The sequence below is a fragment of the Microtus oregoni genome, unplaced genomic scaffold, assembly GCF_018167655.1.
Source record: "Microtus oregoni isolate MIOR12 unplaced genomic scaffold, Mior012 000079F_000, whole genome shotgun sequence".
NCBI classification, from domain to species: Eukaryota; Metazoa; Chordata; class Mammalia; order Rodentia; family Cricetidae; genus Microtus; species Microtus oregoni.
The window spans coordinates 1,350,621-1,422,709 of record NW_024544152.1 but is presented as its reverse complement, the minus strand read 5'-3'; positions in this window follow the sequence as shown (position 1 = coordinate 1,422,709).

Here is a 72,089-nt window from a genome sequence, read left to right as displayed (position 1 = left end):
AAAACATATGCAATATATATAATTACATCATTCTGAAGGGATTTTTGTTATTATAAGCAAACATTTTCTTACTAAAACTGCTTTTCTATTTGTAAACACTAGTGATTTATCTTACTATTGACTAAAAATAAGTCTAATATTTTATACCCTGTCTTTTTAAGTCTATTGAAAGTTATAAAAAGAGCAAGTCTCATAACAGTATTTTAGTATGCTAGACTCTAAAGATGATATTGAACATATTTCTCAGACAACAATCACACCGAATTGATTCCTAACCAATTTCAATTAGAGTTAATGCTGATTCAATGAAGTGTATTGCTTATAATCTCTCTCTCTCTCTCTCTCTCTCTCTCTCTCTCTCACACACACACACACACAAACAGACATACACACATATGTTTGTGTTTCAATTTAATAGTACTGTCAATTGGAGAATAAGTATAATAAGCATACAGATTTCCATATTTGTCCAGTAAAACAGGCCATCAACAGGTAAGACTCACCTTGACAAACATGCCTTTCATTTCCCTGGTATAGTCCTTTTCTGTTATGAAAACAAAACACCTGAGTCTGGGTACTTATTGAGAGAGCGAGAGAGAGAGAGAGAGAGAGAGAGAGAGAGAGAGAGAGAAAGGTTTATTTAGCTTGTAGTTTTGGAAGGTGAGAGTACAAAATTACTTTTTCTTTTTTTTTCTTGACATCTCTATTTATTTATTTTTTTATTATTTAATTTATTTATTTATTAAAGATTTCTGCCTCCTCCCCACCACCGCCTTCCATTTCCCTCCCCCTCCCATGATCAAGTTTCCCTCCCTCATCAGCTCGAAGAGCAATCATGGTTCCCTGACCTGTGGGAAGTTCAAGGACCACCCACCTCTATCCAGGTCTAGTAAGGTGAGCATCCAAACTGTGTAGGCTCCCCCAAAGCCAGTACATGCAGTAGGATCAAAATCCCATTGCCATTGTTCTTGAGTTCTCAGTAGTCCTCATTGTCCGCTATGTTCAGCAAGTCCAGTTTTATCCCATGCTTTTTCAGACCCAGGCCAGCTGGCCTTAGTGGTTCCCAATAGAACATCCCCATGGTCTCACTGTGTGGGTGCACCCCTCGCGGTCCTGAGTTCCTTGCTCCCTCTCCCATAGTCCCCATCCTCCAAATTTACTCAGGTGGTCTTGTTTGTTTCTATTTCCCATGTATATTAGATCCATGTACATCTCTCTTAGGGTTCTCATTGTTGTCTAGGTTCTCTGGAACTGTGATTTGTAGGCTGGTTTTCTTTGCTTTATGTTTAAAAACCACTTATGAGTGAGTACATATGATAATTGTCTTTCTGGGTCTGGGTTACCTCACTCAATATGATGTTTCCTAGATCCATCCATTTGTCTGCAAATTTCAAGATGCCATTATTTTTTTCTCCTGTGTAGTACTCCATTGTATAAATGTACCACATTTCCTCATCCATTCTTCAGTTGAGGGGTATTTAGGTTGTTGCTAGATTATAGCTAAGACAAACAAACAATTCTGCTATTAACGTAGTTGAGCACATGTCCTTGTAGTATAGTTGAGCATCCTTTGGGTAATTATTATTATCAAAAGTGGTAATAATCCAATAAAAAATGGAGTACAGACCTCAACAGAGAACTCTCAACAGAGGAATCTAAAGTGGCTAAAAGACACTTATGGAAATGATCAACATCCTTAGTCATCAGCAAAATTTGAATCAAAACAACTCTGAAATTCCATATTAGACCTGTTAGAATGGGCCAATATCACAAACACTCATGACAACTTATGCTGGAGAGGTTTGGGGTAAAGGGAAAAGTCCTGCATTGCTGGTGGGAGTGCAAACTGGTACAGCCCCTTTGGATGTCAGTGTGGCGATGTCTCAAAAAATTAGGAAACAACCTTCCTCAAGAACCAGAGTCAAAACCCTGTCTCGAAAAACCAAAAAAAAAAAAAAAAAAAAAAAAAAAAAGAACCAGAGGCATTACTATTTTAAAAATGTGAGGAGTACTTGTTTGGGGGTATGTGCTTTTTATTGAAAATTTCTTTAACAAACAGGTCAAAAATGTGATGAAAACTATCATGGCTGGATTGCAGCAAACCAACACTGAAAAGATTCTTCTGAGCTGGGTCCGACAATCAACGCACAATTATCCACAGGTTAACGTCATCAACTTCACCACCAGCTGGTCTGATGGCCTAGCTTTGAATGCTCTCATCCACAGTCACAGGTAAATTTGAAATTTAAATTGTTTTTTAAGTATTGATTTAGACACTAATGATGTATTTTATTGCAATATGACCTGTCTACTAGGAAAAATGGTGTTCACAATATCGATCTAAGTATTTATTGAAACAGACTAAGCATATCATCATATATTTACCTGCTTATGTGAGATAGGGCATCTCTAGGTAGGTATTCCTGTCTCAGTTCTCAGAATAATGGGATTACATGCTTTAAACACCATGGCTAGGAGTTTTCTAATTTTTTAGTTACATATGGCTGTGGTTGAAGGAGGAACAAAAATGAACACATTTTATACTTAGACTCCAAAACAACCAGATTATTTCATGACTTTGCTAATAAGGGGGCTGATAGATTTCAATAGAACAGAAATAAGTTTGAGCCTAGACTACAGAACTCAAAGTGGTTTCAAATTTTATGCAAGTGGTTTTAGTGAGATCACCATTCTCAGATAAATAATGTACAGGTAAACATTTGTCATATGAAACATAAGCTTCCATAGCAAACATCATGATATCATGGACGTTTTCTTTCTGATGAGGATTAAAAGAAACATTAAGCATTTTAGTAACCATAGCAAAAAAGGGGGTGGGCATCTAGTGAGTTCAATAACTCAGTGTTCAGAACATCAAAAGAGAGTTTTTTTTTCTATATAGAGCAGCAAAGCAATTTCTTTGAATTACGGAACAATTCTGTGGGCATTCATATAAATAACAGTATAACATAGTAAACTAAGCAGCTTTACTATAGTCCAGACAGTGTTCTAGTTTTCACAATGACAAAACAATTGTTTTATTTTCTTAGATAATAAAGTTTAATAAATTAATTTATAATTTTTCAAATAAAGTTATAATCATGTGGGAAAGGTGCATATATACATACATAATTATATATAAAATATATTATGTTAAAATACAATACTTTCATATGTACAAGTTATACAGCATCATTCTACATATGATTATATCATGTAATATTTCCTCCAAGAAATATCTACCTTGGTCTTGTCATTAACTGTTCTTTTAAATGACTCCCAAATTAATTGTTTATTTTTTTAATGAATTCCACTGGACTTCAGCTTCCCAGAATACCCACACAGGTTATCTTTTGTCACGTGTATTTATCTATTTTTGTTCCCTTTTCTTTTTCACCAAGTCTCCCATTTTTCTATACCACTCTTGTTTCCAAAGAAGGCCAGAATATAAATTTTCCTTGTGGTAAGGCTCAACTCAAGGGCAAACTCAAAGTAAGCATCTTTGTCAGGTGTCATGCTGCAGCTGGGCTTAATTAGTCCCATCCAGACCAGGTTTCCAGGTGAGAGATTCAGCAAAACTGACTGTAAAAAGTAGTCTGATTGGTTCTGATCCACACATTTAACAAGGTATACAGGCTGATTTTCATAGGTACAACAAAAGAAAGCTTTCCACAGCTTCAGTACAGTCAGTTAAGGATAGATTGAGCTATTGATTTTGCATCATCAGTTCATGCTCATTAATGCAGCCACATGCTTCACATTAAGGGCCTGAAGAAATATTGATCTTGCTCTTCATGTACATATTAGCAGATAAACAAAAATATTGAGGATTGGCTTATGTGCTCCTTGGTGGCTCTTTCCTATTTTCATTTCAAGTGGGAGACTTCACGCCTGGAAGCATGTTCACACACCATATTTGTTCATTTTCTTTTTATAATTTTTGAACATGTTTCTAAGTAATACAGGAAACATCCAGCTTGTCCTATCCCTGACCTACTTGTTCTCTGCCACAGTGTATCTGCATTTATGTATTTTGAATGAGCCATCAATAACTATCTTTTATACATTGCATGTTTAGTTCTCAAGAGGTTCCTTACAGTTGCTTGATGCTTTTTCATGAATCACCTGCCTCTTTGTCTTTGACAGATGTTAATATTGTTTATCTAGAGAAAAAAAAACATGGTTGGACTTTCTGTTCCAAGGTGATTGTCATTGGCACTCTTAGGAATGTCATTCAGTGCCCTGATTTCAATAATTGAGTGAGTAAGCTATATAGAACAGAGACAGCAAAGCACAGAGACCTTGGGAATGAAAAGGTTTATGTTCAAACACAATGTCCACTACAGTGAATTTGAAAGGAAGCCAGGTTATACTTTTACACAAAAATGATAATTGATAAGAAATATATACAAAATATAAACATTAAATTATAATAACCTTAAAAATGAATTTAAATTTCCATGCTAACTCCTTTTTCCTATCCCAGGATGTGGTTTAAGAAAAAGTTATCCATTATGTTACTGAGATCTCCCTTTGGTCTAGTTCTGCTCCTTGTTACATGTGATCTTTGTTGAAAGGATTCAGGTGAGAAGAGAGTCAGAATTTATTATGAAATAAAATAAGATACACCTGATGATAAAAATGGGTAGTTCTCAAAGAGGAAAAAACTATCATGGGATGAGAGTCAACGGTAGTCAGAGAGGCAATTTTATAGTGCAAGCATTGGAGGGGTGAGAATTGACATTGGACAAAAGGACAATTGTACCAACCTATATTTTTTAAGTAAGTGTTATACTATTTCTCAAAGTTACTCAAACAAACAGCTTTCCTGAAGTACATTTTCCTGCCAAAGTGATTGAGAAACTGATTTGAATTGATGGTTCCTAAAGAAGAAAGTGATTTATCTTTATTGTATACCAGAAAGTCAAAACAAGATAGTGTGATTTTAATTTTCTCAATGGTATAGAAAAATCATGTCTCCACCAAGGGTAAAAGAGAGATTCAGATTCAGATCCAATTCATTTACCAAAGACCTGAAATTGAGGTTTCTTATTTCATAAGCTGCTGATTATAAGGAAGAGTTCCATCCTCAATATCTTTTAACCCTGTTAATATTTGTCTAGCTACCTAAGAGTCATCCCCAGAATTGAAATCCTCAAAACATTTAGAAGGTAACTATTTAAAGACTTATATGTCAACTTTCCTAAGGGGCTTTGGGAGGATTTCCTAAGAAGAATTTCCTTTGTATGGTTTACTTAGGAGTAATGAATCTAGCCAGGTGGTAATGGTGCACACCTTTAATCCCAACACTTGGAGGCAGAGACAAGCACAGCTCTGTGAATTCAAGGCCAGCCTGATGGCCAGCCTAAGAGCTAGTTTCAGGACAGGCTCCAAAGCTACAGAAAAACATTGTCATGAAACAAACAAACGAACATTATGAGTCCAGTTGGAAATTTTTAAAAGTTTGGTGGCTGGAGGAGAAGCTAAAAGTATAGGGAAAAAATCTTTCTAACTCCTTTCTAGGAGTTAATAATTGTTAACCCTAAGGACCCTCTCTATAAGTTCTGATCAGAACCTGTTAATATCCTGGTGAAGGCATTTTTATCATATTTCTGAATGGATTTGAAATTTCTATAATGCACATTGTTTGTAGATCATTGGAATTGATTGAATCTGCAGTCAGATTAGAGATTATATGCGATAATATACAAAAAGATCTGAATATACAAAAGGTTACCAATAATGTACTTCAGAAAGGCTTAGGCTTATGGTTAAATAAGGACCTAAGTACACTTCAGGGAATTCTTCATAGCATTTCCCTGTAGGGTAAGATGGTTCTTCTGTCAATATATTTTTTAAAGATTATTTTCTTGTTCATTTTACTTATTTATATAAGTATGTATCTGCTTGAGTGTATTTCATGTATGTGTAGGCACCTTCAGAGGCCAGACGAGGGCACTAGATCACTGAAAGATGCAGTTTCAAGCAGTTGTGAGTCATGCAACATGGGTGCTGGGAATGACTTCATGTCCTCTGGGAAAGAAGCAAGCACTCTTATTGAGCAATCTATTCAGTCTGATCCTGTTAATGTTATTTAGTGGATAAGTTGGGGGATCTCATTGGTAAATTCTGCTTTTCCAAAGGACTAAACTCTCCAAAAAGAATATTTAATATTTAATACTGAGAGATATATTTTTAGGCTGAATGATAATGAAGATAAGAAAATGTCACTGTGTCCTTAAAGAGATCTCATGTTTGAAGAAAAAATTTAGTTTCAAGCATATTAAAAAAACCTGAATAGCAAATTTTTAAAGGTACATAATGTAAGGCATTCCATGCTAGGAAAGATATTTTTAATGGTAACAGCATAAACTATTTTCTTAAAAATAAATTTTAATTGTTTGAGATGAATAGGACTATGTCAGTTCCACTTTCCATTTCCTAACCTAAACCCTCCCCCTTCTCTTTCAAATTCATGACCTAAACATGACCTGGACAAGGAGAATACCAGTAGAAATGCTAACTTGAAGGGGGAGAAACTCTTTGAGGTTTCAACCATAAACAAAGAACTATATGCAAGTAAGGTGTGCTAAGAGTAGGAATAGCAATGTTCCCTAGGGAAGGGCACAACAATTGATTATCTGATACCAAATGGTCAGCCCTGAAAACATATACATGCAACTAACATGATAAGGACTAATAGCATTGTGTTTTTGTATTTAGAAGTGTATGTGCTTCATTGTTCTTGGGTGTGTATGTTTACGCTCATATACATATATATGTAAGAACAACTGAAGAAACGGGTTTAAAAAAAATTTATTTATCTATTCCTTATAATTTCTTATATGTTTACATAGTAGTTTGATATAGAAAATGATAAAGTCTATAGGTCTTGATCAGGCTTGTTCTGTTTGCTAGATAAAGAAATAAAAGGCAAAAAATTTTTCAATGCAGCAGGTAGCAGTAAAATATTATAACACAGCAAAAAGAATCAGCATCTTACATGCTTCCTCTGTATGGTAAAGTGAGGTGGGGAACACACTAGCTCATTCTGTCCTCCTTTAAAGATGAAGGATAGGATGACATGGGTTCTGATACACAGACATGAGCTACCTAAACCTTCCTATACAGGACAGACTGAGGTGCAGGAACACATGTTTTTTCTTGACCTTAAACATAGGACAGATTAAGGTTAGCACAACAAGGGTTCTATGAGACAGATGCTATCTTTTCCCAAGTCTCCTTCATAGGACACATCCAACCTCCTCTATTGGACAGATTAAGGTTGGAAAGATGTGGATTCTGAGAGTCAGACTGTACCTCCTTCCAAACCACCTACATAGGACAAAATGAACTAGAGAGACCAATAATTCATTTCTAACCTTCTTTTTAGCACAGGCAAAGGCTTGGGCAACATAAATAGTGAGAAAAATCTACCTTCGTAGCATACTTTGTAGGGCTTACTGGGGTGGAGCACACAGTAGTTCAGTTGTAACTACTTCCGTATACCCAATTACATTAGAATAACATCAATTTCAAAAGACAAAAGCAAACCCCCTGCAATTCTCCTTTGAAGGACAGTCTGAGATTGAGAGTTCATGAGGTAACTCCTATCCACCTAGAACACTTTGAAACTACACTGTAGAGTAGATCATGGTTATAAGAGCTTGGAATCAGAAACAGAAGCTAGTGCCTTCTAGTATAGTGGTTCTCTGTATGTGGGTTTCCACCCCTTTTGAGGGTCAAGTGACCCTTTCACAAGGGTCAATTAAGACAATTGGAAACTAAGATATTTATATTATAATTCATAACCATAGCAAAAAAATACAATTAATAAGTAACAATGAAAGAAATTCTATGTTTGAGGATCATGACTATATATATATATATATATATACATATATATATGTATATATGTATATATATATATATATATATATATATATATAGTTGCAGGATTAGAAAGGTTGAAAACTACTGTTCTAGCTCTTTTTCATAGGATAAAGTGGAGGTGTAGAACATGCTAGGATGCTCTTGTAGTTATCTGCAGTACAGATGAAGGTGGATTTTGAGAAACAAACACGGGGTTCCTTCAAGACTTTTTGGGAGGGAGGACTGAAGTAGGCTTCTCACTCCACTCCTAGTTATACTATGTGTAATTATGCATACATAGGACAAATAAAGGTTAGCGTGATGTCGATTTTAGAAGACAGAGACCAGCTCCCTCCAAGCCTCACCTGTAGTCTGGGCAGGTGGAGATCATTCTAGTTAATTACCAACTTCCCTCAGAGGACAGTTTAAGATTAGAACTATATGGATACTGAGATAAACTCAATAGCTCCCTCTAATCATGCTCTATAGGAATACTGTGGTGGAGAACACGCAAGTTCACTCTAATCCCACTCCGTAAGACATAAAACATAAGATGAAATGGATTCTGAGTAACAGACAGGAACTCCCCCCCCAAGCCTTCTTCTTGGGACATATTGAGTTATAGAACACAGTAGTTCACTCATAACCTGTTTAATAGGAAAGGCTAAGAACATGCATTCTGGGAGATAGATGCAAGTTCCTTAAAGCCTCTTTGGTAGGACAGAAGAAGTTGGAGTGCACATTAGTTCATTCCTTTCCTTATCTGTAGGGTATATCAAGCTCTGGAAAACCTGGACTTTGAAGGGAGAGAAACTCTCTCCCTCCAAAATTCTTCAGAAAGACAGACTGAAGTGGAAAGCATACTAGTTAACTCCTATTAAAACTCCACAGGACTGATAAAGTTTAAGGTGTCCTGGACACAGTGTTTTACAGGAGAGATCAATTGTGATTCTGAGAGAAAAACACCAGCTCCCATCAAACCTCTTCTAGGAAGACTGAAGTTGAAAGCACACTAGGCCACCCCCTATCCTCCTACTTTGGATAGAGAAAGGGGCTGAAAACAGGTATTCTGAGAGACAGAAACAAGCTTCCTCTAAGTCTTCTTTGTAAGATACATTAAGATGGAGAGCACATTGGAATATAACTTGTACTTATGACAGATCAAGGTTAGAAATCAATGCATTCTGAGACAGAATGTAGCTCTCTCCAGGCACTCTTTATAGAACAGACTGAGATGAATAACACACTAGTTCACTCCTACCATATTCTTATTACAGAACAAGGACCAGGCAAAGTGGACACTGAGAGAAAAACAATAGCTACCTCCAAGCTTCCTCCACATGACATGATGAGGTGGAGAGAACAGTAATTCATTACTTACATCTTCCATGGAGCATATCAAGTTAGGAAAACACAGATTCTGACAAACGCACACTAGATTCATATAAACTTCCTTGTAGGGCAGATTGAACTGAAGATCACACTAGTTCATTCTTAAACTCCTCAATAGGACAGGTGAAGGTTAGAATGATATGGATCCAGAAAGACACTAATTTTACTTAGACTCCTCTGTTAGATGCTGAGATGGGAATTACAAAATAACATTGCTAACATACTCCATTGGGATAAACAATTTAGGACAAAAAAACATAAACTTGCTCCCTCCAATCCTCTTTTGTGGGATACAATGAGTTTAAATGCACACTATTTGTGCTTTTTAGTATAGATCAAGTTAGGATTGTGAGAGACAGACACTAGCTTTTTCTCTGAGACCCCTGGTAGGATATATTGAGAAGGAGAGCACAATGGTTCTCTTCTAATGTTATTTAGGGGAAATATCAAGGAGGTTTGGACAACATGAATTCTGAGAAATAGATACTAGCTTCCTCCAAACTTTATCCTTAGAGCATACTGAGGTAGAGAACCTACTAGTTCTTTCATAACTCACTCTTCAGAACATATCAAGTTAAGGACTAAATGAATATAGAGCAACAACTACTAACTCCATCCAAGATTCACACAATGAGGTCTAATGCATGGTAGTCTAGTCCTAACCTCATCAGTATAACAAATCAAGCTTAGGAAACTCTGGATGCTGATAAAGAGAAATTTTCTCCAAGAAAGAATTAGTACAAATTGAAGTAGACTACCTTATTTGTTTTTTTTACCTCTTACATAGGACAGATTAAGGTTAGGATGACATGGAGTCTGAGTGACAGATACTAGTTTCCTCCAATCCCCATTCCATGGGACAGACTGTTGTGGAGATTATGCTAGTTCACTCCTAATCTTCCTACTCTCTTCTGTAGAACAGATGGAGGTTAGGACAGCAAATATTTTGTTAGAGAGACACTAGCTCTATTCAAGCATCCTTAGTAGGGCAGACTGAGTTGGAGTATAAACTAGTTCATGTCTGTCCTCCTCAATAGGAAAGAGTAATTTAGGACAATATGAATACTGAAAGACAGACTCTAGCCCCTCCTAGCATCCTCTCTTGGAAAGACTGATGTGGATATTACAATAGTTCATTCCTAACTTACTGTGAGTCAGGATTAAAGTTAGGACTACATGGCTTATGAGAGGAAAGCACTAATTCTAAGAGTATCCATAGGACAATCTAAATTGAAAAGCATATTACTTCACTTCTTTCCTACTCTGTTAAACAGAATGAGTTATAATAAAATTTATTCTGAAGGACAGACTAGCTCTGCCAAAGCCTCTTCTATAAGATAAGCTAAGGTTTACAAGAAGCTAGTATATTTTTAAACTCATCAGTAGGACATACCAAATTAGGAAGATTTGGAGAGCGATGGACACCAGCTCTGTAAAAGCCTCTTCTGTAGGAAAAACTGAGATGGAGAGCAGACTAGTTCACTTCTAACTGCTTCTGTAGGGCAGATCAAGATCACTACAATTGAAATCCGATAGATAGACACTATTTCCCTCTAGCTTTTTGCATCGTGATAGAGAGAAGTCTTGATCAGTCCTATCCTTCCTTACCTGTAACACAGATCAAATTTAAGAAAAGAGATTCTGAAAGACAGGCACTAGCTCCCACCAAGCCTTCTTTTGTTATGAAAGACTGGCAGAGAGCACACCTGCTCCCTCATAACTTTCCCCATCAAACTCCTCACACCACTGATTCTTTTTTATTGTTTTCACAGTGCTATACATTTCTCCCTGTCCCTCTTCCTCCCCTCTCTTCTTCTACCGTCTCCTGTGACACCCACACCCCCAATTTACTCAGGAGATCTTGTATTTTTCTCCTTCATATGCAGATGTAAATATGTCTCCCTTAGGGTCTTCTTGTCTAGCTTCTTTGGGGTTGAGGACTGTAGGCTGTTATTTCTTTGCTTTATATCTAAAAGATACCTATGAGTGAGTACATGCTATATTTGTGTTTTTGGGTCTGGGTTATCTTACTCAATATGTTTGTTAAAGACTTATTCATTTATTTATGTATTATGTATACAGTGTTCTGTCTGCATGTGTGCCTACAGACCTGAAGAGGGCACCAGGTCTCATTATAGATGGTTGTGAGCCACCATGTGGTTGCTGGGTATTGAACTCAGGACCTCTGGAAGAATAGTCAGTGTTCTTAACCTCTGAGCCATCATTTTAGCCCTCAATATGTTTTTTTAGATCCATCCATTTGCCTGCAAACATCAAGATGTCATTTTTTTCTACTCTGTAGTACTGCAATATGTTAATGTACACATTATCCATTCTTATTTTGAGGGTCATCTAGGTTTTTTCCAGGTTTTGGGTATTATGAATAATGCTGCTATGAACAAAGTTGAGCACATGTCCTTGTGGTATGGTTGAGCAACTGCTGCAGCCAGCGCAGCCTGGATAGCCAAGACTGGTGGGGGGTGCCGGGATAGAGAAACAGAGGCTTCTTTTCAGGTGGAAGAACAGCAACCTTTATTTTGCCCGGCGACCTTTTATACCTCTACTCCTGTGGAGACCCACTGGCCAGAAAGAACACAATCATCCTTGTCAATTACAGACCACAAGGAAGTTCTACTTTCAGTCAGGGGGAGTGAGGACAGCTGGATCACAACAACTAGCAACCTTTTGGTATATACCCAAAAATGGTATTGCTGGATCTTGAGGTAGATTTTTCATAATTTTCTGAGAAATCAACATACTGATTTCCAACACAGTTGTACGAGTTATCACTTCCACCAGCAATGGAGGAGTGTTCCCCTTACCTGACTCCTCTGCAGCATAAGAAGTCATCAATGTTTTTGATCTTAGCCATTCTGACAGGTGTAAGTTGGAATCTCAGAGTTGTTTGTGATTTGTATTTTTCTGATGGCTAAGGATGGTGAGCATTTCCTTAAGTGTCTTTCGGTCTTTTGAAATTCATCTGTTAAGAGTTCTCTGTTTAGGTCTCTACTATGTTTTTGTATTGAATTATTTCTTCTTTTGATGTCAAGTTTCTTGAGTTCTTTGTATATTTTGGAGATCAGTTCTCTGTCTGATGTGGGGTGTGTGAAGATCCTTTTCCATGCTGTAATCTGCAATTTTATCTTGTTAACTGTGCCCTTTATTTACAGAGGCTTCTCGGTTTGAAGAGATCCCATTTATTAATTGTTGTTCTTAGTATCTGTACTACTGGGGTTATATTTAGGAAGTGGTCTCCTGTGCCAATGTGTTTGTGTATTTCCCACTTTCTCTTCTATGAGGTTCAGTGTGGTTAGTTTTATGTTGAGGTCTTTGATCCATACACTTGAGGTTTGTGCATGGGGATAGATATGGATCTATTTTCATTCTTCAATATGTTGGCATTTGATTATGTCAGCACCATTTGTTGAATATGCTTTCTTTTTACCATTCAATTCCCACACCTATAAATACCTGTTTTTTGACAAAGAAGCTAAAAATACCACTCATTCTTAAAGACAGACATTAGCTCCCTTCAAGTTTCCTCTGTAGGACAAAATAATATGGACAGCACCTTACTTCACTCCATTTTTTTTTTTAGTTGGACAGATAAATATTAGGAAAACACAGCTTCTGAGGGACAGGCACTTGATTCATTGAGACTCTTTCACGGACAGCCGGAGGTGGCATGTCAACTAATTAGTAATTAGTTTAATTACTTAAATTAGTTTAAGTAATAATAAGTACTTAATTTATCCATAAAACAGATCAAGTTGAGGACAACTTTGATTCTATGAGAGAGAAACCAGCTCTCTCCAAATTCTTTGCAGTAGGACAAACTGAAATAGAGAGTACATTAGTTCATCCCTAATCTTCCCCATAAAACAGATGATAAATTTCATGAGATACATTATGAGAGACCAACACACTGCTTCAATCCATTCCCTCTAAGCAAGACAGACTATGGTGGAAAGCATACTAATTCAATTGTAACCATATCTAGAGAATGGAGCAAGATTAAGAGGACATAGATTCTAATAGATGAATAGTTAATCACTCCATTCCCCTCTGTAGGACAGGGTGAGGTAGAGCACACTAGTTTATTTTTAACCTTCTCTGTAGAACAGATCAAGGTTACTAGCACTTAGTATCTGAGAGATAGATGCGACATAGTCTCTAGCCCTCTCAATAGAACCAACTGATATAGGGAGTACACTACTTTATTAATAACATCCTCAGTAAGGACAAATCATCTCAAAGCATCATAGATTCTGAGAGACAGCCACTACTTCCCTACCAACATCCTCTGTAGAACAGACTGAGATGGAGAGCTCTCCAGTTTACTCCTATCCTGCTCTGTTGAACATAATGTGTCTGAATGGCTTGGATTGTAAGAGACAAACACTAACTCCCTTCAGTTATTTTCCAAAGAAGAGACTGAGGTGCAGGGCAACCTCGGCCAATGCTATCCTTATTTGTAGGATACATCAAAGTTAAGAAAACACAAATTTGAAATATACCCACTAACTCTGACCAAGCCATCTCCACAGGCCAGAGTGATGTGGAGAGCATTCTAGTTACCAAACATCCTGCATTACAGATCAAGGTTAATACAGAATGGATTTTTAGACATAGCCTCTAGAATTCAGGTTTTCAGTGGGCAACTGCTTGAAGCTCAGAAAAGGTCAATTCAGTAATTACACATGATGGACATAATTTCTAATAAATGTGTAATTACTGAATCAGCCTTTTCATTTCTCTGTGAGTTCTGCATGTTCAGTTTTTGCAGCACACCATAAAGCAGTCCAGGTAAGAGCAGTTTCTTGCCCAAATGGCTAACCAACTCCATAAGGAGTCTCTTCAGTGCCCATCGTCCTCTTGAAGTAGTTTGGTGCTGCAAGAAAAGTCCTAAGTTCTTAAAATAATTTAAATGCCACATTCTGAAGGTCTCTGAAAGATTTGAAGAATACCTATCCATCTGAACTACATTTCTGTATATTTAGAAAATCTAATTAGCATTACTTTGAGTTTGACTATTATAGATGATTATCTATTAACCTATATTTCTTAATTATACATTATATTTTTAAATGAACTACACAAAACCATACCTTAATCAAGATCAGAAATACATATACATATAACAAAATTGACTTTAAATCTTTATAAATAAAACAAGATCCATACCAATGTAAAGTATCCATCTCAATAGCATATCCCCCTTTAAATGTAAAGAAACATTTACAAGCTGTATTTGGGAATATGAGTGCAATTCTGTCCAATCTTCTTCCTGCTGTTTATTGGATGAAGTATTTTCTTTGCAGAGGTGTTTGCAGCAACCATTCAGGGGTTCTTGATCCATCAAACCATGTTGGTCTGGAAACAATCCACAGGCTATCATCTTCTGTGTAAACAAAAGAAGAACCTCTTTTCCAAAGCAAAATATCCTTAGACTCAAATTTTGAATTCAAGATACCTTTGAAATATCTATGTTGGCTTAGCTTAGCAGTCCCCAGAATCAAAAGTCTCTCTGCAGTCAAAAAATTTAAAGATGACAAAATAATATAAACAATCCAAACTCTGTGAATTTTCCATCTTCACATGGTTTATTTTTTTTTCTGTACTCTGTCTCTTTAAAAACTTTATGATTTTTAAACCCTTTACTTGTTTTTAATAACTATTATTTTTCTTCTCTCTTCCAAGCCTACATATATTTATCCAACACTGTAGCACATTTATAGGTCTTTTTTGTCTGGATTTGTCTTTATTGCATATCTGTAATTATTTATTGTCCAGAAGTACTTTTTACATTGTTGCATGATAACTCTCTTCAAGCTCCCTCTGTAGGACAGACTGAGGTGGAGAACACACAAGGTTACTCCTATGCTTTTCCTTATGACAGATCAAAGGTCAGACCACTTGGATATGAGATCCTGATACTAGCTTTATCCTGTGTTTCTCCATGGTATATATGAAAGGGTATATTACACTAAGTCACTGTTGTATTTATTGAGAGAACAACTCAAGGTTGAGACAATATGGATTCTGAAAGACAGACACCAGGCTCCTACAATCCTCCTCAATAGATTGCACTAGATATGGGACACATATGGTTTTATTCCTGTATCTTCCATAGGACAGATAAAGGAAAACATATCTTCTGAGTGACAGACATTAGATCCCTACAGGTCTTCTGTGTAAAACATACTACTTCACTTCCAAACTCTTCTGTTGTACAGAGGGCATTTAAACAACATAAATTGTGAGAGAAAGACATTACTCCCTCCAGCTCTTTTCTGCAGGATAGACTGAAGTGCTGAGCACCATATATCAATTCTATCCTTATCTGTAGGAAACATCAACATTAATACAACATGGATTCTGAAAGCTAGGCATTGCTCCCCACAAGCTATCTACAGTGACAGTTTATTTAAGAGAATATTAGTTTATCTATGACCTTTTCCATAGGAAAGATTAAGATTAACACAATATGATTCTTGAAGAAAGACACTATTACCCTCAAAGACTATGTAGAAGGGACTGAGTTAGAGAGCACACTAGTTCACTAAAGACCTATTAAGTTATACAGAACAAGGTTAGGACAACATGAATTCTAAAGGACAGACACTAGATCTCCCAAGACTATTAAGACTCATTGTAATATAGTTCTTACTAATTCATTCCTAACCTTATCCATGAGGCAGATTAAGGTTAGGACAATCTAGGATTCTGTGGTACATAAACTAATCCCCTCTAAGATTCATCACTCTGTGTGACTGGCAGAAATGGAGAACTCATAAATTAACCCCTAATCTCCTCCATTGGACAGATCAAGGGTTATATGACATGGCTTTTGAGAGAATGACAGTAGTTCTCTCTGTGCTTCTTCTGTAGGACAGATTTTGTTTGAAGGCAACTAATTCTATTTTAACCTCCTTTGTAGGACAGATCAAGCTTAGTTCATCATTAATTCTAAGATACAAACACTAGCTCCCTTCAGCTTTTTAGTATAGGATAAACAGAGCCATAGAGCATATTAAGATACTTCTTTCCTTTTCTGTAGGACAGATCAAAAATAGGATGACATGGTTTCCAAGAGACAGAGAGTAGCTCTCTCAGACTCATCTTCCAAATATGTACTGTGCAATAGATCACACTAAGTAAATCTTTTCCATATCCATAGGAAAGATCAAGGTTAAGAGAACATGGATTCTGAAAGGTAGACACTAGCTGCATCCATGTCTCCTCAGTGAAATGGAATGAGGTTTAGTGCCCTTTACTTCCCTCTTCAACTTTCCCATAGAGCAGATGTGGTAAGAATGACATTGATTATAATAGACAGGTACAATCTTCATCACAGCCTTCTCTATTGACACACTGAGGTGGAGTGTAAACTAGTTTATTTCCAACCTCCTCTGATGAAAAGAACAACTTAGTATGACAAGTATTTTGAGAGACAGAAACTAGTTTCTTTTAATACTCCTTTGTAGGACAGATTAAAGTGTAAAGTATTGAACTTCTAACCTGCTCTGTAGGGCAGATAAAGTAAGGGCAACAGGGATAATGAAAGAAAGTTCTTTTCTATGAAGTTCTTGAAGACTAGTACATGCTAGACATAACTATCCTTTTTTGTAGAAAAGATCATAAGACAACATGAGTGTTGAGAGATAGACACTAGCTTTCACCAAGGTCTCTTCATAGTAAAATAATGAGGTGATGAACACACTAAATCACTCCTAATCTCCTTTTGAGGTCAGATAAAGTTTAGCATACCATGTCCTCTTACAGATAAACATTTGCTTTCTCCATGACAGTTCTACAGGAAGACATGAAGTGAAGAGTATTCCTGTGCAATCTTATCCATTTCAATTTGACATATCAAGGTTAGGATGGTATAGATTCTGAGAGATGGACACTATCTCCCTCTAAGACTCTTTCCTAGGACAGACTGAGGTAAAGTGCACACTCTCCCTCTAAGACTCTTTCCTAGGACAGACTGAGGTAAAGTGCACACTAGTTATCTCCTAGCTTTATAAGTGGGACAGGTCATGTTTAGGACAACCTGGATTCTGAAAGAGAAAAAATAATTGACTCCAAGTTTCCTCAGTATGACAGGCTGAAGTGTGAGTACTATAGTTTACTTCTAATCTCCTCCATGGATCAGATCATGGTTTGTTTAATATGGATTCTGAGATACTTACACAAGCTCACTTCATGCTTTTTCTGTAGGAAAGAGTGGTGGAAAGCAGAGGAATTTGCTCTTAACCTCTTCTATAGGGCTCATTAAGTTTAGGATAATATGGATTCTGAGAGAGAGATACTAGCTCACCTCAGCTCTTTTCTGTAGGGTATACTGAGGTATAGAGCACATTAAGTCATTTATAGCCTAGTTTGTAGGAATGGTCTAGCTTAAGACAACATGGGTTCTAAGATATAGCCACTAGATTCCTGCAAGCCTCGTCAGTAGAACAGACTGAGTGGGAGAACGCAGTATTTCACATGCAACCTCCTCTGGAGAATAGGTCAAGTTTAGCATGAAAATGATTCTGAGAAATAGACACTGGATCCTATCAAGCCTCCTGTGTAGGGCATGGTGAAATAGAGACTACACTACTTCACCCCTGTCTTCTTCAATAGGGCAGAATAAGGTTAGGGCAACATGTATTCTGAGAGACAGATACTAGACCACTCAAAGACTTTTAACTAGGAAAGACAGAGAAACTGAACACTTGTTTGCTCACGACCTCATATGTAGGCAAGATCAAAGATAGGACAACATGGATTCTGAATGAGAGAATGCTAGTCTCTCCTTGACTCCTTAGTAGGGCAGACTTAATTAAAAAGCATAATGATTCACTCCTAAGCTCATATATACACTAGATCAAGGACAGAATGACATGAATTCTGAAATAGACACTAGCTGCCTTCTTTTCCTCCTTCATATTAAGCAATGATATGGAGAACACTCTAGTGCAATCTAATATTTTATATAAGACAGATAACGATTAGAACAAGAGGAGCTCTGGAGGGATGCATGACCTACATCCACCATTTCTTAGTCAGACAAGTGGAAAGCATACCAGGTCACTCCTATCATCCTCTGAAGGACATATCAAGTTAGGACAACATGGATACTGCAAGACAGACACCAGCTCCCTGAAGCCAAGCATATCAGGCATACTTAGGTAGAGAGCACAGTAGTTCTCTTGTGACATCTTGCATTGGAGAGATCAATTTAGGAAAAAAAAATTGATTCAGAGAGACGGAAAGTGACTCCCTCAAAGCCACTTCAGTAGGACAGACTGATGTAGAGTGCATACTATTTCAGTATTAATCTTATCTATTTGAGAGAGCAGGGTAAGCACAAAATGGATTGTGAGAGTGAATCACTAGATCCCTCCACACCTTCATAGGACAGAGTAAAGAGGAGACTACACAAGTTCACTTCTGCCCTCCTCGGTGGGGCAGATAAGTCTTAGGCCAACATGGATTCTGAGACACAGACGTAAGCACCCTCTAAGACATATTTTGTTTGTTTGTTTGAGACAGAATTTCTTTGTAGCTTTGTTACCTTCCTGAAACTATATTGTGTAGACCATGTTGGCCTTGAACTCACAGAGATCCACCTGCTTCTTCCTCCAAAGTGCTGGGATTAAAGGTGTGCACCACCACCCCCAGGCTTCTAAGATTCTTAAATGGGATGGAGTAGGAATAAATACAACTGCACCCTAACCTTTATCTGTAGGACAGATTAAAATTTGGACAAGCAGAGTTTTGAGATACAGTCACTAATTTCATCCAAGCCTCTCCTGTAGGACAGACAAACTGGGATGATGATCACACTAGTTCACTTCTAACCTCCTCTATTGGACAGACTGTGCTAGAAAGATGTATTTTGAGAGACAGACACTAGTTTCCTCCAGCTCTTTTCCCTGGGTGATAGTCAGGAATAAAGTAGGCTAAGTCACTTCTAATTTTATTTGTAAAAAAAGATCCATGTTAAGAAAACATGGATTCTGAGAGACAGACTACCAGCTTCTACCAAGTTCCTCAATAGTACAAACTAAGGTGAAAAGCACATCAGTTCCCTTATAACATCCTCCAGAGGATAGATAAGCTTAGCACAGCACAACTTTTGAAAGACAGATACTAACTTCCCCCATGCAACCTCTGTAGGACAGCCTGAGGAGGTGAGCATGGTAAATTACTCCTATCCTCTTCAGTAACCTGGATCAAGGTTAGGAAACCATGGATTCTAAGAGAGAGTCACTAGGTCCGTTCAAGACTCTTTGGAAGGACAGGGTGAGGTGGGACTGAGTATAACCTTACCTGTAGGACAGTTAAAACATAGAACAACCAAGATTCTGAGAGAAACTAACTTTTTTAAGATGACTCAGTAGAGAGACCAGTTTTACCCATGCTTTTTCAGTCACAGTCCAGCTGGCCTTGGTGAGCTCCCAATAGATCAGCTCCACTGTCTCAGTGGGTGGGTGCACCCCTCGTGGTCCCGACTTCTTTGCTCATGTTCTCCCTCCTTCTGCTCCTCATTGGGACCTTGGGAGCTCAGTCCAGTGCTCCAGTGTGGGTCTCTGTCTCTATCTCCATCCATCAACTGGACTCTCTGAACATGGCGAACAATGAGGGCTGATGAGAAGCAAAGGACAATGGCACAGGGTTTTGATCCTGCTTAATGTGCTGGATTGGTGGGAGCCTAGCCAGTTTGGATGTTTACCTTCCTAGATATGGACGGAGGGGGGAGGACCTAGGACTTACCACAGGGCAGAAAACCCTGACTGCTCTTTGGACTGGAGAGGGAGGGGGAAAGGAGTGGGGGGAGGGGGAGAAGGGTGGGAGGAGGGGGAGGGAAATGGGAGGCTGGGAGGAGGTGGAAACTTGTTTTTTTTTCTTTTTCTCCTTTTCTCAATAAAAAAAAGAAAATAAATAAATAAATAAATAAATAAAACAAGAACTCAAAAAAAAAAGATGACTCAATAGGATAGACTAACAAGGAGAGCACATTTTTTCACTCCTGATCTCCTCCATAGCAGATCAAGGTCATCAACACATTGATTTTGAAAGACAGGAATTAGGCTCATCCATGTTTCCACCCCAGGACAGACTAATGAAGAGTGCTGTCTTCACTCCTAAAGCTATCATTAAGACAAATCAATTTTAAGACAAGCACATTGAGAGCAAACACTAGCTTTTTCCAAGTCTCCTCTGTAGGGCTGAATCAATTGCAGGGCACATTTGTCAATGCTTATACTCTTCTGTTGTATTGATAAAGTTGGGACAATATGGATTCTGAGAGACAAACCTTCGCTCCCTTCAAACCTGCTTCATGTCAGACTTCTGTGGAGAACTTACCAGTTTTCTCTTTGCCTTATCCATACAACATATATAGGTTGGAACAACATAGATTCTGAGACACACACCCTACTCTCTCCAGTCTATTCTGTTGGACATTCTAATGTGGAAAGTATACTAGTTCACTCCTAAGTATATACATAGTTGGATATACATTCTGACAGGCTGACACTAGATTCCTTCAGACTCTCTCTTTACACATATGGAGGTGTATATCACTCTAGTTCATGTCTGATTTTCTCTGTAGGACAGATAAAGGTAGAACTACATATTGGGCTCTCAATCTCACTCTGTCCTACAGAGGTGATTTGTGAGTAGATAGGGTCTATATATTAGAAACTATATCATAATACCTTGATCAGCTCTATGGAGAAGGATAAGTGTGAACTAGTGTGAATTGCAACTCAGACAGTCCTATGGAGGGGGCTTGGAAGGAACTGGTGTCTTTATCCCAACATACACCTTGTCCTAATCTTGATTTGTCCTAAGGATAACTTTTGGAGTGAACTAATGTGCTCTTTGTCTTTAGGTCTTAAGGGAGCTTAGCGAGACCAAGTGTCTGTCTCTCAGAACCCATGTTGTGTTAACCTTGTTCTGCCCTATCAAAGAGACCAGAAGTGAACTTAGGTTTTCTGCACTTATTTCTTTCCTACTGAGTAGAGTCTGAGGGAGTTAGTGTCTCTCACAGCTCTCCTAACTCTTTGAACTATCCTAAAGTTATGAGTCCACTAGGGTTCATTCCTCATATGTCTGTCTTTCTGAAGAGTCTTGCCTAGTGTCTGCATCTCAATGCCCATTTTGTGCTAAGCTTGACCTATGCTGGGAGGTTAAGAATCACCTAATATTCTCATTATCTTAGGTTGTGCTATGGAGAAACTTTGATGGGAGTTCATGTCTATTTCTGAAAATCCAAGTTATGATCACATTGATCTGTTTCTTTCAGAAAAGGGTAGGAGTGATAGATAGCATCAACTATTTGTCAGTCTAGTCTTTCAAAAATGATTGAGTAGTACAGTTTCTGCCTCCCAACTTCTAATCTTCAAACTATGTTTTTCAGTACAGAAGGCAAGTGAACTAGTGTGCTCACCAATTTAGTGTATACTATGGAAGAGGCTTAGGGTACACTGAAGTCTTATCTCTCAGAATCCATGTTGTCATAACTTTGATATGTCCTTTAATTAAATTTAGCATTGAACTAATGTATCTACAACTTAGTCTATCCTACAGCAGAATCTACAGTGAACTAGTATTTTTTCTCAGCATCCATGTTCCCCCCCACCTTGATCCTTCCTTCTGAGAAGGATAGAAATTAATGAGTGTGAACTCTCCCTCAGTCTATTGTATGGCAGTGACTTTGAGGTAGCTAGTATTTGTCTTTTAAAATCCATTTTGTCCTTATCTTTTTTCCATAAATGTGAGGTTAAGAATGAAATCATTTGCTCTACAGTTAAGTCCATTCTACAGTGGAATTATTCTCTGAGAATCCTCATCATTCCAACATGGTCCGTCCAGGAAAGGATGTTAAAAGTGAGGCAGAATCCTCCCCATGTCACTTAGTCCAGTAGAATAGGCTTGGAGGAACCTAGTTACCATCTCTTAGAATCAGTATCACTGCAACTTGATTTACCTTATTGAAGAGTTTAAGAGAGAAATTGTGTATTTACTACCAAGTCCAGTCTATTGAGGAGACTTGGAGGGAGCTACTGTTTGTCTTTCAGAATCTACATTGTTCTAACTTTAATATCCCCTATCAAGTGAGTAACTTAGTATGATCAATAAATACTTTGATATATCCTGTGCAGTAAGACAGGGTAGAGATACTGTTTTTCTCTCTTTGAATCTATGCCATTCTTACCTTGACCTTTCCAACATTGAAAGTTAGTAGTGAAATAGTATGCTTTTCACCTCATTCTGCCCTACACATAAGGCTTGGCATTAACTAGTATCTGTCTCATAATTCACTTATTCCTGAAATTATCTATTATAAGAGGTGAGGATTGAACTACTCTGCTCTCCACTTAAATATATCTTATGGAACAGCCTTTCAGTGAGCTGCTTTTCTGTTTCCCCATTCTGGAAAGATTATAGGAGTAAACTTGGTTTGCTTTCTACTTCCATCTGTAAAATAGAGAAATTATAGGAGGTATATACTGTCTGTCTTAGATTTCATGTAATTTTTACTGTGATCTATCCTTAGCAAGAGATTAGAAGAAAGCTAATATTTTCTCCACTAAAGTCTGTCCTACTGAGTACTCTTGGAGGTAATTTCTCACAGCTAATAACCCTGTTATCCTAATTTTAATCTGTCCTACAAAAAAGGCTATGAGGGATGTAATGTTCAGTCCACCTCACAGAAACCATGCTATTCTAAGCATGCCCTGTCTTAATAAAGAGGTTAGGAGTTAACTAGTGTACAATTTGCCACATATTGTCTCACTAAAAACAGCTTGGAGAAAGCTACATTGTCTCACAGAATATATTTTTTAAGTTGCATTTGTCTCTCTCGTGGGTAAGGATAGGAGTGATGTACCATGCTCTACACCCCTATCTGTCCTATATAGGAGGACTGGGAGGAGCTAGTGCCTATCTCTAAATTCTTGTCATCTAAATTTCTGGCCTACAGGAGAAGTCAGAAACAAACTCAATTCCTCTCTGACTAAGTCTGTCCAAGCAGACAGATAGCAGAAAGCTTGGGTTTATTTTAGAATCCATCTCTTTCAAACTTTGATTTGTTTTATGAAGTAAGTTAGGAGAAATAGATTCTAGCTCCCTCCAATACTCTTTTGTAAGACAGACTAAATTTGAGAGTTCTTCACTTTTGTTCTCCTCAGGCAGGATGACATGGACTTTGAGAGAGAGACACTAGCTTCAAACAAGCACACTCTGTAGAACAGGCTATGGTAGAGAGCACACCAGTTCATTTCTTTTTTTTTTCTTTTTATTTAAATTTATTTTTTTATTAAAGATTTCTGCCTCCTCCCCGCCACCGCCTCCCATTTCCCTCCCCCTCCCCTGATCCAGTCCCCCACCCTCATCAGCCCAAAGAGCAATCAGGATTCCCAGACCTGTGGGAAGTCCAAGGACCACCCACCTCCATCCAGGTCTAGGACTGCATAGGCTCCCCCAAAGCCAGTACGTGCAGTAGGATCAAAAACCCATTGCCATTGTCCTTGAGTTCTCAGTAGTCCTCATTGTCCACTATGTTCAGCAAGTCCGGTTTTATCCCATGCTTTTTCAGACCCAGGCCAGCTGGCCTTGGTGAGTTCCCGATAGAACATCCCCATTGTCTCAGTGTGTGGGTGGACCCCTCTTGGTCCTGAGTTCCTTGTTCGTGCTCTCTCTCCTTCTGCTCCTGATTTGGACCTTGAGATTTCAGTCTGGTGCTCCGATGTGGGTCTCTGTCTCCTTTCATCGCCTGATGAAGGTTAATATTCAGGAGGATGCCTATATGTTTTTCTTTGGGTTCACCTTCTTATTTAGCTTCTCTAACCAGTTCATTTCTAAGCTTGTCAAAAGAACACACCAAGGATCAGACAGCATGGATTCTGAAAGACAAAAATCTCCCCCAGAACCCCTCCATAGGACAGACTTAGGTATAGATTAAGCTATCTCATTCCTAACTTGCTTCATAAAACAAATGAAGGATTGAAACAGATGGATTCTAGAATAAATACAAGCTTGTTCCAAGATTTCTCTGTTGGACAGACTGATATGAGAACATGCTAGTTAATTTCTGACCTCTCCTGTGAGACAGATCAACATTTAGATGATAAGGATTGAGAGAGAGACACTAGCTCCTCCCAATCCTCCTCCATAGGACAGATTTAGATGTAGGGTAGTCTATATTACTCAAATCTTTAGCCACGAAACAATCCAGTTTAGAACACAATATATTTTGAGAAGCAAACTAACTTTTTCCAAGTCATTTTTTTATGGAACAGAATGAGGTAAAGTATACACTAATTCACTCCATTGAAGATTCCTCAGTATGGAAGAGCCAGGCAGACTGAACACTGGTTAACCCATATCCTTATAGGAGAGATGTAAGTTTTGAACACAGGTATTCTGACAGAGAAAATAACTGCAAGAGTAATTAGTAGGATAGATACTCAACGGAGAACATATTAGCTTACTCCTTATCTGGAAAGTATAGATCATAGCAAGGGTGACATGAAATCTGAAACCCACACAACCTACCCCCTTTCATTTCTCTTTGTGACAGATTGAGATAGAAAGAATACTATGCTACCACCATAATCTTTCTAATTTTCTAGAACAGGGCATTAGGGAGAGACAGTTAACAGCTCACTAAAAGGATGTTCAGTAACACATACTTACATGGAGAGCACAGTAGTTCATTCCTAACCTCTTGTGTTAGATTTTGTCTGGAAAAAAAAACTGAATTCTGAGTGACAGACACTGAGTCCCACCACCAATCCTTCTGTGAACAGACTGAGTTTGAGAGCATTCCAGTTCACTCCTATCCTCCTCTGCAATATGGAGCAAGTTAGGATGCCATTGATTCTCAGAGACTAACACTAGCTCTGTGCAAGACTCCTCTGAACAGACTGTTGTGGAAGGCAACATTAGGTTACTGTTTTCCTCCTTCATATTTCAGATTAAATGAACACAAAATGGATTCTGAGAGATAGACACAAGCTCCTACCAAACCTTGTATGTAGAACAGAATGAGGCAGCAGGCTTACTACTGCACTCATAACTTCCAATGTTGGACAGATAAGGATAGATAGGACAGCATGGATTCAAAAAGACAAACAGTAACTCTACCCTATCTTCTTTGACAGGATATACTAAAGTATTTATTGATCACACTAAGTTAGTCACATTCTTATCCATAGAGACGATTAAGGTTAAGATAACTTGGATTCTGAAAGACAGACATTAGCTTTCTCCAAGCCTCCTCAGTAGATGGAACTGGGCTGGGAAGCAGACAATTTCTCTCTTAAATTCTTTCTTAGAGTAAGTCAAGTTGCATAGATAAAGATTTGGAGCGATGGTAACTAGCTTTTTCTAAGCCCCTTCTATTTATTGTACTGAGGTGGAGTCCACTGTACCTGACTCCTACCCACTTCTCCTGAAATGATCAAGTTAGAATGATGAGGATTCCCAGAAATATCTGAGAGCTGCCTTCTATCCTCTCTTGTAGGACAGCATAAAGTGTAGAGCAAATTATTTCAATCCTAACCTCATCTTTAGGAAAGAAAAAGAAAGGACAAAATAAATTCTAAGAGATAAACACTAGCTTTTTCTAAGCCTCCTCCATGCAACAGACTGAGGTAGAAAGAACAATCATTAATTTCTATCTTCTTCAGTAGGATGGATCAAAGTCAGGACAACATGGATTCTGAGAAACAGATACCAGCTCCCTGTAATCTCTAATGTAGGATAGACTGTGCAGTAGAATACATAGGGTCACTCCTAAAGTTAACCCAAGGGCATATCCATGTTAGCATGGCATGAATTCTGAGAGACAGACTTGAGGGTCCACTAAGCCTCTGCCATAGTATAGGCTGAGGTGGTGAGCACATTAGTTCACTCTGAGCCTCTTCTACTAGAAGTTGTAGTTTGAAATATTTGAAAAATGAAAGACAGAAACGAGATCTCAGCATTCTCACACATGCTAAGTTGAAGAGTAGGTGATGTTATCTCTCACTCCTATCCTTTCTGTGGGTAAAAGATCAATGTGATTATAGCCTGGATTTTCAGAGATAGATGCTAACTCCCATCAAGCATTCTCAATAGCACAACCTGAGGCAATAAGCATCCTAGATCATTCTAAATCTCCTTCCAAGCACAGGAATTTGCCACAAAATAGATCCTGAGAAGCAGACACTAGTCACTCTGAGACTCTTCAGAAGGACAGGCATATGAGGACTGAATCTAGTTTATTCATGACTTTAACTGCAGGGCAGATCAAAAAGTTAAGACAACTATGTGAGAAACTAAGTCCCTCAGAGTCACCTGAGAAGGACAGAGATAAGTGGAGAGAACCTAATATCACTTCTAATCTCCTCTATAGGATAGAACAAGGTTGACACAATATGGATTCTGAGACACAGCCTCTTGGTCTCTCTAAGCTTCTTCAGGACAGACAGATAGAGAGTACTTTATTTACCCCTAAAGTTACCCTTAAAACAAATCAAGTTTTGGACAACATATATGTTGAGAGATAGACAGACACTAGTTGCTTCCAAGCCCTCTTCCATAGCACTGCCTAAGTTGCAGAGCATAGTAATTCACACTTATCCTCCTCAACAGAACTGATGAAGTTGGTATTACATGGCTTCTGAGAGATAGACATTACCACCCCTATTCACCTCTGTAGGAAAGAATGAAATTGAGAGTACAACAGTTAAATTCTTTCATCATTTGTAGGACAGATCAAGATTAGGATAACACCAATTCTAAGACAGACACTAGATGCATCTAAACTTTCAATGCAGGACAGAGGATGTAGATAGTATACTAATTAACTTATAACCTTATCCATAGTTATAAATTGAGGGTAGCACAAGATGAATTCTAGGGGCCAGACACTAGCACTCTATAAACATCTTCTCTATGACAGAGTGAGGGGTAAATGTACCCGGAAACAAGTTATTAGTTCCTTTCAGAACTCCTCCATATGGCATATCAAGATAAGACAGTTTGGATCCTAAAAGATAGACACTACTTTCACCCAAGCTACCTCCATGTACAGACTAACACATTAGTTTACTCTTTCTCCTCCTTTCTTTACCATACAGAGTTAAAATTATGTGAAGTCTGAGAGACAGACTCCAGCTTCTTCTAATCTTCACTAGGAAGACAGGAGTGAACAGCACACTAGTTCAACCTTAGTCTCCAATGTTGTATATGCTGGGTTTGGCTACATACATTCTGAGATATTAGTTCCTTCCCACTGTTTTCCAAGGGATAGGCTACAGTACAGAACAGTCCTTGTTCTATACTCATCTGTAGGACTGATAATCATTAGGAGATATGTGTTTTGAAAGACTGAGTAGATCTCTCCTAGCCTGCTGATGCTGAGATCCCACAATTTCACTCCAGAGATTTTCATAGGATTTACCAATGGTGGTATCGAGTTGGAAGTTTCAGTCAGTTTGGCCCTACCTCTCTCTCTCCAGACCCTGCCCCTAAAAATGTCTGCCAAAAAGAAACTCCTCCCTGTGAGATGTTCAATATCACACCTACAGGGTATTTAAGACCTGGCCCATAGTCCAGCCATTTTATTCCTCTCCTTCCTCCCCCAGGAGTCACAAGAGAGTTACTTTGCTCTTCTTATTAAACCTGGCTTTACTAATTCAGCTTTATTTCTACGCAGCATTGCAGAAGAAAGCCACAACTGGGACTTTCAAAAATGCTTAACCCAAGCATGACAGCCCCAGGTAGAATTGAGTATTTACCACAAATGCATGGGAAACTGCTCTCCCTCCTACACCACCCTCTACCGTACTCTACTGACTCCTGGCTTTGTAAGCTACCCCTTCCCAAACCAAAATGCCTATAAGAAGTCTGTGACCTCTTTCAACCCCAGATTGATTGCCAAGCCACTGCAGTGCTAGGCAACTCAGGCCTGTTTGGAGCAGGGTTGATCGCTGCTCCTTGGAATTCCTTATGTGGAAGATATTATGAACAAAGGCAAATGCTCCAAACCCTCCACTATAGGTTTATAGAACCAGATGCAGACCTGTAGTATTCGGTCTCCAGCTAAAGGCTTATCAATTGGTACCCATGGTACAAGTTTGTACTACTGACAACATTAGGGTATCTCTTGATGAATTTATCCAAATTGGGGACTGTGCACACCATACACTTGATTAAGCTCACTCCTCCAGGGTTTAGAACAAAGCACTCCTGCTCTCCCCCCTTCTCACTGTTTGTCTGCATCTCCACCCCTGCCCTTCATTCCCTGCTCATCTGCCTGCTGGCTTTTTATGTCTTACTTCTTGTTACTCTTATCTTTGAAAATCTCAGGTTGTAGGTTATATTCACCAATGCAATAAGCCACAGTCAGCTGAATTAATAAATCCAGATTTGAAACAGAACAAATCAATGTCCAGGTGACTCCTGGGAGAGGAAGGAGAGATATCACGTGGTGGGTCTTTGGGCTGGTTCTTAAAAGCTCTGTAGGCATGGTATTTAGCATCTCAGGGAGAAGAGCAGACAGTTGGTGGACTTTCTCACGGGTGACATCTGGAGAGAGAGAAAAAAGGTGGGGCTGAAGCAGAACTTCCACCTAAACATCCCAGAAATTTTGGGTATATAGGTGGTACTTCAAGTATGGCTACTTCCTGTAGGCAAGAAATGGCATGGGGGTAGGTGAACTGATGCATGGCAGGAGGTATGGATGAAGAAGTGTTTGGAGACCTCAGGAATCTGCTACTTGAGGGGGCTGAGAAAGCAGGTAGGTATCTAGGAGAAAAAAATAGATTATTAACAATGGCCCTATGAAGAAGGCTAGCCATGGGAAGAGTGATGACTGCCAGAAAGGATGAAATGGAAAGCCACCTTGGCTGTTTAGAGGAGGCAAAGGTGAGTGAGCCAGATGAAAGAGCCGATATGCCCTTGAGTCTGGAGAGGTGGTACCAGCATTGATATTCCAGAAGCTTAGGGGAATGACATGTCAAATCAGGGGATGATAACTTCAGGAGCACCTGAGCCATCATATCTGCTGTTTTCTGCTGGAGGTGGGGAGTTCATCCATCCTGTAAAGATGTCAATAAGAGTTAAGAGATAATGGAGCCATTTTATGAGTAGGCATATGGGTGAAGTCAACCTTCCAGTACTCACCCAGTTGGTATATGGGCTGGTGTCCTTGGAGCTTGTGTAGGGGCTGGCATATCTTGAGGGCTTCCTGTGGGTTGACCTAGATACAAGTCTAGCAGGAGGAGTGGACCTGTAAGATATGCTCAAAATGAGTGGTGTCAAATGGGGTCTCTAGAGACAGATATTAGTTTCCACCAAGTCAGATTTCTTGATACAGTAGCAGAATTCTTTCTCCAGAAACCTGGAAGTATCAGGAAGACAACCCGGACATATTTATACCATGGTGTCATAGCAGAGACTATGTATTTGGGATAAAACATTTTTCCTAGGGCCTGGTTTTAGCCTAATGAAATATATCTTTTGGTCTATACTTAGATGACAGCGAGTGGATATTTACTGAACAAAAGAGGTTTAGTGAGTGAAAGAAGAGAAGAGGGAACTGAACATTCCTGAAGGCTTCCATACCCTCTCTAATACTAACCAGTTCTTAAAACCTGGGGCCAGTAAAATCCAGAGAAATTTAAGACTCCTCAAACTCTTTGTAGTCAGTGCTTTGTCGGTATATCAAAATTCCATTTATCAATGCTAAAACTCTGAACCTCTAAAGTTACTTCTGAAACTGTTTATCCTGTTATGAAACTGATGAAAGAAGCAAACCTGTATGTATTTTTTACAGTAAACTTAAATAATGAACTAATGAGCTACCAAGGTGATTATAAGGTATAACCAAGGGTTATAAGGAACACTTTTAAACTGTCAAATCTGTCAGCACCACAGCCCTCAAACCGAGATGGATAAATTTTACCTGTGTAAGCAAAAATGTGACAGCTTCCCAGCTACCCCAGGTCTCTCCATGGCTGTCAAAGCAGTATCAGTCTTCTGCTGCCAAACCTAGAATGGACAGAATTTTCTTGAGCATAGAAACTTATCGGGGGACCAGCCTACTTTGTCTAGGCAAAGTGGGACAATCAGTTACCGAGTGTCCTGCTTGTACCCAGTCTGGACAAGTCTTGACAGCAGTTAAGGTGCAAAACAGTTCTCCACACCCTGGCTGGCTTTGCTGCATTTCAAGCAAGCTACAGCATAAGGTATTCTGCAGTCATCTGCAGCTTCCTTGGAGGAGATAAAGGGGTGCTGCTAAGAGCTGGCATATCTCTATTATGAGAAGCTTTTTTTTAATTAAAATGCCATATTCTCAGATCCATGAAGTGTTTGATGATCAGGGAATCATTTTCTGTTTGGTATATCTAAATTAAGCTAAATCTGAACATATTAAAGAAGTTGATCCTTTATGAGGTAACTGATGGTTAACTTGTATGTCTAGTGCACTGTTATAGAATATAACAATTTTCTGTATGACTTACTTTACCAAATTAGCTACAGCTTACCAGTTTTACAAAATGCAAGAAGGTTAAGAGTATATTTTTATATTGGTCTTTGTTAACCTTAACAGACCTTAGATAAGGAGAAACTCTTTGTTAAACAGTTTTGGTCATCACCTTACTGTATCATAAAATAAGAATAACTCAGTCTCTGGTGTTTATATGTGATTCTAAGACATAGAGCATAACCATAATCTGTAGAAGGCAAACCACATTTTCACATTGTAAACATTTTACCTCATTATACAAGCATTGTTTTATATCCTATCTTTCATAAACCTTGTTTTCAACCAGGATGTGAATGATCATACAAAAATGCATGCTAATCTAAAATATATTGAACACCTTATGTCTTCTTGGTGGGGCCAGTCTATGTGGGACTTTATTTGAGATAGGTAGTAAAGTAATATGACCCCCTCTTTTCCATCCTTAGTCAAATGGTTGCGTCCCACTTGGTTTTACTTAATGGTGACTGTGCACATGTTGTTTTCTAGAGCAGTTTAAATTTGCAGTTACCAGTCTGAAGTTAACTTTTGTTACAGAGTTTTAACTGTACCCAATTACTCAGCTGTTTTTAATAAGATAGAACAGCATAAAACAACCTCTGTCATTGCATCAGATTTAATACTAGAAAGGCCCAGGGACAAATTCTGAGCATAGGCAGGTAACCTTAATAGCAATTCCTGACACATGGAAGATACAAATCCAGGCATCACAGACTAGTCAGAAACAAACATTGCATGGCCACACGCATTTATACACAAGAAAAAAAATATCCAGGCACAATGCACCCATCTATACAAAGTAGACAGGAACTTTTAAGAAACCATAGGAATAAAAGATGCTTCCAGGCCACAACATGGCTCCTCTTGGGTCAGAGCAGGTAGCACAACTTGGTTCCTGAGAGAGAGAGATACAGAGATACTAGCTCCCTTCAAGCCCCCCTCCATGTGTCAGATTGAGAGACTGATATGGAAAGCATATTATTTCTTCCCTAACTTTATTCATATGACAGATGAGTGTTAGTATAACATGGGTTCTCTGAGACATACACTACCTCCCTATCAACCTCTTTCATATGGCAGTGATTTGGAGAACACACTAGTTCGTTACATCCTCTATTTGAGGGGTCAAGGATTAGAGAATTTGAATTATGAGAGACAGACATGATTTCCTTCCAAGCCTCAGCAGTGGAATGGTCTTAGGGACAGAACACACAACTTCTCTCATTCAATCCTCTGTAGGACAGATCAAGTTATAGTTACATAGATTCTGAAAGACAGCTCCAAGCTTTCTACAAGCCTCCTCATTAGGACAGCCTGGAATGGAAAGCACACAACTTCACTCCTACCTTTTCCATAGGACTGATCAAGGAGAGCATGACATGAATTCTGAGAGAAAGAACTAGTCCCTCCTCCTCCACAAATACATCATATAGGGCTGACTGAGATATAGAGTGCACTAGTGCACTCTTAAAATCATCCTTCGAACAGATCATACTTAGGATGACATGGATTCTAGCAGACAGAACTAGTTCCTTCCAAGTATATACACTGAGGTAGAAATTATATTAGCTCCATTCTAAACTCATAGGACAAGGCAACTGAGGAAAACATGGATTCTGAGAGTTAGATGCTAACTTCTTCCAAACCTCCTCCATCATATAAATGGAGGTGGAGAACATGTTAATTTACAATTTGTCTCCTGCGTTGAACAGACATAGGTAGAATGATATGAATTCTGAGAGACAAACTCTAGTTTCCTCCAATCATCTTCATTAGGAGATACTAGAGGTAAGAATACAATAGATAGCTCCTAACTTCTTCTGTTGTAGAGAACAAGTTTGAACTATATGCATTCTGAGAGACAGATACTAGTTTCATCCCTCTCTTTTGCATAGGAGATACTGAGTGAGGTTTAGGGCATTTTAGATTACTTCTATCCTTATCTTTAAGATAGATCATGGGTATTAAAACCTTGGTTCTTAGAGAGACATTACTGCCCTCCAATCCTCTTTAGGAGAGTGGACTGTGTTGAAGAGCTCCCAAATTCCTTTTTAACTTCTACATAAGATATATCAAGTTATGATGATATTGATTCTGAAAAGCAGAGCCTAGCTTCCGCTAAGCCTCCTCCATTGGATTCACTGAGGTGGAGAGTACATTATCTCACTCTTAATCTCTAATCTTGGACTGACCAAGTTAGGATGCCGAAGATTCTAAGATACAGACATTAGGTACATCCAAGTCCCCATCATGTCTTAGAAGGATGGTGAGCATTTTCAATCACTTCTAAAGTTAAGCATAGGATAGATCAAGGTTAAGATCACAAGGATTCTGTGCATTAGAACCAAGTTCTCTCTGAAAATCCTCCTTAGCGCAGACTAAGTGTCAGGATATATTAGCTCACACTGTACCTCCTTCCTAGGATAGATAAAGTTAGGATGACAGTCATGCCAAGCCTTCTGTGAAGGACTATATTGAGGTAAAGAACATACGAGGTCATCCCTGTCCTCTTCAGTTGATCAGTCAAGGTAGCACAAGATGGATTCTGGAGGACAGACACAAGCTCCCTTCAGTCCTCCTCAGTAGGACAAACAGAGCTTGAGAGCACATGCTTTTACTCCTATTCTTCTTCATAGTACAGATTAACTTAGGATAACATGGATGGTAAGAGACTGATTGACACTAATTCTCTCTAAGGCTTCCTCATATGTCAGACTAAGTGGCAAGCCCAGTAGGTTGCTTTTAATCTGCTACAGAAAAGAGACCAAGGATAATAGAACTTGGATGTTGAGATAGAGATACCAACTCCCTTCAATTCTCATCATTAAGACAGCAAAAATGAAAAACATAGAAGTTCACTCCTAACATTTTTCACAGAATACATCAATATAGGCTTGCATGCATTTTGTGGGACATAATCTAGCTCCCTTAATGACTCTGCCTTATGACATAGTGATGTTAAGGTCATACTAGGTCATTTGCTACCTGCTCTACAGTTTAGATCAATGTTTGTATGACATGCATTCTTAGAAGGACACTAGCTCTCTCCAAATCTCATCTTTGGGACATGCTAAAGTAGAATGTATTTTAGTTCACTCCTTCTCTCTGCATTAGAACAGAGTCAGCTAATCAAAAGATAAATTCAAAGAGACTGATACAAGCTGCCACCCTGCCTTCTCTCTAAAAGAGATTATTGTGTACAATATACGAGGACACTCTGATCCTTTGTAACAGGACATATCAGTTGATGAGGATGTGGATTCTTCTAAATTTATCTGTAGAACAGATCCAAATTAAGACATTGTAGATACTGAGAGAAAAACATTAGCCTTCTCCAATCTTCCTCTGTAGGACACACTGAGGCAGAAGAAACACTAACTCTATATTAAAGTTTTCAGTAGAACAAATCAAGTTAGGGCGGCATGTTTTCTGAGAGATACCAGCTCTCACTAAACCTCCTGTAGGACAGGCTGAGATGGAGAGCAAACCAGTTCATTCCTATCCCCTGTAATAAAATAAATCAATGTTAGGATGCCAATTCTGAGAGACAGTCACTATCTCTTTCCACACACCCAAAGCAAGACAAACTGAAGTAGTTGAGTACACTAGTTCCTTTCTAGTCATCTGTAGTACAGACCAATAATCAGATGAAATGGATTCTGAGAGACAGACATTAGCTCGAAAGTCCTACTCTGTGGGACACGCTAGAGTGCACAGTATGTTCATACTCTTTTAACCTTATTCGTAGGACAGATCAAAGTTAGGGCAACCTGAATTCGGAGAGAAAGAGAAAAGCTGACTCCATGTATCTTTAGTAATACAGACTGAGGTGGAGAACACAATAGTCCACTCATAACCTCCTCCATGAGAGATGTTAAGTTTCAGGAAAATGGGGATGATGTGGTAAAGTCCCTAGCTCCCTCCAAACCTCCTCTATAAATTATACTGTGGTGGAGAGTGCAGTACTTCAGTCCTGAACTCTGCCATGATAAAGATCAATTTAGAACAAAATGGACTCTGAGAGATAGATCCTAGCTCCTTACAATCCTCCTTTGTGAGACAGAATAAATTTGATAATTCCTCACTCCCTTTCTCCTTGGAATGACATATCAAAGTAAGGATGGCATGCATTTTGAGAGATAGGCACTATCTCCATCCAAGCCCCTCTGTAGAATCGGCTAAGGTAGAGAACACACTAGTTTATTTCTAACCTTATCCATATGATACATCAAGGATCAGACAGCATGGATTCCAAAAGTCAAACATATTTCCCCCCAGGACTCCTCTGTAAGACAGGCTTCAGTATAAACTAAGCTTGTTCACTCCAAACTTTCTCCATATCAAAATTTAATGGGATGGATTCTAGAATAAATTATAAGCTTGATCCATGCCACCTCTTTGGACAGAGAGAGGTGAGAGTGTACTAGCTTATTTCTGAGCTCTCCTGTAGACCAGATCAATATTTAGTTGACAAGGACTGAGAGATTGGACACTCACTCCTCCCAATCCTCCTTCCTAGGAGAGATTGACGTATAGTGCACAATTCATCACTCCTCTAATTAACCATAAAATAAATCCAGTTTAGGACAACATAGAATCTGAGAGACAGACTAGCTTTCTCCAAGCCATTTAGTAGGAGATAATGAGGTATAGTGCGGACTACTTCACACCTAACATCTTCAGTAGAACAGAGCAAAGATAGGATAGCATGGTTTCTAAGAAAATGACAGGAGGTCCCTTCAAGACTCTTCAGTATGAAAAAGGCAGGTGGATTGAACATTTGTTCACTGTTAGTGAACTATAAGAGAGATCAAAGTTAGGACAAAGAAACAAAGTTTCTGGCTGTGAGAAATTACCTCCAAATGTACTCAGTAGGACAGACTTAAGTAGAGAACATATTAACTTACTGCTAATTTCCTCCAAAACATAGAACACAGCAAGAATGACATGAAATCAAAGATAGACACTGCCTACTGCCTGTTAATTCTTTTTGTGACAGATTGAGATGGAAAGCTTGATATGTCACCACCATATTCTTTCTAGAACAGGTCAAGTATGGTGAGATAGCATGCAATTCACTGAAAGACTACACCATAAGATATACTTAGGTAGAGAACACATTAGTTCATTCCAAAACTCCTGCATTGGATCAAGTGAGGAAAAACAGGAACTCCGAGAGACAGAAACTAGCTCCCACCAATCCTCCTGTGAACAGACTGAGTATGCGAGGGTACTAGCTCACTCCTGTCCATGTTTGCAGTACAAATCAAGTTAATATGTCACTGATTCTCAGAGAAAAAGAAACAGTAGCTCCCTGCAAGTCTGCTCTCAAGAACAAATTGTAGTGGAAGATAACACTGGGTTACGTCTATCCTCCTTCACATTTCAGATAAAGTTAGCATCACATGGATTCTGAGAGAAAGACATGAGCTCTTGCCAAGCTTTATCTGTATGACAGAATGAGGTGACAAGCATACTACATCACTCCTAACTTCCAAGGTTGGACAGATCAAGGATAGATAGGGCAGCATGGATTCAAAGACACAAAGAGTAACTCTACCCTGTCTTCCTCAACAGGATATACTGAACTATTTATTGATCACACTAAGTTACTTTCATTCTTATCCATAGGGGAGATCAAGGTTAGGATACCATGGATTCTGAAAGACAGATATTAGCTCTTTCCAAGACTCCTCAGTAGATGAAACTGGGCTAGGAAGCAAACTATTTCTCTCTAAAATTCTGCCATAGAGTAAATGAAGTTACAAAGGTATTGATTCCGAATGATGGTGACTAGCTTCCACCAAGCCCCCTCTACTGGATGTACTGAGGTTAAGGCCACTATACTTGACTTCTACCCACCTCTCCTAGAAGGACCAAGATAGAATCATGAGGATTCTCAGAGACATCTGAGAGCTGCTTTCTATCCTCTTCTGTAGGGAAGACCCAAAGTGCAGAGCAAATAATTCCATTCCTAACCTCATATTTAGGAAAGAAAAAGAAAGGACAAAATGAATTTTAAGCGATAAACAATAGCTTCTTCCATGTCCCATGCAACAGACTGAGGTAGAAAGAACACTCATTAATTTCTATCCTCCTCACTAGGATGGATCAAGGTCAGGACAACATGGATTCTGAGAAACAGATGTTAGCTCCCTATAGCCTCTGCTTAGGATAGACTGTGCAGTACAGTACATAGGGTCACTCCTAAAGTTAACCCAAGGGCATATCCAGGTTAGCATGGCATGAATTCTGAGAGACAGACTCCTAAAGTTAATCCAAAAGCATATTCAGGTTAGCACGCCATGAATTCTGAGAGAGAGGCTTGACTGTCCTTTAAGCTTCTGTCATTGTATAGACTGAGGAGGTGAGCACCATAGTTCACTCTGTGCCTCTTCTACTGGAAGATGTAGTTTGAAATATTAGAAGATGGCAGAAATAAATGATCCCTCCATCTCTTTTATACAAGCTAGACTGGAGTAGATGAAGCTATTTCTTACTTTTATCCTTTTTCTGTAGCAAATAGATTAATGTGATAATAAACTTGAATGTTCAGAGATAGACAGTAACTCCCACCAATCTTTCTCCATAGCAAAGCCTGATGTAATGAACATACTAAATCATTCATAGCCTCCTCCCCAGCACGAGTCAAGCTTAGCACAATATGGATCCTGAGATACAGATACTAGTCACTCTAAGACTCTTCAGGACAGACATATGAGGTTTGAAACCTAGTTTACTTCTAACATTAACTGCAAGACTGATCAAAGAGTTAGGATAGCTATGAGAGAAACTAACTTCCTCAGAGTCTACTGAATAGGACAGAGAAAAGTAGAGAGCACATAATTTTACTTCTAATCTCTTCTACAGGACAGAGCAAAGTTAACACAACATAGATTCTGAGGGACAGTCGTTTGTTGTTGATCTGTCCTATAGAGGATTTGCTGATAGAAATTGTGTGTTCTGTCCCTAAGACCTTTCCACTAGTGAGGCTTGGAGGGAAATAATATCTGTCTCTCATAACCCATATTCTGCATTCCATAAGTATAGATTGAGGTTAGCACAAAATGAATTCTGGGTGACAGATATTAGCACCCTACAAACATCATCTTTATGATGGAGTGAGGAGTAAAGCACACTATTCAACCCTCAACTTGTTCCATTGGAGTGATAAAAAAGGATGATGTGGATTCTGAGATACAAACATTAACCATCCCCTTTCAAGTATCCTTTGCAGAACAGAAGGAGGAAGAAAATACTTTATTGGTTCCTTTCAAAAATATTACATTTGGCATATCAGGATAGGACAACTTGGATCCTGAGAGATAGTCACTAGATTCTACAAAGCCACCTCCATGTACAGACTAAGGTGGAAAACACATTAGTTTACTCTTTCACCTCCTTTCTTTAACATACAGAATTAGAACTATGTGAAGTCTGAGAGACAGACTTCAGCTTCTTCTAATCTTCTTCATTAGGAAGACAGGAGTGAACAGCACACTAGTCCAACCTTAGTCTCCACTGTTGTATATGTTGGGTGTGGCTACATACATTCTGAGAAATAAGCTCCCTCCAAATGTTTTCCAAGGGATACACTATGATGTAGAGCAGTTTTCATTCTAGCCTTATCTGAAGTATTGATCATGGTTAATAGAACAGGGGTTCTGAGATGCAGACAGAATGGTTCTCTACCAGCATCCTCAGCTGAGCAAGCTGACACTGTGAGTCAGCAATTTCATCCATCACTCGATCCATAGGATACACAAAGGGCATTCTGGGAGAAGAGCAAGGGAGTAAGAGAGTGAGGATGAGAGAGGTAAAGACAAATGTAGAAAGAGAGAGATAACATCTCTCTTCAAGCCCCCTTTGATATGTCAGATTGATCTAGAGAGCACACTCTTTCCCTCCTAACTTTATCCATATGAAAGATGAGTATTAGTAAAACATGGGTTCTGTGAGAAACACACTAATTCATTACAAACTTCTCTTATATGACAGACTGATTTGGAGAACATACTAGTTCATTACTTACTCTATATGACGGGTCAAGGAATATAGAATATGGATTATGAGAGACAGACACTACTACCCTCGAAGCCTCAGCAGTGGAATGGTCTTAGGGACAGAACACACAGCTCCTCTCATTAAATCCTCTACAAGACAGATCAAGTTACAGTTACATAGATTCTGAGAGACAGCTCCAAGCTTCCTACAAGCCTCCTCATTAGGACAATCTGGAATGGAGAACACTCCAATCCATTTCTACATGACTGGTCAAGGAGAACATGACATGAGTTCTCAGCAAAAGGACTAGTCCTTCCTCCCCCACAAATATATCCTTTAGGGCAGGCTGAAATAGAGAGTGCACTAGTGCATTCTCAAATTATCATGGTTAGGACAACATGGATTCTGACAGACAGAACTAGTTTCCTTAAAACCTATAGGCTGAGGCGGAAACTGCATTAGTTCCCTTCTCAACTCTTAGGACATATCAAGTTAAAAATCATAGATTCTGAGAATTCAACACTAGCTTGCACCAAGCCTCCTCAACTATAAGATGGAGGTGGAAAACATACTGGTTTACGGTTTATCTCATTTGCTGAACAGACAGAGGTAGAATGACATGGCTTTTGAGAGACAAACTCAAGTTTGCTCAAACCTTCCTCATTAGGAGAGACTAGAGGGGAGAACACTATAGATCACACACCTCATAACCAACTTCCTCTCTTGTAGAGACCAAGTTTGAACTGCATGCATTCTGAGAAACTGACACTAGGTCCACCCATCTTTTCCATAGGATGTACTGAGTGAAAGGTAGTGCACACTAGGTCACCTCTGTCCTTATCCGTTAGATAGGTCATGGGTATTAAATCTTGGGTTCTGAAAGAGAAGGATTACCTCCCTACAATCCTCTTTAGTAAACTGGACTGGGTTGGAGATCCTCCAACTTCCCTCTTTAACTCCTCCATAGGGCAGATTAAGTTATGATGACATTGATTCTGAGAGTCAGAGCCTAGCTTACTCCAAGCGTCCTCCATTGGATACAGTGACAAGAAGAATACATTATATAACTCCTAACCCCCTATCTGGAACTGACCATGTTCGAGAATTCTAATAGACATTAGTTTCCTTCAATCCTCCATCTGATAGACTGAAACACAGAGCAAATTGACAACATGGATTCTGAGAAACAGACACTAGCTTCCTCTAAGGCTCATTCATACAGCAGTCTGAGTTGGAGAGCACACTCATTCGCTACTATCCTCCTGTGTAGGACAGATCAAGGTTAGGACAATGTTGACAGAAGTTTCTGTCCTGCCCGGTCCCACAGCTATTCAGTCCCAAAGAAACACACAGAGGCCTACATTAATTATAAAATGTTTGACCAATTATCTCAGCCTTCTTATTAACTAACTTTTATATCTTAAATTATCCCATAATTCTAGTCTGTGTTAGCCACGTGGCTTGGTACTTTTTATCAGTGAGGCATTCTCATATTGCTTCCTCTGCATCTGGGTGACAACTGCAGACTGAGCCTTTCCTCTTCCCAGAATTCTATCTTGTCACCTTGCATATACTTCCTACCTGACTACTGGTCAATCAGAATTTTATGAAACCAATACAAGTGACAAATCTTTATAGGTTACAAGACCATTGTCCCACAGTTGAACAATATGGATTCTCAGAGACAGACAGTATCTCCCTTAAACCCTACTCTGAACAATAGCTGGAGAACATGTTAGTTCTTTTCTGAACTCCTCCACAGGACGTATCAAGTCAGAAAAATGGGATTTTGAGACTCCATCCCTGGTTTCCTCTTGTCGGCCTTATTTGGGTAGACTAGACTGGAGAACAATACCAATTTATTCCTAACATTTCCTTAGCTTGAAAGACAACAAAACAGCATGAATTATGGATTCTGAGAGACAGTTGCTAGCTTCCTCCAATCTTCAATCTTAGGATAGGCTGGACTGGATAGCACACTACTTTACTCCTCATATCCTTTGTTGTACAGACTGTGTTTGAACTACATTCACTGTGAGAGACAATATTAGCTCCCTTCATCTCTTTTCCATAGGATGTACTTAGGTATAAAGAACTGTGTAAATTCTATTTTTAGCTGTAGGATAGATCACAGATTTAAAAAAAAAACAACTGCATTTGAGAGACACACACTAAATCCATCATAGTCTCCCCAGTAGAACAGAACGAGGATGGATATACAAGTTCATCCTAACTATAGGACAGATTGAGGTTAAAACAACATAGATTATGAGTGAGAGGAGGGAAGAAAGGCAAAGAAAGGCAGAGAAGGAGAAAGTGATATAGGTAGAAAGGTAGAGGGAGAGAAAGAGAGAAGAAGAAGAAGAAGAAGAAGAAGAAGAAGAAGAGGAAGAAAGAGAGAGAGAGAGAGAGAGAGAGAGAGAGAGAGAGAGAGAGAGAGACTAGCTCCTCCCAAGAACCTTTCACATATATAACTTATCTGAAAGGCATATTAGTTCATTTCTAATATTTTTCATGAGACAGATGAAGGTTATCAAAACACTGATTCTGTGAGACAGGCCCTACTTCCCTAAAAACCCCTTCTGTAGGACAGACTTATATGCAGGACATCCTAGTACATTCGTAACTTTATCTGTATGACAAACCTATGGAGACACAAATCCCTCCCTTGTCTTCTTCCCACCCAAACTCCCCCTCTTCCATGCACCCACCATTGATGCCCAAACTTTTGGAGACCCAAATCCCTCCCTTTTCTTCTTCCCACCCAAACTCCCCCTCTTCCATGCACCCACCATTGATGCCCAAACTTTGGAGACCCAAATCCCTCCCTTGTCATCTACCCACCCAAACTCCCTCTCTTCCATGCACCCACAATTGATGCCCAAACCTTTGGAGACACAAATCCCTCCCTTGACTTCTACCCACCCAAACTCCCTCTTTTTCCACACACTCACCATTACTGCCCCAAACCTTTGGAGACCCAAATCCCTTCCTTGTCTTCTTCCCACCCAAACTCCCACTCTTCCATGCACCCATCATTGATGCCCAAACATTTGGAGACCCAAATCCCTCCCTTGTCTTCTACCAACCCAAACTCCCCCTCTTCCATGCACCCACTATGACTGTTCCTAACCTAGTGAAGAACAAATCTCTCTGTTGCCATTCACCCACCCATCTTCCCTCTCTTCTCCTATAACCATCATTTTTCCTTCCCTTTCCTGGTTTCACCTTTAGTCACTGTAAAAGACACATAGCTTTTCAACTAAATTGAATTTATTTTCAATTTAAGAAATTTATACCAATGCAATTTTCTTTGTCATATTTGGGCATTCCCTGTCTTCATGATAGCCATCTTATTGGATCTCCCCCTCATCGGCTGCTGCGACCACGCTTGCTTCTCCAGTAGTGTGCACCTCGGCTTCCTTTTCAGGCTCTTTCTCCTTAGGTTCAGGCATTGCAGTAACAGCTTTCACTTTGATTTTCTTCCGTTCGAGGGCAGCTGCCTCTTCGGCCTCCCTCTTCCTCTTGTTCTTCTTCTTCCTGTGTTTGCTTTTCTTGTGTGCCTGGAATGGCAAGAGGTGAACACAAGAATTAGTTAATAGAGGGAGAAGTCAGGAGAGGCATGTGAAGGACACTTTGTCGGAAGAGGTGAGAATTGATAAGGGATTTATGCCAGGAAGGAGAGAGGTAGTGACTTTAGGTAAGAGTAAATGAGTAGAGGAGGGAGCTCCAGTAGGGTTCGTCAACTCACCTTTCCGCACGACATGTAAGGTGGATACTGCTTTAGAGCTGCCTTTGTCTTCATCATAAGGACTGGCCCATTCGCTGCCATCGGAACATCACTACAGGATGTTGGGAGGTCCATGTCGGACAGTGATTCCTTAGATTCCTTTGCTAGACTCTCCATCACCAAGTCGCATGAGCGCGTGTTGTTTCTCCCTCAAGGGGCTGTGAACAACTGGCAGAGTAGGGAAGGCCACACCCTCAGACCTGAGTCATCATCAAGGTCTCGACCAATAGTAGGTGAGCTTGTGCTCTGACATCACAAAGCCTGGTTCTGACCCACAAGAATGCCTGGGGAAGGAAGGAACAAATAGTGGACTGTACCACTCCTGACACTTTGATGATAGGGGGAAGATATTGAGAAGGCAAAGAGAGTTTGGGTTTAGATGGAGACTTTGTTTAATAACTCTAAGGCAAATTTTCCACCTCAACCTTTTTTACATATCTACCTTTGTTGTGGTAGAACACATGACAGATCATTTGCTTCTCCAAATTCTTCAACAATGCTATCCCTGTCAATGGTTTAGTCCAAAATGTCCGCCTCAATCTTTGGCTAGTATCTTGAATGTCTTCCCTAAAATCATTCCCAAATAACATTCCTACTCCATGGCTTAGCCTGTTGACCGTACACACACACACACTCACACACACATACACACACACACACACACACACACACACACACACGAATACTTGCATCTCCACATTCCTCTGTACCTAATGAATATACGCAAACCAGTGTCCATATCTTGTCTGGCTGTGTAGCAACAAATCATGGCCTCCAGGCTTCCACCTTATCCCAAGTCAGGTGACCCAGCCTAGCCTCAATATCTCTTTTACTGTGGTGAGCATACAGCCTCCTTTAATATACTCACTCACCTAAGGAGGCTTTCTACAACCAACCTAAGCACAGTCCATAACCAGGGTTCTCCTATCTTCTGGTGTCTAGCCTATTGAGAATATCACACAGTATTAGACACTTGATTTTTAACATTCTGTTATGTATAACCTGGAAACCATAAGAAATGTTCAATCTTGGTCTGGACTCCTTGCCTTATAGTAGTGAATTTTAGGCTTCAACATGTTGCAGCCTATTTAGAACATTTTTCCTATATTATAGAGAACATCTGGGCTACAGCCAGATATAATCCTATTTAGATAAACCAACAGGGGTCTTAGAGTTGCCCATACCTCTTCACACCATACCCAGACTTCCTATGTCCCCCTCCAGGATTTATCCAGGTGAAGATATCCATACTCTGTAATTGGTTTTCCATATTCAGTGGAATTTATCCTAGATTGAATAGTCCCTGAAAAATCAAAGAATGGACCCTTGCACTCTGCAGTAGTGATTTGTGGCATGTTTTAGGGACACAAATCTCAAAACACAGCATGATCCCACCAGCTACTACTATTCTGTAGCCAACACTGAGAGTTCCCCAACACTTATCATACCTGTACTGGCTAATGGAATAACCCCACTCCTTATGAAAAGTTATCGTGTCCTCCTAAAGTTCGAACCTAGTGAATATTTCCTGTTCCAAATACTGTTTTTCCACATCCCTCCAAACATAGCTCATATTGATGTGGGATTCCCTTTTGTATATCTATGTATCATTATGATCCATACCAGTAAGGCTCTCACTGGTAGCTGCTGGTTTTCTCCTTCAGCAGCTACATGGCATCTCCCTGACTCTGCCTACTTTCTCTCTATATCTCTGTTCAGATTTCCTGCCTGGCTATATTCTACTAATCGATTGCCCAAAGCATCTTCTTGAATAACCAATGGTAATAAAACATATTCATAGCATATAGGATTCCTAGTCCCATCAAATCCTCCTGTGCTGTAGACAACATATACATTCCCACTGAGACAACCCCAACCTCATCAAACCACAGGATCTCTGGCTGACTACATAATATCACAGCATGCCAAGACTGTCCAAATCCTTCTACAATGCCAAGAGAAGTAAGTGCACCTTTCGAGCAGATAATTCTTTTCCTACTCCAGTAGAGTCCAGACCTGATGAAACATCCAGTGAGAACTCTAAAAGAGCTGTTTTCTCACACTTACAGTGACTTTTAGCTGTTTGCTGAGTTACAAACCCTAGGCTCCATCTTAGTCCTACCGTGCTTTGATAGATAGTTCTAAGCTTCTGCTGGCACTTTCCCTCCAACTGGCCTTGTCCTAGCACATTCTTTTGTGCTGTATCCAGCATCTACATTCCCAACAGTAACCATCCTACCTGAATCCATCTGCAGGATGATTCCGATGCCTAAACCACTTCATTATATAACCAGACATCCCACAACCACCAGGACCCAACTTTAGCCAATTGAGTAACCCACTACACACAAGTGAATATTTGATTTTCCACATGCTGTCTGAATTACAGCTGCCTCATGTGCCTTGCATTTGCAAATTTTAGGCCTGTGAAGGTTTTCAAAGCCGTCAGCCAAGACTAGGTCCAGCAACTCCTTCTTTGGTATAGTCAACAGTTAGGCTCCCCTGAATTTAACACACCTACACCCATGCATGAAATAGTTGCCCTGCTTTCACAACTCCATTTCCAATCCAGACTTTCCATATCTTCCCCAAAGACCAAGCCCAGAATATTTCCCCTACCAGATAGCGTTTCCCCATATGCCAACAAACAGATCATAAGTCACTACAAGTGTCCAAGTCTAGTTTTTGCCACTGATATTCTTGCATGTTGTAGTAATGCTCACAGGATTCAAAAGAGTTCCAAATGCGAGGGCCGAATCCCAGCATCTACTCCTGTCCTCCAACCAACATACATTGTCCTACAAGGACCTGCGCTGCTTGAATCTACATATAGTACTCATTTTGCTATCTTACCCGAATCCAAATTCTGTATTCCTGAGTCCTCCACCATGGTATGGCCTGGTAAGTACTCACTCCCTCACAACCAGATATTTCATATTCTATCTCTACCTTAGATCTAGCCTCTTTCCCAAAGTCATTATACAAATTTAGTTTGATCACCTAAGTAGCAATATCTAGGCTTCTATAATTTCGGAAATCCCATATCTTGGCCTTCCACGTGTGCGATTGACGACATACATGCAGCAGACAAGTTGCTACCTTCACCCACCCACAGTACCCTCTGTGTTACCTGCAGCACCCTACTCCACCACATTCCTAATGTTCTCCTCCAGGAACTGGCTTCTTATATAAGTAACCAACCAATACTTGTTTTCCATATCTATCTGCATCTAGCTTGAGTTTAACAGCCAGCACCCCTGCATAATCTGGCTGTTTGCCTCTTGATTCAAGGGTCTTCTCGGGAGTATGGTCCCAAATAACTCAGCTCAGACTATTCTCAGGAATCCTCCTTTTCTGTCGTGAACATCTAGGCTTTGCTAGCACTTACCCTGCACTAGTACATCCATGGGACACTTTAGGTACAATATAGAACATTATTCCTTATTCAGATTTTCTATGTCTTCCCAGGTTTTAACTTGTTTAGTTTAGTTACCCACTCAGTACTTTGTACATAGAGGGCTTGATCTACCCAAGTTGCAACAACCAGTGTCCTTGTCTTCTCCAGCTGCCTCCATAGCAATCTCCGGCATTCTTAGACCCATCAACTTTTTCTGTGCTGTTGACAGCATCTACATTCCCACAAAGACTATCAATCTCTCATAGAACCAGAGGAGTTGTGGCTGCCCTACATGACCATTCTATCCCCAGACTATCAGAATACTCCTCCATCGTCTAGATTTCAGAGCACAGCTCTGCATCCTATCATTGTTTTTCTAATCCAGTGGAGTCCAGACTGGATGGAACATCCAGTGTCATCCCTAGATTTCAATAGTAGTGACTTCTAGCTGTTGGTAGGGTTCCAAATCCTTTGTTCCATCTTAGTCCCACCATGGTCTCTTAGGCTGAATGCAATATATAGTGTCCTGCATGAATCTCCTGTAACAACACTTACACACCGGACACTCTAGGCTACCTATACAACACAACTTAATACCCAGATTTCCCAGAATACCCATGTACTCCCCAGAGTCAAGCCTGTAGACTAACACCAAATGTACTCATCATACATGATTTTCTACAACTTGCTGAATTGATCACAGTACTTTAGCCTACGTAGACAACCTATAACACATAACAGGTGCCTCTAGGATTCAGTAGGGTGTAAAATCTCGCACCCCAGCACAGCCCCTCCATCTATTCATGTGCTATAGTTAACATTTAGTTTTTCTACAATAGTTGTCCTATCTATGGCCACAGGACTAGATGTTCACTATACCATGGCACTCTATACACAAACTTCCCATCCACTCCCCAGAGTCTAGTTACTGAAACTCCAAACACAACCCAATATTTCTGTTTTCATGTCATGCAAAACATAAATCCCATGCTGCATGCAGTTTGGCACAGATGTCTGGACTCCTAGCCTTGCTGTAATGACCCCTAGAATTCAACAAGGTCCCCATTCCTTGGCCCTAGCCTATGCCAAGCATTTTGTCCTTGGCTGTAGCCTACATCTATGTTCCCATAGGGATGTACCCTAGCCCTGTCTACCCACATCTACTTTCAGAAAGCCTTGTGACACATAAAATACACCAATAAATACACAGACTTCCTGTGGTCTCCTCCTGGGTGAGCCTGGTGTTTACATCCCTATCTGACATTTTATTTTCTGGCGTAACTAGAATGGTCGAACATCCAGTGACCATGACTAGTGTGGCTATGAGTTCCTTGTACTTGATGGCTCTAGGCTTCTGCAGACTCTGGTTCCTCCAACTGACCTTGTCCTAGCCTATTCCTTTGTGCTATATCCAACTTCCATACTCTCAACTTGAACCATTCTACCTTCATTCAATCACAAGTGACATTTAAATGATTAAGCCACCTATCTTTGTCCCTAGACATCCCACATGCTCGGCCTCCAGGGTTTAGCCTAGTGAGTAATAACCAACACAAACATGAATACTTGTTTTTCCACATGCAGCCTGACATACTAGAACCACATTTGCCTTCCATTTGCGAGCTTTAGGCATCTACAGGTTTGAATGTTTGCAGACAAGCTTAGGCCCAGCAACTTCTACTATGCTTTAGTGAACAGCTAGGCTCCCTCTGCACGAAACGTTCTTGCACACATGCCCAGACTCTCCATATCCTCCTACAAAGACTATAGAGGTATGCACCCTTCTGCGGACATAATTGTTTTCCCAAACTAGTGGAGTCCAGACAATCTAGTGGCATCCCTAGAATAGTGCTTGTTCTCCCTCGCAATGACTTACTTATATCTACCTATCTGTCTATCTATCTATCTATTTTTAATTCGAGAGAAGGCTTCTCTACGTAACTTTGAAGTCTATTTTTGCACTAGCTCTGTAGACCAGGTTGGCTTCACACTCACAGAGATCCTCCTGCCTCTGCCACCCAAGTGCTATGATTAAAGTCATGCACCACCACCACCCATCCTTGTAGTGACTTCTAACTTTTGTCAATGTCTGAAATCCTTTGCTTCATGTTCTTCTTTGCTATAGGTAAGATCTTGGTTCCTGCATGAAGTTCCTGTTACAACACTTAGCCACAGAACACTGTGTGCTGCCTATAAAACCCAACTCTGTACTCAGATTCCCCATGACCTCTCCAGAGTCAGGCCTGTTAATTATCCCTAACATACTCATCATAAATGTTTTTGCACATCCTGCTGAATCTATACCAGTACCCCAGCCTAGACAAACAACTTATACTTCAGAGCAGAGGCCTTCAGGCTTCATCATGGTCCCAAATCTCATACACCCCCAATTTCAGTGCTATAAGGAAAAATTAGAGTGCCACTAGTACTTGCCTTATCCACAGGCACAGGACTAGATGTTGACTATACTACCCCTCTCTATACACAAACTTTCTGTGTTCTCCTCCAGGGCCTAGTCTATTGGATATTCCACATACATCCCAATATTTCTGTTTTCATATCCTGTAGCGTGTAAATCATGAGCCTTAGGCAGTACCACCATAGTAGCCTGAAATCTTTGCCTTGCAGTAATGATCTCTAACTTCAACAAAGTCCTAAATCCTAGTTCCCAGTTTAGTCCCAGTATTTCATCCTTTGCTCTAGCCTACATGGTGTGCTCCTGGGAGGATCATCAGTCGTCGTACCAAACTAAGAATATTGCATACTATATTAATGAACAACCTAGAAAGATATGTCCATGAATGCAATAGTGGTACAAACATTCTGGGAATAATCAGCTCCTTAATAGTGAATTTAAGGTCTACTCCATAGAAAGCAACACATGCCTGCTGCTGTAAGCTTTGTCGAGAACATATGGTTATGGAGATCCAAGGCCCCAGTATTGAACCTCATACTATTATTTTGTTAAATGAATGAAGTATCAAGCTTCACTCTACATTCATATCTCGATAACTACAGATTAGTGCAGTTCTCAGACCTCCTCAGAGACCTTGGTGCAGTAGATTATGTTTAAAAAAGACATTCACAACTGGTCATCCTGGAAAAAAAATGAGAGTATGTGCAATGGGATATTTGTAGCCCTCTCTTCAAGACTCAGGTACCATTGCAGGGAGCATTTAAAAAGATTTTATGAGTCTGAGGCTGCAGATGCCAAGAGTGAAATTGTGATCTCAAGACATGACAGAGTCATTACTCTCACAAATACAGAGCCATCATGATTGCATGCAAAGGCCTGTGTAAGAGGAGGCCAGGTCATATTCCAGTATGCTTGGTGACTAAGCACTCAAATATATGCCAGTATGGTTTCCATCCACATTAACTCTCACACTTCTCTAGAAGCCACCAACTGTCAGGAGTTTGCCAGTTAGACTCTGGAGCCCTCCTACAGTGCATCTTGGACTATGGGGGATGGCTCAGAAGTCTGTACCTCTAACTGACAAACTACTGACAGTTGGTGGCTTCTAGAGAAATGTGACAGTTAATGAAAGGGAATGAAAAACAGGCTCTCATGTACTTGAATACTTACTTAGTTACCAAGAAGTGCAACTGTTTGGGAAATTAGGAGGTGTGACCATGCTGGAATGCATATAGCCTTTGTGGATAATATATGTCACTGAGGGTGGGTTTTGAGGTTTACATTCCCACATCAGGCCTCGTCTCTCTCTCTCTCTACCTACTACTGATGAATCAGTTGGTATGGACTCAACAACAGGCCCAGTGCCGTGTTTGCCTGAATCCTGACATGATGATCATGAATTAATTTCCTAAAATTATAGGCAAGCATCCAATTAACTAGTGATAAAGAGATCCAGAGACCCTTTCAAGTCTCTTGCATCTTGAAGTCCTGAACTGAGATTAGAGTTTAGCTAGAGGGACAGGGTATTGACATATAAGCAGTTGTGGTCAGGAGGTGGCATCTACCCTCCCTTAGCTCACCCATCATTGTCTAATTGTTAGTCTTATCTGGCAAGGTGGTTTGATAGTAGGAATTGTGTGAAATCTCTTTAAGAAGACAAGGTTTCCCTTTGGGTAGAGAACATTGCTTTACATGGCATGAGATTTCTGTAGAAATACTCATTACGTTGACGTCAATGATTTGACTGTTCTGATCGATCAAGCTACACAATTGTCTCATTAGTATATCCTCATTTCTGCTAGGCCTGTTATGTAAGCAGCCCATTCTAAAAGCCCTATTAAAACACAAAATTTTTATAAAGGATAACCAAGGGTAAACCTGTCACTTCAAATTACCATTCCTTTCACTGAGATGTGATCTGTAGATTTGAGTTTGCTGGGTGATTATTGCTCCTGGGGAGATTTCCTTACTTACATTGGATGGTGAGGTATAAAACCAACATTCAAAAAAAGTTGCCAAACAGGAAACATAACAGCTATTTGTGGGGATAACTGTCACTCACACACTTCACCTCAGATAGGTTGAGACATTCATACTGTGAAGTTTTGCCCGGATCTTGCAAAATACATGGATGGTGGAGCACAGTCTTCTTCATCGGTATCTATGAGATTAGATAAATGTAGCAATTTGGATTCAATGCTCCATAATTACCTCTATGAGTCTTACAGTGCATGTGTGGTATGACCCTCAAATCTGTGGGAACCAAAGTCCCTTCTTTGTCATATGCTAACCCAAATTTTCTTCTTTTTATATATCAAACCATATTCCTTTTCTGGCCTCTATCCCTATAGTATACAAAATGTCAGATTTTCCATCTTCAACACCAAAGAGTCTTCTGTGTCATATACCCACCTAAATCAATTTTCTAGGCCTCAACTTGAAATTTGAGTTCAAGGTGTGGTTCATACAATACACGCAATCAAATCCATCTTTATCGTAAATTCATGAAAATTGTTTATCTGCCATCAAACTTTGTAAAACCATAATCTCTCTCATATCATATACCAACCCAATCTCTCTCTCTCTCTCTCTCTCTCTCTCTCTCTCTCTCTCTCTCTCCCCACTGTTGCTGCCTTCATCCTTATGAGACCACATCCCTCCTTTGTCATCTGCCTATCCACACTACCTCTCTTGCCATATAGCCAATATTTCTTCCCTAAAACCTTATCAGACACAAATCTCTCCCTTTCCTTCAACCAAGTGAACTCCCTCTCTCGCCATGTACCCACTATTTCTGGACCCATCCTTCCAAGACACTCATTCCTCCTTAGCCATACACCAAACCTAATACTCTCTCTTATAATGTTTCCACCATTTCTTCCCCCAAACGTTGTGATGGCCCAATCTGCCCCATGTCATGTACTCACCCAAACTCCCTCGCTAGCCATATATCCACCATGTCTGCCCCCATCCTGCTGTGACCCAAATCCTTCTCTTGCCATATGCCCACTGAAAATTCTTCTATTTTCATGTAACCACACAATTTCCTGTCTTGTGGTGTAACCACCATTTCTTCCCCGAAACATGTCAGACCCAAATATATCCATGTTTATAAGCCCAACAAAACCCCCTCTCTTGACATATACCCACCCAAACTCTGTTTCATGAAATATACCAATTATTTCTGCCCCAAACCTTAAGAGACCCAAACACCCCCTGGTCATACAGCTACCCAAACTCCTCTCTGGGCATATACCCATCATTTTGCCACCGGCTTTGTGAGACCCTAATCTCTCCATTGTCGTATGCCCATCCAAAGTATTTCTCTTGCTACATACTCACCATTGCTGCCCCTAAAGTGTATAAGACCCAAATCCCTCCCTTGTCATTTACCCAGCATACTCCCTCTGTTGCTATATATCCACCATTTCTGACCCCATCTTTCTGAGACCCTAATCCCACCCTTCATATAATAACCCAAACTCCTCTCTTAACAGATACTCATGATTTCTGCCACCTGAGTATTTGAGAATCAAATCCTTCCCTTGTCATGTACCCACCCAAATGTCTCTTATCATTTACCCATCATTACACTCTCCAAAGTATATGAGATCCAACTCCCTTCCCTGGCATTACCCACCCATATTCCCACTCTTTCCAAGCTCTCACCATTACTGCCCCAAAATTTTGGAGACACAAACCCCTCCCTTGTCTTCTACCCACACAAAATCCCCCTCTTCAAGGCACCCACCATTGATGCCCAAACTTTTGGAGACACAAATCCCTCCATTTTTTTCTACCCACCCAAACTCCCTCTCTTCCATGCACCCACAATTGATGCCCAAACCTTTGGAGACCCAAATCCCTCCCGTGTCTTCTACCCACCCAAACTCCCTCTCTTTCCATGCACTCACCATTACTGCTCCAAACATATGGAAACCCAAATCCCTCCCTTGTCTTCTTCCCACCCAAACTCCCCCTCTTCCATGCACCCACCATTGATGCCCAAACCTTTGAGACCCAAATCCCTCCCTTGTCTTCTACCTACCCATGCTCCCTTTCTTTTCATGCACTCACCATTACTGCCCCAAAATGGGTTTTTGCCACTGATATTCTTGCATGTTGTAGTAATGCTCACAGGATTCAACAGAGTTCCAAATGTGAGGGCCGAATCCCAGCATCTACTCCTGTCCTCCAACCAACATACATTGTCCTTCAAGGACCTGCGCTGCTTGAATCTACATATAGTACTCATTTTGCTAACTATCTTACCCGAATCCAAATTCTGTATTCCTGAGTCCTCCACCATGGTATGGCCTGGTAAGTACTCACTGCCTCACAACCAGATATTTCATATTCTATCTCTACCTGGATCTAGCCTCTTTCCCAAAGTCATTATACAAATTTAGTTTGATCACCTAAGTAGCAATATCTAGGCTTCTATAATTTCGGAAATCCCATATCTTGGCTTTCCACGTGTGCGATTGCCGACATACATGCAGCAGACAAGTTGCTACCTTCACCCTCCCACAGTACCCTCTGTGTTACCTGCAGCACCCTACTCCACCACATTCCTAATGTTTTCCTCCAGGAACTAGCTTCTTATATATGCCACCAACCAATACTTGTTTTCCATATCCATCTGCATCTAGCTTGATTTTAACAGCCAGCACCCCTGCATAATCTGGCTGTTTGCCTCTTGATTCAAGGGTCTTCTCGGGAGTATGGTCCCAAATAACTCAGCTCAGACTATTCTCAGGAATCCTCCTTTTCTGTCGTGAACATCTAGGCTTTGCTAGCACTTACCCTGCACTAGTACATCCACGGGACACTTTAGGTACAGTATAGAGCATTATTCCTTATTCAGATTTTCTATGTCTTCCCAGGTTTTAACTTGTTTAGTTTAGTTACCCACTCAGTACTTTGTACATAGAGGGCTTGATCTACCCAAGTTGCAACAACCAGTGTCCTGGTCTTCTCCAGCTGCCTCTATAGCAATCTCCGGCATTCTTAGACCCATCAACTTTTTCTGTGCTGTTGACAGCATCTAGATTCCCACAAAGACTATCAGTCTCTCATAGAACCAGAGGAGTTGTGGCTGCCCTACATGACCATTCTATCCCCAGACTATCAGAATACTCCTCCATCGTCTAGATTTCAGAGCACTGCTCTGCATCCTATCATCGTTTTTCTAATCCAGTGGAGTCCAGACTGGATGGAACATCCAGTGTCATCCCTAGATTTCAATAGTAGTGACTTCTAGCTGTTGGTAGGGTTCCAAATCCTTTGTTCCATCTTAGTCCCACCATGGTCTCTTAGGCTGAATGCAACATATAGTGTCCTGCATGAATCTCCTGAAACAACACTTACACACAGGACACTCTAGGCTACCTATACAACACAACTTAATACCCAGATTACCCAGAATACCCATGTACTCCCCAGAGTCAAGCCTGTAGACTAACACCAAATGTACTCATCATACATGATTTTCTACAACTTGCTGAATTGATCACAGTACTCTAGCCTACATAGACAAACTATAACACATAACAGGTGCCTCTAGGATTCAGTAGGGTGTAAAATCTCACACCCCAGCACAGCCCTCCATCTATTCATGTGCTATTGTTAACATTTAGTATTTCTACAATAGTTGTCCTATCTATGGCCACAGGACTAGATGTTCACTATACCATGGCACTCTATACACAAACTTCCCATCCACTCCCCAGAGTCTAGTTACTGAAACTCCAAACACAACCCAATATTTCTGTTTTCATGTCATGCAAAACATAAATCCCATGCTGCATGCAGTTTGGCACAGATGTCTGGACTCCTAGCCTTGCTGTAATGACCCCTAGAATTCAACAAGGTCCCCATTCCTTGGCCCTAGCCTATGCCAAGCATTTTGTCCTTGGCTGTAGCCTACATCTATGCTCCCATAGGGATGTACCCTAGCCCTGTCTACCCACATCTACTTTCAGAAAGCCTTGTGACACATAAAATACACCAATAAATACACAGACTTCCTGTGGTCTCCTCCTGGGTGAGCCTGGTGTTTACATCCCTATCTGACATTTTATTTTCTGGCGTAACTAGAATGGTCGAACATCCAGTGACCATGACTAGTGTTTCTATGAGTTCCTTGTACTTGATGGCTCTAGGCTTCTGCAGACTCTGGTTCCTCCAACTGACCTTGTCCTAGCCTATTCCTTTGTGCTATATCCAACTTCCATACTCTCAACTTGAACCATTCTACCTTCATTCAATCACAAGTGACATTTAAATGATTAAGCCACCTATCTTTGTCCCTAGACATCCCACATGCTCGGCCTCCAGGGTTTAGCCTAGTGAGTAATAACCAACACAAACATGAATACTTGTTTTTCCACATGCAGCCTGACATACTAGAACCACATTTGCCTTCCATTTGCGATCTTTAGGCATCTACAGGTTTGAATGTGTGCAGACAAGCTTAGGCCCAGCAACTTCTACTATGCTTTAGTGAACAGCTAGGCTCCCTCTGCACTAAACGTTCTTGCACACATGCCCAGACTGTCCATATCCTCCTACAAAGACTATAGAGGTATGCACCCTTCTGCGGAGATAATTGTTTTCCTAAACTAGTTGAGTCCAGACAATCTAGTGGCATCCCTAGAATAGTGCTTGTTCTCCCTCGCAATGACTTACTTATATCTACCTATCTGTCTATCTATCTATCTATTTTTAATTCGAGAGAAGGCTTCTCTACGTAACTTTGAAGTCTATTTTTGCACTAGCTCTGTAGACCAGGTTAGCTTCACACTCACAGAGATCCTCCTGCCTCTGCCTCCCATGTGCCATGATTAAAGTCATGCACCACCACCACCCATCCTTGTAGTGACTTCTAACTTTTGTCAATGTACAAAATCCTTTGCTTCATGTTCTTCTTTGCTATAGGTAAGATCTTGGTTCCTGCATGAAGTTCCTGTTACAACACTTAGCCACAGAACACTGTGTGCTGCCTATACAACCCAACTCTGTACTCAGATTCCCCATGACCTCTCCAGAGTCAGGCCTGTTAATTATCCCTAACATACTCATCATAAATGTTTTTGCACATCCTGCTGAATCTATACCAGTACCCCAGCCTAGACAAACAACTTATTCTTCAGAGCAGAGGCCTTCAGGCTTCATCATGGTCCCAAATCTCATACACCCCCAATTTCAGTGCTATAAGGAAAAATTAGAGTGCCACTAGTACTTGCCCTATCCACAGGCACAGGACTAGATGTTGACTATACTACCCCTCTCTATACACAAACTTTCTGTGTTCTCCTCCAGGGCCTAGTCTATTGGATATTCCACATACATCCCAATATTTCTGTTTTCATATCCTGTAGCGTGTAAATCATGAGCCTAAGGCAGTGCCACCATAGTAGCCTGAAATCTTTGCCTTGCAGTAATGATCTCTAACTTCAACAAAGTCCTAAATCCTAGTTCCCAGTTTAGTCCCAGTATTTCATCCTTTGCTCTAGCCTACATCGTGTGCTCCTGGGAGGATCATCAGTCGTCGTACCAAACTAAGAATATTGCATTCTATATTAATGAACAAGCTAGAAAGATATGTCCATGAATGCAATAGTGGTACAAACTTTCTGGGAATAATCAGCTCCTTAATAGTGAATTTAAGGTCTACTCCATAGAAAGCAACACATGCCTGCTGCTGTAAGCTTTGTCGAGAACATATGGTTATGGAGATCCAAGGCCCCAGTATTGAACCTCATACTATTATTTTGTTAAATGAATGAAGTATCAAGCTTCACTCTACATTCATATCTCGATAACTACAGATTAGTGCAGTTCTCAGACCTCCTCAGAGACCTTGGTGCAGTAGATTATGTTTAAAAAAGACATTCACAACTGGTCATCCTGGAAAAAAAATGAGAGTATGTGCAATGGGATATTTGTAGCCCTCTCTTCAAGACTCAGGTACCATTGCAGGGAGCATTTAAAAAGATTTTATGAGTCTGAGGCTGCAGATGCCAAGAGTGAAATTGTGATCTCAAGACATGACAGAGTCATTACTCTCACAAATACAGAGCCATCATGATTGCATGCAAAGGCCTGTGTAAGAGGAGGCCAGGTCATATTCCAGTATGCTTGGTGACTAAGCACTCAAATATATGCCAGTATGGTTTCCATCCACATTAACTCTCACACTTCTCTAGAAGCCACCAACTGTCAGGAGTTTGCCAGTTAGACTCTGGAGCCCTCCTACAGTGCATCTTGGACTATGGGGGATGGCTCAGAAGTCTGTACCTCTAACTGACAAACTACTGACAGTTGGTGGCTTCTAGAGAAATGTGACAGTTAATGAAAGGGAATGAAAAACAGGCTCTCATGTACTTGAATACTTACTTAGTTACCAAGAAGTGCAACTGTTTGGGAAATTAGGAGGTGTGACCATGCTGGAATGCATATAGCCTTTGTGGATAATATATGTCACTGAGGGTGGGTTTTGAGGTTTACATTCCCACATCAGGCCTCGTCTCTCTCTCTCTCTACCTACTACTGATGAATCAGTTGGTATGGACTCAACAACAGGCCCAGTGCCGTGTTTGCCTGAATCCTGACATGATGATCATGAATTAATTTCCTAAAATTATAGGCAAGCATCCAATTAACTAGTGATAAAGAGATCCAGAGACCCTTTCAAGTCTCTTGCATCTTGAAGTCCTGAACTGAGATTAGAGTTTAGCTAGAGGGACAGGGTATTGACATATAAGCAGTTGTGGTCAGGAGGTGGCATCTACCCTCCCTTAGCTCACCCATCATTGTCTAATTGTTAGTCTTATCTGGCAAGGTGGTTTGATAGTAGGAATTGTGTGAAATCTCTTTAAGAAGACAAGGTTTTCCTTTGGGTAGAGAACATTGCTTTACATGGCATGAGATTTCTGTAGAAATACTCATTACGTTGACGTCAATGATTTGACTGTTCTGATAGATCAAGCTACACAATTGTCTCATTAGTATATCCTCATTTCTGCTAGGCCTGTTATGTAAGCAGCCCATTCTAAAAGCCCTATTAAAACACAAATTTTTTATAAAGGATAACCAAGGGTAAACCTGTGACTTCAAATTACCATTCCTTTCACTGAGATGTGATCAGTAGATTTGAGTTTGCTGGGTGATTATTGCTCCTGGGGAGATTTCCTTACTTACATTGGATGGTGAGGTATAAAACCAACATTCAAAAAAAGTTGCCAAACAGGAAACATAACAGCTATTTGTGGGGATAACTGTCACTCACACACTTCACCTCAGATAGGTTGAGACATTCATACTGTGAAGTTTTGCCCGGATCTTGCAAAATACATGGATGGTGGAGCACAGTCTTCTTCATCCGTATCTATGAGATTAGATAAATGTAGCAATTTGGATTCAATGCTCCATAATTACCTCTATGAGTCTTACAGTGCATGTGTGGTATGACCCTCAAATCTGTGGGAACCAAAGTCCCTTCTTTGTCATATGCTAACCCAAATTTTCTTCTTTTTATATATCAAACCATATTCCTTTTCTGGCCTCTATCCCTATAGTATACAAAATGTCAGATTTTCCATCTTCAACACCAAAGAGTCTTCTGTGTCATATACCCACCTAAATCAATTTTCTAGGCCTCAACTTGAAATTTGAGTTCAAGGTGTGGTTCATACAATACACGCAATCAAATCCATCTTTATCGTAAATTCATGAAAATTGTTTATTTGCCATCAAACTTTGAAAAACCATAATCTCTCCCATATCATATACCAACCCAATCTCTCTCTCTCTCTCTCTCTCTCTCTCTCTCTCTCTCTCTCTCTCCCCACTGTTGCTGCCTTCATCCTTATGAGACCACATCCCTCCTTTGTCATCTGCCTATCCACACTACCTCTCTTGCCATATAGCCAATATTTCTTCCCTAAAACCTTATCAGACACAAATCTCTCCCTTTCATTCAACCAAGTGAACTCCCTCTCTCGCCATGTACCCACTATTTCTGGACCCATCCTTCCAAGACACTCATTCCTCCTTAGCCATACACCAAACCTAATACTCTCTCTTATAATGTTTCCACCATTTCTTCCCCCAAACATTGTGATGGCCCAATCTGCCCCATGTCATGTACTCACCCAAACTCCCTCGCTAGCCATATATCCACCATGTCTGCCCCCATCCTGCTGTGACGCAAATCCTTCTCTTGCCATATGCCCACTGAAAATTCTTCTATTTTCATGTAACCACACAATTTCCTGTCTTGTGATGTAACCACCATTTCTTCCCCGAAACATGTCAGACCCAAATATATCCATGTTTATAAGCCCAACAAAACCCCCTCTCTTGACATATACCCACCCAAACTCTGTTTCATGAAATATACCAATTATTTCTGCCCCAAACCTTAAGAGACCCAAACACACCCTGGTCATACAGCTACCCAAACTCCTCTCTGGGCATATACCCATCATTTTGCCACCGGCTTTGTGAGACCCTAATCTCTCCATTGTCGTATGCCCATCCAAAGTATTTCTCTTGCTACATACTCACCATTGCTGCCCCTAAAGTGTATAAAACCCAAATCCCTCCCATGTCATTTACCCAGCATAATCCCTCTGTTCCTATATATCCACCATTTCTGACCCCATCTTTCTGAGACCCTAATCCCACCCTTCATATAATAACCCAAACTCCTCTCTTAACAGATACTCATGATTTCTGCCACCTGAGTATTTGAGAATCAAATCCTTCCCTTGTCATGTACCCACCCAAATGTCTCTTATCATTTACCCATCATTACACTCTCCAAAGTATATGAGATCCAACTCCCTTCCCTGGCATTACCCACCCATATTCCCACTCTTTCCAAGCTCTCACCATTACTGCCCCAAAATTTTGGAGACACAAATACCTCCCTTGTCTTCTACCCACACAAAATCCCCCTCTTCAAGGCACCCACCATTGATGCCCAAACTTTTGGAGACACAAATCCCTCCCTTTTTTCCTACCCACCCAAACTCCCTCTCTTCCATGCACCCACAATTGATGCCCAAACCTTTGGAGACCCAAATCCCTCCCGTGTCTTCTACCCACCCAAACTCCCTCTCTTTCCATGCACTCACCATTACTGCTCCAAACATATGGAAACCCAAATCCCTCCCTTGTCTTCTTCCCACCCAAACTCCCCCTCTTCCATGCACCCACCATTGTTTCCCAAACATTTGGAGACCCAAATCCCAACCTTGTCTTCTTCCCACCCGAACTCCCCCTCTTCCATGCACACACCATTGTTGCCCAAACCTTTGGAGACCCAAATCCCACCCTTGTCTTCTTCCAACCCAAACATCCCCACTTTCATGCACCCACCATTGATGCCCAAACCTTTGGAGACCCAAATCCCTCCCTTGTCTTCTACCCACCCATGCTCCCTTTCTTTTCATGCACTCACCATTACTGCCGCAAAATCCCCCTCATCCAGGCACCCACCAATGATGCCCAAACCTTTGGAGACAAAAATCCCTCCCTTGTCTTCTTCCCACCCAAACTCCCTTTCTTTTCATGCCCTCACCATTACTGCCCCAAAACTTTGGAGACCCAAATCCCTCCCTTGTATTCTTCCCACCCAAATTCCCTGTCTTCCATGCACCCACCATTGATGCCCAAACCTTTGGAGACACAAATCCCTCCCTTGTCTTCTACCAACCCAAGTTCCCTTTCTTTTCATGCACTCACCATTACTGCCCAAATCCTTTGGAGACACAAATCCCTTCCTTGTCTTCTATCCACCCTAACTCCCCCTCTTCCATGCACCCACCATTGATGACCAATTCTTTGGAGACCCAAATCCCTCCCTTGTCATCTTCCCACCCAAACTCCCTTTCTTTTCATGCCCTCACCATTACTGCCCCAAAACTTTGGAGACACAAATCCCTCCCTTGTCTCCTACCCACCAAAACTCCCTCTCTTTCCATGCTCTCACCGTTAAAGCCACAAAATTTTGGAGACCCTAATCCCTCCCTTGTCTTCTTCCCACACAAACTCGCCTCTTTTATGCACCCACAATTAATGCCCAAACCTTTGTAGACCCAAATCCCTCCCTTGTCTTCTACCAACCCAAACTCCCCCTCTTTCCATGAACCCACTATGACTGTCCCAAACCTAGTGAAGAACAAATCTCTCCATTGCCATTCACCCACCCATCTTCCCTCTCTTCTCCTATAACCATCATTTTTCCTTCCCTTTCCTGGTTTCGCCTTTAGTCACTGTAAAAGACACATAGCTTTTCAACTAAATTGAATTTATTTTCAATTTAAGAAATTTATACCAATGCAATTTTCTTGCACACACACTCACACACACATACACACACACACACACACACACACACGAATACTTGCATCTCCACATTCCTCTGTACCTAATGAATATACGCAAACCAGTGTCCATATCTTGTCTGGCTGTGTATCAACAAATCATGGCCTCCAGGCTTCCACCTTATCCAATTTGGGCATTCCCCGTTCATGATAGCCATCTTATTGGCTCTCCCCCTCATCGGCTGCTGCGACCAGGCTTGCTTCTCCAGTAGTGTGCACCTCGGCTTCCTTTTCAGGCTCCTCCTCCTTAGGTTCAGGCATTGCAGTAACAGCTTTCACTTTGATTTTCTTCCGTTCGAGGGCAGCTGCCTCTTCGGCCTCCCTCTTTCTCTTGTTCCTCTTCTTTGAGGAGTGCTTCCGGTGTTTGCTTTTCTTGTGTGCCTGGAATGGCAAGAGGTGAACACAAGAATTAGTTAATAGAGGGAGAAGTCAGGAGAGGCATGTGAAGGACACTTTGTCGGAAGAGGTGAGAATTGATAAGGGATTTATGCCAGGAAGGAGAGAGGTAGTGACTTTAGGTAAGAGTAAATGAGTAGAGGAGGGAGCTCCAGTAGGGTTCGTCAACTCACCTTTCCGCACAACATGTAAGGTGGATACTGCTTTAGAGCTGCCTTTGTCTTCACCATAAGGACTGGCCCGTTCGCTGCCATTGGAACATCACTACTGGATGTTGGGAGGTCCATGTCGGACAGTGATTCCTTAGGTTCCTTTGCTAGACTCTCCATCACCAAGTCGCATGAGCGCGTGTTGTTTCTCCCTCGAGGGGCTGTGAACAACTGGCAGAGTAGGGAAGGCCACACCCTCAGACCTGAGTCATCATCAAGTTCTCGACCAATAGTAGGTGAGCTTGTGCTCTGACATCACAAAGCCTGGTTCTGACCCACAAGAATGCCTGGGGAAGGAAGGAACAAATAGTGGACTGTACCACTCCTGACACTTTGATGATAGGGGGAAGATATTGAGAAGGCAAAGAGAGTTTGGGTTTAGATGGAGACTTTGTTTAATAACTCTAAGGCAAATTTTCCACCTCAACCTTTTTTACATATCTACCTTTGTTGTGGTAGAACACATGACAGATCATTTGCTTCTCCAAATTCTTCAACAATGCTATCCCTGTCAATGGTTTAGTCCATAATGTCCGCCTCAATCTTTGGCTAGTATCTTGAATGTCTTCCCTAAAATCATTCCCAAATAACATTCCTACTCCATGGCTTAGCCTGTTGACCGTACACACACACACACTCACACACACATACACACACACACACACACACACACACACACACACACACGAATACTTGCATCTCCACATTCCTCTGTACCTAATGAATATACGCAAACCAGTGTCCATATCTTGTCTGGCTGTGTAGCAACAAATCATGGCCTCCAGGCTCCCACCTTATCCCAAGTCAGGTGACCCAGCCTAGCCTCAATATCTCTTTTACTGTGGTGAGCATACAGCCTCCTTTAATATACTCACTCACCTAAGGAGGCTTTCTACAACCAACATAAGCCCAGTCCATAACCAGGGTTCTCCTATCTTCTGGTGTCTAGCCTATTGAGAATATCACACAGTATTAGACACTTGATTTTTAACATTCTGTTATGTATAACCTGGAAACCATAAGAAATGTTCAATCTTGGTCTGGACTCCTTGCCTTATAGTAGTGAATTTTAGGCTTCAACATGTTGCAGCCTATTTAGAACATTTTTCCTATATTATAGAGAACATCTGGGCTACAGCCAGATATAATCCTATTTAGATAAACCAACAGGGGTCTTAGAGTTGCCCATACCTCTTCACACCATACCCAGACTTCCTATGTCCCCCTCCAGGATTTATCCAGGTGAAGATATCCATACTCTGTAATTGGTTTTCCATATTCAGTGGAATTTATCCTAGATTGAATAGTCCCTGTCCCATCAAAGAATGGACCCTTGCACTCTGCAGTAGTGATTTGTGGCATGTTTTAGGGACACAAATCTCAAAACACAGCATGATCCCACCAGCTACTACTATTCTGTAGCCAACACTGAGAGTTCCCCAACACTTATCATACCTGTACTGGCTAATGGAATAACCCCACTCCTTATGAAAAGTTATCCTGTCCTCCTAAAGTTCGAACCTAGTGAATATTTCCTGTTCCAAATACTGTTTTTCCACATCCCTCCAAACATAGCTCATATTGATGTGGGATTCCCTTTTGTATATCTATGTATCATTATGATCCATTCCAGTAAGGCTCTCACTGGTAGCTGCTGGTTTTCTCCTTCAGCAGCTACATGGCATCTCCCTGACTCTGCCTACTTTCTCTCTATATCTCTGTTCAGATTTCCTGCCTGGCTATATTCTACTAATCAATTGCCCAAAGCATCTTCTTGAATAACCAATGGTAATAAAACATATTCATAGCATATAGGATTCCTAGTCCCATCAAATCCTCCTGTGCTGTAGACAACATATACATTCCCACTGAGACAACCCCAACCTCATCAAACCACAGGATCTCTGGCTGACTACATAATATCACAGCATGCCAAGACTGTCCAAATCCTTCTACAATGCCAAGAGAAGTAAGTGCACCTTTCGAGCAGATAATTCTTTTCCTACTCCAGTAGAGTCCAGACCTGATGAAACATCCAGTGAGAACTCTAAAAGAGCTGTTTTCTCACACTTTTAGTGACTTTTAGCTGTTTGCTGAGTTCCAAACCCTAGGCTCCATCTTAGTCCTACCGTGCTTTGATAGATAGTTCTAAGCTTCTGCTGGCACTTTCCCTCCAACTGGCCTTGTCCTAGCACATTCTTTTGTGCTGTATCCAGCATCTACATTCCCAACAGTAACCATCCTACCTGAATCCATCTGCAGGATGATTCCGATGCCTAAACCACTTCATTATATAACCAGACATCCCACAACCACCAGGACCCAACTTTAGCCAATTGAGTAACCCACTACACACAAATGAATATTTGATTTTCCACTTGCTGTCTGACTTACAGCTGCCTCATGTGCCTTGCATTTGCAAATTTTAGGCCTGTGAAGGTTTTCAAATCCTTCAGCCAAGACTAGGTCCAGCAACTCCTTCTTTGGTATAGTCAACAGTTAAGCTCCCCTGAATTTAACACACCTACACCCATGCATGAAATAGTTGCCCTGCTTTCACAACTCCATTTCCAATCCAGACTTTCCATATCTTCCCCAAAGACCAAGCCCAGAATATTTCCCTTACCAGATAGCGTTTCCCCATATGCCAACAAACAGATCATAAGTCACTACAAGTGTCCAAGTCTAGTTTTTGCCACTGATATTCTTGCATGTTGTAGTAATGCTCACAGGATTCAACAGAGTTCCAAATGCGAGGGCCGAATCCCAGCATCTACTCCTGTCCTCCAACCAACATACATTGTCCTACAAGGACCTGCGCTGCTTGAATCTACATATAGTACTCATTTTGCTAACTATCTTACCCGAATCCAAATTCTGTATTCCTGAGTCCTCCACCATGGTATGGCCTGGTAAGTACTCACTCCCTCACAACCAGATATTTCATATTCTATCTCTATCTGGATCTAGCCTCTTTCCCAAAGTCATTATACAAATTTAGTTTGATCACCTAAGTAGCAATATCTAGGCTTCTATACTTTCGGAAATCCCATATTTTGGCCTTCCACGTGTGCGATTGCCAACATACATGCAGCAGACAAGTTGCCACCTTCACCCACTTACAGTACCCTCTGTGTTACCTGCAGCATCCTACTCCACCACATTCCTAATGTTCTCCTCCAGGAACTGGCTTCTTATATATGCCACCAACCAATACTTGTTTTCCATATCCATCTGCATCTAGCTTGAGTTTAACAGCCAGCACCCCTGCATAATCTGGCTGTTTGCCTCTTGATTCAAGGGTCTTCTCGGGAGTATGGTCCCAAATAACTCAGCTCAGACTATTCTCAGGAATCCTCCTTTTCTGTCGTGAACATCTAGGCTTTGCTAGCACTTACCCTGCACTAGTACATCCACGGGACACTTTAGGTACAATATAGAACATTATTCCTTATTCATATTTTCTATGTCTTCCCAGGTTTTAACTTGTTTAGTTTAGTTACCCACTCAGTACTTTGTACATAGAGGGCTTGATCTACCCAAGTTGCAACAACCAGTGTCCTTGTCTTCTCCAGCTGCCTCCATAGCAATCTCCGGCATTCTTAGACCCATCAACTTTTTCTGTGCTGTTGACAGCATCTACATTCCCACAAAGACTATCAATCTCTCATAAAACCAGAGGAGTTGTGGCTGCCCTACATGACCATTCTATCCCCAGACTATCAGAATACTCCTCCATCGTCTAGATTTCAGAGCACTGCTCTGCATCCTATCATTGTTTTTCTAATCCAGTGGAGTCCAGACTGGATGGAAGATCCAGTGTCATCCCTAGATTTCAATAGTAGTGACTTCTAGCTGTTGGTAGGGTTCCAAATCCTTTGTTCCATCTTAGTCCCACCATGGTATCTTAGGCTGAAATCAACATATTGTGTCCTGCATGAATCTCCTGAAACAACACTTACACACAGGACACTCTAGGCTACCTATACAACACAACTTAATACCCAGATTTCCCAGAATACCCATGTACTCCCCAGAGTCAAGCCTGTAGACTAACACCAAATGTACTCATCATACATGATTTTCTACAACTTGCTGACTTGATCACAGTACTTTAGCCTACATAGACAACCTATAACACATAACAGGTGCCTCTAGGATTCAGTAGGGTGTAAAATCTCGCACCCCAGCACAGCCCCTCCATCTATTCATGTGCTATAGTTAACATTTAGTTTTTCTACAATAGTTGTCCTATCTATGGGCACAGGACTAGATGTTCACTATACCATGGCACTCTATACACAAACTTCCCATCCACTCCCCAGAGTCTAGTTAATGAAACTCCAAACACAACCCAATATTTCTGTTTTCATGTCATGCAAAACATAAATCCCATGCTGCATGCAGTTTGGCACAGATGTCTGGACTCCTAGCCTTGCTGTAATGACCCCTAGATTTCAACAAGGTCCCCATTCCTTGGCCCTAGCCTATGCCAAGCATTTTGTCCTTGGCTGTAGCCTACATCTATGCTCCCATAGGGATGTACCCTAGCCCTGTCTACCCACATCTACTTTCAGAAAGCCTTGTGACACATAAAATACACCAATAAATACACAGACTTCCTGTGGTCTCCTCCTGGGTGAGCCTGGTGTTTACATCCCTATCAGACATTTTATTTTCTGGCGTAACTAGAATGGTCGAACATCCAGTGACCATGACTAGTGTGGCTATGAGTTCCTTGTACTTGATGGCTCTAGGCTTCTGCAGACTCTGGTTCCTCCAACTGACCTTGTCCTAGCCTATTCCTTTGTGCTATATCCAACTTCCATACTCTCAACTTGAACCATTCTACCTTCATTCAATCACAAGTGACATTTAAATGATTAAGCCACCTATCTTTGTCCCTAGACATCCCACATGCTCGGCCTCCAGGGTTTAGCCTAGTGAGTAATAACCAACACAAACATGAATACTTGTTTTTCCACATGCAGCCTGACCTACTAGAACCACATTTGCCTTCCATTTGCGAGCTTTAGGCATCTACAGGTTTGAATGTGTGCAGACAAGCTTAGGCCCAGCAACTTCTACTATGCTTTAGTGAACAGCTAGGCTCCCTCTGCACGAAACGTTCTTGCACACATGCCCAGACTGTCCATATCCTCCTACAAAGACTATAGAGGTATGCACCCTTCTGCAGAGATAATTGTTTTCCCAAACTAGTGGAGTCCAGACAATCTAGTGGCATCCCTAGAATAGTGCTTGTTCTCCCTCGCAATGACTTACTTATATCTACCTATCTGTCTATCTATCTATCTATTTTTAATTCGAGAGAAGGCTTCTCTACGTAACTTTGAAGTCTACTTTTGCACTAGCTCTGTAGACCAGGTTGGCTTCACACTCACAGAGATCCTCCTGCCTCTGCCTCCCAAGTGCTATGATTAAAGTCATGCACCACCACCACCCATCCTTGTAGTGACTTCTAACTTTTGTCAATGTCCGAAATCCTTTGCTTCAGACTAGTACTACCATGTTCTTCTTTGCTATAGGTAAGATCTTGGTTCCTGCATGAAGTTCCTGTGACAACACTTAGCCACAGAACACTCTGTGCTGCCTATACAACCCAACTCTGTACTCAGATTCCCCATGACCTCTCCAGAGTCAGGCCTGTTAATTATCCCTAACATACTCATCATAAATGTTTTTGCACATCCTGCTGAATCTATACCAGTACCCCAGCCTAGACAAACAACTTATACTTCAGAGCAGAGGCCTTCAGGCTTCATCATGGTCCCAAATCTCATACACCCCCAATTTCAGTGCTATAAGGAACAATTAGAGTGCCACTAGTACTTGCCCTATCCACAGCCACAGGACTAGATGTTGACTATACTACCCCTCTCTATACACAAACTTTCTGTGTTCTCTTCCAGGGCCTAGTCTATTGGATATTCCACATACATCCCAATATTTCTGTTTTCGTATACTGTAGTGTGTAAATCATGAGCCTTAGGCAGTGCCACCATAGTAGCCTGAAATCTTTGCCTTGCAGTAATGATCTCTAACTTCAACAAAGTCCTAAATCCTAGTTCCCAGTTTAGTCCCAGTATTTCATCCTTTGTTCTAGCCTACATGGTGTGCTCCTGGGAGGATCATCAGTCGTCGTACCAAACTAAGAATATTGCATACTATATTAATGAACAACCTAGAAAGATATGTCCATGAATGCAATAGTGGTACAAACTTTCTGGGAATAATCAGCTCCTTAAGAGTGAATTTAAGGTCTACTCTATAGAAAGCAACACATGCCTGCTGCTGTAAGCTTTGTCGAGAACATATGGTTATGGAGATCCAAGGCCCCAGTATTGAACCTCATACTATTATTTTGTTAAATGAATGAAGTATCAAGCTTCACTCTACATTCATATCTCGATAACTACAGATTAGTGCAGTTCTCAGACCTCCTGAGAGACCTTGGTGCAGTAGATTATGTTTAAAAAAGACATTCAAAACTGGTCATCCTGGAAAAAAAATGAGAGTATGTGCAATGGGATATTTGTAGCCCTCTCTTCAAGACTCAGGTACCATTGCAGGGAGCATTTAAAAAGATTTTATGAGTCTGAGGCTGCAGATGCCAAGAGTGAAATTGTGATCTCAAGACATGACAGAGTCATTGCTCTCACAAATACAAAGCCGTCGTGATTGCATGCAAAGGCCTGTGTAAGATGAGGCCAGGTCATATTCCAGTATGCTTGGTGACTAAGCACTCAAATATATGCCAGTATGGTTTCCATCCACATTAACTCTCACACTTCTCTAGAAGCCACCAAATGTCAGGAGTTTGCAAGTTAGACTCTGGAGCCCTCCTACAGTGCATCTTGGACTATGGGGGATGGCTCAGAAGTCTGTACCTCTAACTGACAAACTACTGACAGTTGGTGGCTTCTAGAGAAATGTGACAGTTAATGAAAGGGAATGAAAAACAGGCTCTCATGTACTTGAATACTTACTTAGTTACCAAGAAGTGCAACTGTTTGGGAAATTAGGAGGTGTGACCATGCTGGAATGCATATAGCCTTTGTGGATAATATATGTCACTGAGGGTGGGTTTTGAGGTTTACATTCCCACATCAGGCCTCGTCTCTCTCTCTCTCTACCTACTACTGATGAATCAGTTGGTATGGACTCAACAACAGGCCCAGTGCCGTGTTTGCCTGAATCCTGACATGATGATCATGAATTAATTTCCTAAAATTATAGGCAAGCATCCAATTAACTAGTGATAAAGAGATCCAGAGACCCTTTCAAGTCTCTTGCATCTTGAAGTCCTGAACTGAGATTAGAGTTTAGCTAGAGGGACAGGGTATTGACATATAAGCAGTTGTGGTCAGGAGGTGGCATCTACCCTCCCTTAGCTCACCCATCATTGTCTAATTGTTAGTCTTATCTGGCAAGGTCGTTTGATAGTAGGAATTGTGTGAAATCTCTTTAAGAAGACAAGGTTTTCCTTTGGGTAGAGAACATTGCTTTACATGGCATGAGATTTCTGTAGAAATACTCATTACATTGACGTCAATGATTTGACTGTTCTGATAGATCAAGCTACACAATTGTCTCATTAGTATATCCTCATTTCTGCTAGGCCTGTTATGTAAGCAGCCCATTCTAAAAGCCCTATTAAAACACAAATTTTTTATAAAGGATAACCAAGGGTAAACCTGTCACTTCAAATTACCATTCCTTTCACTGAGATGTGATCAGTAGATTTGAGTTTGCTGGGTGATTATTGCTCCTGGGGAGATTTCCTTACTTACATTGGATGGTGAGGTATAAAACCAACATTCAAAAAAAGTTGCCAAACAGGAAACATAACAGCTATTTGTGGGGATAACTGTCACTCACACACTTCACCTCAGAAAGGTTGAGACATTCATACTGTGAAGTTTTGCCCGGATCTTGCAAAATACATGGATGGTGGAGCACAGTCTTCTCCATCCGTATCTATGAGATTAGATAAATGTAGCAATTTGGATTCAATGCTCCATAATTACCTCTATGAGTCTTACAGTGCATGTGTGGTATGACCCTCAAATCTGTGGGAACCAAAGTCCCTTCTTTGTCATATGCTAACCCAATTTTTCTTCTTTTTATATATCAAACCATATTCCTTTTCTGGCCTCTATCCCTATAGTATACAAAATGTCAGATTTTCCATCTTCAACACCAAAGAGTCTTCTGTGTCATATACCCACCTAAATCAATTTTCTAGGCCTCAACTTGAAATTTGAGTTCAAGGTGTGGTTCATACAATACACGCAATCAAATCCATCTTTATCGTAAATTCATGAAAATTGTTTATCTGCGATCAATCTTTGAAAAACCATAATCTCTCCCATATCATATACCAACCCAATCTCTCTCTCTCTCTCTCTCTCTCTCTCTCTCTCTCTCTCTCTCTCCCCACTGTTGCTGCCTTCATCCTTATGAGACCACATCCCTCCTTTGTCATCTGCCTATCCACACTACCTCTCTTGCCATATAGCCAATATTTCTTCCCTAAAACCTTATCAGACACAAATCTCTCCCTTTCATTCAACCAAGTGAACTCCCTCTCTCGCCATGTACCCACTATTTCTGGACCCATCCTTCCAAGACACTCATTCCTCCTTAGCCATACACCAAACCTAATACTCTCTCTTATAATGTTTCCACCATTTCTTCCCCCAAACGTTGTGATGGCCCAATCTGCCCCATGTCATGTACTCACCCAAACTCCCTCGCTAGCCATATATCCACCATGTCTGCACCCATCCTGCTGTGACGCAAATCCTTCTCTTGCCATATGCCCACTGAAAATTCTTCTATTTTCATGTAACCACACAATTTCCTGTCTTGTGATGTAACCACCATTTCTTCCCCCAAACATGTCAGACCCAAATATATCCATGTTTATAAGCCCAACAAAACCCCCTCTCTTGACATATACCTACCCAAACTCTGTTTCATGAAATATACCAATTATTTCTGCCCCAAACCTTAAGAGACCCAAACACTCCCTGGTCATACAGCTACCCAAACTCCTCTCTGGGCATATACCCATCATTTTGCCACCGGCTTTGTGAGACCCTAATCTCTCCATTGTCGTATGCCCATCCAAAGTATTTCTCTTGCTACATACTCACCATTGCTGCCCCTAAAGTGTATAAGACCCAAATCCCTCCCTTGTCATTTACCCAGCATACTCCCAATGTTGCTATATATCCACCATTTCTGACCCCATCTTTCTGAGACCCTAATCCCACCCTTCATATAATAACCCAAACTCCTCTCTTAACAGATACTCATGATTTCTGCCACCTGAATATTTGAGAATCAAATCCTTCCCTTGTTATGTACCCACCCAAATGTCTCTTATCATTTACCCATCATTACACTCTCCAAAGTATATGAGATCCAACTCCCTTGCCTGGCATTACCCACCCATATTCCCACTCTTTCCAAGCTCTCACCATTACTGCCCCAAAATTTTGGAGACACAAATCCCTCCCTTGTCTACTACCCACACAAAATCCCCCTCTTCAAGGCACCCACCATTGATGCCCAAACTTTTGGAGACACAAATCCCTCCCTTTTTTCCTACCCACCCAAACTCCCTCTCTTCCATGAACCCACAATTGATGCCCAAACCTTTGGAGACCCAAATCCCTCCCGTGTCTTCTACCCACCCAAACTCCCTCTCTTTCCATGCACACACCATTACTGCTCCAAACATATGGAAACCCAAATCCCTCCCTTGTCTTCTTCCCACCCAAACTCCCCCTCTTCCATGCACCCACCATTGTTGCCCAAACCTTTGGAGACCCAAATCCCAACCTTGTCTTCTTCCCACCCGAATTCCCCCTCTTCCAAGCACCCACCATTGTTGCCCAAACCTTTGGAGACCTAAATCCCTCCCTTGTCTTCTTCCCACCCATGCTCCCTTTCTTTTCATGCACTCACCATTACTGCCCCAAAATCCCCCTCGTCCAGGCACCCACCAATGATGCCCAAACTTTTGGAGACAAAAATCCCTCCCTTGTCTTCTTCCCACCCAAACTCCCCCTCTTCCATGCACCCATCATTGCTGCCCAAACCTTTAAAAACACAAATCCCTCCCTTGTCTCCTACACACCCAAACTCCCTTTCTTCCATGCACCCACAAGTGATGCCCAAACCTTTGGAGACACAAATCCCTCCCTTGTCTTCTACCAACCCAAGTTCCCTTTCTTTTCATGCACTCACCATTACTGCCCAAATCCTTTGGAGACATAAATCCCTTCCTTGTCTTCTATCCACCCTAACTCCCCCTCTTCCATGCACCCACCATTGATGACCAATTCTTTGGAGACCCAAATCCCTCCCTTGTCATCTTCCCACCCAAACTCCCTTTCTTTTCATGCCCTCACCATTACTGCCCCAAAACTTTGGAGACAGAAATCCCTCCCTTGTCTTCTTCCCACCCAAACTCCCCGTCTTCCATGCACCCACCATTGATGCCCAAACCTTTGGAGACACAAATCCCTCCCTTGTTTCCTACCCACCAAAACTCCCTCTCTTTCCATGCTCTCACCGTGAAAGCCACAAAATTTTGGAGACCCTAATCCCTCCCTTGTCTTCTTCCCACACAAACTCGCCTCTTTT